At 38.4% G+C, this 72,089-nt stretch overlaps 1 protein-coding gene across 3 annotated transcripts; it reads right to left on the reverse strand.

Annotated features, from left to right (window-relative positions):
- Positions 1-10,025: 10,025 nt before the first annotated feature.
- Positions 10,026-57,571, reverse strand: CR2 (complement C3d receptor 2). Of its 3 annotated transcripts, XM_040262909.1 has the most exons (27): positions 57,437-57,571; positions 46,180-46,359; positions 44,019-44,118; positions 43,511-43,596; positions 41,644-42,042; positions 39,418-39,594; positions 39,233-39,335; positions 38,534-38,619; positions 37,046-37,435; positions 35,239-35,427; positions 34,414-34,513; positions 34,116-34,198; positions 33,044-33,451; positions 31,450-31,626; positions 31,272-31,362; positions 30,918-30,994; positions 26,114-26,521; positions 25,565-25,741; positions 25,403-25,490; positions 24,966-25,048; positions 23,575-23,967; positions 22,360-22,545; positions 21,076-21,264; positions 20,090-20,113; positions 18,090-18,165; positions 13,433-13,538; positions 10,026-10,735 (listed from the first exon to the last, which is right to left on the reverse strand). In XM_040262909.1, the coding sequence occupies exons 1-26, from the start codon at positions 57,492-57,494 to the stop codon at positions 13,448-13,450; spliced, it is 4,419 nt and encodes a 1,472-aa protein (XP_040118843.1). In that variant the 5' UTR covers positions 57,495-57,571; the 3' UTR covers positions 10,026-10,735; positions 13,433-13,447. The 3 variants fall into 3 exon arrangements, with proteins under 3 accessions (XP_040118843.1, XP_040118841.1, XP_040118842.1); XM_040262907.1 differs by lacking the exons at positions 38,534-38,619; positions 39,233-39,335; positions 39,418-39,594; ... (2 more) ...; positions 44,019-44,118; positions 46,180-46,359; XM_040262908.1 differs by lacking the exons at positions 25,565-25,741; positions 38,534-38,619; positions 39,233-39,335; ... (3 more) ...; positions 44,019-44,118; positions 46,180-46,359.
- Between the last annotated feature and the right edge of the window lie 14,518 nt (positions 57,572-72,089).

The following is a 72,089-nucleotide window of genomic DNA, read 5'->3' on the forward strand; positions in this document are numbered from 1 at the left end:
GCAAAATGCCGAGCGGTGACAAAGAGCAAACTGAGTTGTCAAGAAGAGGCTCAACAAAAAAGAAAAAGACTGTCACTTCAACCAAGATGTCCACTTGAATGAGGTGACTCAACTAAGAAGACTTCTAGGGAAGTCAAAAATAAGGGTTCTAATCTCTGTTTGCCTATTTGAAGTGAAAGGGAAAAAGGGAGGACACCACCTCAAAATTTTCATAAGAGTTATAATAGGCTTTGTTTTGTTGTAAATACTTGACTAAACTGGGACAATATGTAAACATTACTCTCCACTCCTACCTGCAGTCATTACACGGAGTGAAGGTTCTGCAGTTCCGCTAGCTTTTCTAACCCCAAGCACCTGGCATTTGTCTTAGCACAGGTGCTCAGTAAGTGCATGTTAATGATGACAGTGGTTGTTTAGGGTGCTTACTGGCCAGGGGCGGGGGGGGGGGGGGCGGTGAATATAACCAGATGCGAGCCTCTTTGCAATTGATAATTGGCACCCGGGGACTGCTTGTCCAAACACCCTCGTGTACAAAGGGCTGAAGTAATGAGGATAGATATTAAGTGGCAGGCACTGTGTTAAAACTTTGACACGCTCTCTGCCATTTAGGTAGCAACTCCATGAGGAGCAGAGATGAGTGACGAAGAAACACAAGGAGTAACTTTGCTCACAGTTAACATGTTTCAAGAGTTAGAACTCACCTCTGTCGAATCCCACAACACCTTTCCTTTCCCTGTGACCTTCGCCACATTCTGCTATAGACAGTCTCTGTACAAATAAGGCAAACGCGAGGAATTCCGTGCGGCACCCGGTCATCATCTGCGCCGGGCACAGCGTAAGCCCCACGAAGAGAGGAACTGGAGCAGTGCCACCGGGGGTCCGGCACACAGCGGGGAGTCCCGGAGCCGACCTGCCTTCGCGCGCGCTTAGCCCTTGGAAAGAGACACTCGACGCGGGTGCCAGCGAGGACAAGGCGCCCGCGCACCTCACCCCCGGCAGCCCGGCGCGCGAGTAGCGCCAGAACCGCCCGCACGGCTCCTCCCGAGCCGGAGAGCGGGGCACCGGCAGCCGGAGAGGGTCCCGTTTCCACGGAACGGAGGTTCCCATCCGTCCCAAGCGCCTCTGCTAACCAGAGGCGGTCTCGGAGAAAATCGAAGTCGGGGAAAGGGCAGCGGAGAAAAGGACCACACACCGGATGCAGCTCCCGGGTTTGGGAAGTGCAGCGAAGGTTCCCGACTAAAAACTGTTGACCACAACTTCCCCTTGGTGAGCGAGGTCTTGTTTACTCCCGGTTTCCCTTGTTTCTAACAAGTCTCGCTCCCAAGGAACACCTTAGAGATCTTGGGACAGAAGGAAAATTAGGCAGAGCTTTCAGCTCCTTGATGTGTTCTACGTATGAGGGTGGGCAGCTCGGCACAAAAGCTGTGGATTCTCACAGCTTCGCTTTCATACACCCCTGACGATTTTTCCCCTTCTCAAGAATCCGCGTGGGTAGTAGTTGGTCAGCTAAAGAAATGCCTGCACTCTGCCTAAGAGACTGTTGCAGGCAACACACACAGTGTACAGAAAATGAAGAACCAATTTCTTTATGTTGAATTGAGATACACCAGTGCCGTCTATGGGGTCGCACAGAGTCGGTCACGACTGAAGCGACTTAGCAGCAGCAGCAGTAAGCCATTGAAAGATCTTTTGAAAGAGTGAATTAATCATTTTGCATTTTAAAAGTATGATTCTGATATGACACCCCTTATGTATGGTGTCTAAAAAATGATACAAATGAACTTAGAAAACAGAAAGAGATTCACAGACTTAGAGAAGGAACTTCTGGCTGGACGTTTGGGATAGACATGTACACACTGCTATATTTTAAATGGATAATCAGCAAGAATCTACTGCATAGAACATGGAACTGCTGCTCAATATTATGGGACAGCCTGGATGGGAGAGGGCTTTAGGGGAGAATGGATACACGTGTATGTATCCAGTCCCTTTGTACGGCTCAGTTCCTTTGCTGTTCACCTGGAACTACCACTAACTTTGCTAATTGGCTATGTCCCTGATAGCTCAGTTGGAAAGAAGCTGCCTGCAATGCAGGAGACCCTGGTTTTATTCCTGAGTCGGGAAGATCCCCTGGAGAAGGGTTAGGCTACCCACTCCAGTGTTCTTCTGCTTCCCTTGTGGCTCAGCTGGTAAAGAATCCTCATGCAATGCGGGAGACCTGGATTCTGTCCCTGGGTTGGAAAGATCCCCTGGAGAAGGGAAAGGCTATCCACTGTAGTTTTCCAGCCAGAACGAGTCCATGGGGTTGCAAAAAGTCAGACACGACTGAGGAACTATCACTACACTTCAATACAAAATAAGTTCAAAAAATAAAAAAAAATAAAAGTATGATTTTGTCTGTAGTTTAGAGACTAGATAGGAATAAAGCAATAGTGGATGGAGATACCAAGAAGGAGGCTTTTACCATCATCAGGATGAGATTTGGTGATAACCATGCCTGGGATTAAAGTAGATAATTAAGAAAGATATTGGAGATAGAATGAACAGAATTTGCTCAAGCATTGGATTTTGGCAAATTTCTTAAAGTTACTGGTAAGAAAAAGAAGAGAATCAATAGTTAGCTTTAGGATTCAAAATGAATGATAACGGTGTTTATTGAAATAAGAAATACGGGGGAGGGACAAGTAAGAATTCAAAGATGAGAGAAATGGGGAGGGGGGGTGGTAGGCAGAAAAAATAGTTCCTAAGATGTCCCTGTCCTATTCCCTACAACCTGTGCTATGTTACCTTATGTGGCAAAAAGGATTTTGCACTGTAATTAACTTAAGGAGTTGGAGGTGGGGAGGTTATCCTCTATTATCTTGGTGGGCAGTATAATCAAAGGGGTTCTTACAAAAATAAGGCAGCAGAACAGAGTGGGAAAAGGCAACATCTGAAGCAGAAATTAGAGTGATGCCACCACAAGCCAAGGAATGCCAGCTACCTCTAAAATCTGGAAGAGGCAAGGAACAGCTTTTTCCCTGGAGCTTTCAGAAGGAGTCAGTCCCATCAACACCTTGGTTTAGCACTGTAATACTCATTTTTGACATCTAACCTCCAGAACTGTTTTTAAAATCTGCACTTTTTCAAGATTCAAGGTAATTTGTTATAGCAGTATCAGGAAATCAATATGGATGGGGTAGGGGTAGCCTGATCAGGGGAGAATATTGAAGGTTTTTTGGATTTTTAACTGAGAAAGTTGTAGCCATGGAGCAAATGGAGTTTAGTGAGGGCCAGAAGGTGTGAGAATATTCTAGGAAAAGGTTGAGTATAGTTAGTTTGTTGATTATGAAACTAGACTTCTAGAAAGGCCCATGAAGAGGATTTTGTAAAGGAGATGGATGGAAGACAATCAAAAATCTCAGGAATTGTTGGATCTGTTAAGGAAGAAAATGTACAATAAACAATAGATCAGGATAGAAACATATGAACCACATTCATCCAGAGGTCTTAAAAATTTTTTGTTGAAGTATAGTTGATATACAACATTATTTTAGTTTCAGGTGTATAACATAGTAATTCAAATTTTTATAGATTATATTCCATTTAAAGTTATTATAAAATATTGGCTATATGGTAATTCCCCTACATATGAATCTTCAAGTTGTGAACTTTCAAAGATGCAAATGTGCATTTACATGTCCAATCATGTAAGTTAGTCCACCTGTCTGGTGTACATCGTCATGTTCACGCCATCCTCTAGAAGTGGTTGCATTTTTTGCATACTTTATTGTACTGTGTGGTATAGAGTCCAATAGTACAGTATCCTTATTTCAAACCCAGAATGTCCAGAAGCAAATGTAAAAGCAGCAGTGGTTTAGTTGGTACAAAGTACAGTAGTACTTTGCAAGATACTATACTGTAAGATTTTAAATGTTTATTTTGTGTTTGTCTTTTTTTTTTTTTTGTATTTGTGTAAAAAGTAGTATAAATCTATTACAGTGCAATACTAGACAGAAGGATGTTAGTTGGTTACCTAGGCTAACTTTATGGGACTTAAAAACAAATTGGTCTTATGAAGGTACTCTCAAAACAGAACTTGTTCATATGTAGAAGAATTACTATACTCAATATATTTCCTGTGCTGTATAATATATCTTTATACCTTATGTATGAAAACATAGTGGTTTGTGCCTCCTAACCCCCTATCCCTGTCCTGTCCCTCCTCCCACTCTCTCCCCACTGGTAACCACCAGCTTGTCCCTTATATCTGTGAGTCTATTTCTGTTTTGCTATATTCGTTCTTTTGCTTTATTTTCTAAATCCCACACACAAATGATCACATACGGTATTTGCTTTTTTTTGTCCGACTTATCAGCTAGAGGTTTTTAATATTTTTGTGTATTATGGACCCCTTTGCCTATTTGATCAAGCAGGACCCCTTCTCAGAATTGTTTTTATAAATGCATAAAATAAAGTACACAGAATTACAGATAAAACTGGTTATACAGAAATATAGTTCTAGTCATGAATTTTTGGAGGTCTGTGGTGACCAAGACAAAAACCCTGGATTTAAAAATTATAGAAGCAAAAGTCATTTGTTTTTGAAGCTAGAGTTAGAGCAAGTCATATGGAGAGTGGAATAATTTCAAGTATCAAATGCTGTAAAGTGGGAGGAGGGGTATGAGGATTGAAGAGCCTTCAGATATTTCAGTAAATATGTTAGCTCTTCTCTCGTCTGTGCATAGATATGGTTCATGGTGGAATAAAGACACTCAAGGTTGGAAATTAATCTTCACTCATTATCTCTTCACTGTTGGAGACCCACATAGACACCATCCAGCAAACCTGCACTCACTCAGCATGTACAGCCTTAGTTCACACAAACAATCCAAAGTACCGTCTTACTTCATTAGTCCTTTTATTAAAGTCTCAGTCCCTACCCTCACTAGATGAAGAAGGGCAGTGTCCCAAAGGCCAGATATGTTTTTAATCTTCCATTCGTGTCCATTAAACTCTCTCCTAAGACTCTATTGTGATAAAGTCAACTTTGATCACATCACATCACAAGCCCCCTTTTATTGTTTTAATCAATAAATTTATTTTAATTGGAGGATAATTTGCAATACTGTGATGGCCTCTGCCATACATCAACATAAACTGGCCATAGGCATACCTGTGTCGCCTCCCTCCTGACTGCCCTCCCACCTCTTCCTCCTCCCCATGACAACAGTTCAGATCATCACAGAGCACTAGCTTTGGGTTTCCTTTGTCACACATCAAATTCCCATTGGCTATCTATTTTACACATGGTAATATACAAGATTCAATGCTACTCTCTCAAATCATCACACCCTCTTCTTCTCCCACTGTGTCCAAAAGTCTGTTCTTTACATCTGTGTCTTTTTTAATACTTCAATACTTTCCTTTTTAATACTTTAATACCACTCTTTCAAGGATTTGATATCATCCTTTCAAGATATTCTCAATAGAAGCCAGATAATAGTAGGCTGTGGAAAAAGGAATAGAAGATTCAATTCCTCAGGCTTACATCACAAGCTATCAGAATATGCCACTCATTACCATTTCTTTTTACACTAGTCTCCTAGCATCTGCTTTCTTCCCTCATTTCTGGAAGGTTTTAGCTCCTACCTCATGGCAAACTTCTCTACCATTACTCCTGTCATAATCCTCAGTGATTTGATATTCAGTGATGGTATTTTCTAAATACCTTGTCTTTTTTCAACAATCCTGTCCTTTCCTCTATTCTGCCACTTATGTCCATGGCCATATCTTAGACCCTGTCATCATCAATAAATACAGTCCCTCCATAATTTTGGCCATCTTACTGTTCAACCACTAATCCTATCCTTCTAGTTCACCTCTAGTACCTTGATCCCAACAATCTTGGTATCTCAGTACCTATAACCCATTATCTTTTCTTTCAATTTCACACCCCCCTAGTATCCTCACTTTCATCCTGACCAGATTCAATTCAATTCCATGGTCCATCATTATAATCACTATGTTGCATTCTGCCTCAGCCACCTTGCCTTCTCCCACTTTATTGTATTTATTACATGAACAATCTTGCTTTGATTCATTTCTCCACAATTTTGCCCCTGTACTCATGAAACGGAATGTGGCTGAAAAAAAAAAAAAAAAAAAGGATGTCCATGAGGACTAGTCTAATGACAACTCATTTCAAATGGATCTTTGTAATGTAGGCTGGTGTTCTTACTATACTTACCTAATCCATTTACTCTCTCATTCTTCCAAGTGACTATCATTTTTTTTTTTTTTGTCATTGAACTCTCATTTCTCCTCCATTGTTCTTAATATGTTTATAGCTTTGGTTCTGTTTTTTTTTTTTAACAGAGAAAATAGAAAAAAAGAAAAAAACAAAGCAAACTTCTCTCAAAATTTAATCTGAATATTTCTATCTGGTTTAGATAGTTTCTTTATCTCCTGTTCATAGGGTTATACAGTTCACACCTTATCTAAGGCTAAATTTGCCACTAATGCACTAGATTCTATCTGTTCTTTCTTGCTCAAATACATCACTCTAGGAATTCCCCTCTCTCTCCAGAATTATTACTTCCCCCTTTCTACTGGATTTTTACCATAGCATGCAAACAAATTTCTCCAAATGCAGCAGACATAGTCCCTCTTTGAATTTTTTTTTAATTTAAAATATTTTTTCTCCTAATATTTCTTTTGCTTGCAACCCAATCTGATGCGATATCTATATCTGCAGAGCTACCCCCTTCATCCCCTTGAGTTTCTATTTTTACTTAAGTGTTACCTTCTCAATGAAGTCTTCTCTGGCCACTATTTACAGCTGCACATCCATTCAGAACTTCCTTTCCTCTTTCTCTGCTTCGTATAATGTTAAATTTTTTACTTATTTCTTCATTTTATTTCCATCTGACGATCTGCTTGTCGTTTGCCTCTCCTCACTAGAATAAAAACTACTTGAGAAAACATGTTCATTTATCACTGCTATATCCCACAACCTAAAACATTGCCTAGCACACAAGAATGGGTACCATAATTATTTGGTAAGTGAAATGGAATGGTTAAATCTGCTAAGTTCAACCACTTTTTCAGAAAATTTGATGGTAAAGAAAAGGGAGATAGTTTAAGGGAGAAAGCATGGATGGTTTGGGGGAGGATTTGTTTCAGGGTTGGGGGTGGATATGTGTTGCTTTAACTGAACTCATTCTTTTGGAATTAGGCCCCTGATTTTTCCTGTTTCCACAGTTCCTTATGGTCCAGATGGAGCACAATTTCTCAGATATGACAGTATTGACATATGGAACGAGACAACTTTTTGTTTGGGGGGCTGTCCTGAGCACTGTAAGATGTTTAGCAGCGCCTCTGGCTTCTACCCACTAGATGCCAGTAGCACTCCCCTCCTCCAGCTGTGACAATAACAGATGTCTGCAGATATTTCCAAATGTCCTCTGTGGGGTGTGGGAGACTGGGGGGAGAGAAGGGAGGGTGTGATTACCCCACTTGAGAAGAATTAAGGTAAATCAATTCTATCCCCAGCTCTAAGCCTGGGCAAGCAGCTTGGCCCTTGTCATCTGCTTGTTCACTCCTCTGATCTAGTAACTGGTTCAGCTGAGGACACTGACTCTATTTGGACAAATAAGAATTAGTGAAGGCACTTTTGAAAGAGTTATTGGACCAAAGAAGTTCTTTGTGCTGGAATGCCAAGCTGACGGGGCTTCCTAGGTGGTGCTAGTGGTAAACGACCTGCCTGTCAATGTAGGAGAACCAGGTTTGATCCCTGGGTCAGGAAGATCCCCTGGAGAAAGAAATGGCAACCCACTCCAGTATTCTTGCCTGGGAAATCCCATGGACAGAGGAGCGTGGCAGGCTACTGCCCATGGGGTCACAAGAGTTGGACACGACTTAGTGATGAAACCACCACCCTCAGAGAATGAGGCCGGCAGAAAAAAAACAAAACCAGAGAATGAAACAGATTCCTAAGGACATGATTTGAATATTTAATTCCCATTTTGACTGAAACAAGCTGCACCCTTGACCTTTTCTGTCATGCGACATAAAATTCCTTCTTGGTTTAAACCAGGGTGAGATGGATTTCTCTCACCTGCTGCTGAATAAGTAATGGCTTGAACACATTTTGTAGGTGAAAAAAGGCAGGCAGTGATGAGAGAAAGTATAACTGAAGGAGCAATCTCCTGGAATAAACAGAAAGGGATGAGAAAACTGTATAGTGTGTAAAAAGCAGTAAGTGGAATTGAGAATAAGGATGGATAAACTTGAGAGGTGAAGAAAGAGGAACTAGAAAGCTATCCTGTGATATTTTCATCCTCTGCTAAGATAAGGAAGGTCGTAAGATATAATACGGGGTTTTCCAGGTGGCTCAGTGGTAAAGAATCCACTTGCAATGCAGGAGACACTGGTTTGATCCCTAGGTCAAGAAGATCCTCTAAAGAAGGAAATGGCAACCCAATTCAATATTTTTTCCTGGAAAATCCCATGGACAAAGGAAACTGGCTGGCTATAGTCCGTGGAGTCACAAAGAGCCAGACACAACTTAGTAACTAAACAAGTTATAGTAGATGGCTTGAGGTACATGAACAGATGAGTTGGAGAAATGAAAATGGTACTGTGAATGAATAAGATACCAAACTGCATACCAATTGAAAGCAGTTTCTTAAGGAGATATCTGTACACTCATGTTCATGTGTGTGGTGGGGCTAAGTTGCTTCAGTCATAACTTACTCTGTGCAACCCTATGGACTGCAGCTCGCTAGGCTCCTCTGTCCATAGGATTCTCCAGGCATGAATACTGGAGTGGGTTGCCATGCCCGCCTGCAGGGGATCTTCCCAACCCAGGGACCGAACCAGCATTTCCTGTGTCTCCTGCATTGGCAGGTGGGTTCTTTACTACTAGCACCACCTGGGAAACCCATTCATGTTCATAGCAGCCATATTCACAATAGCCACGAGGTGAAAACAGCCCAAATGTTCATTGACAGATAATTAGATTTTAAAATATTGTATATACATACAATGAAATATTATTCAGCCTGAAAAAAAATTATGACACATGCTACAATACAGATGGACATTGAAGACATTATACTAAGTGAAATACACTTGTCACAAAAGGACAAGTAAATGTATGGTTCAACATACATAAGATATCTTGAAGTAGTTATGAAATTCATAGAAATGGAAAGTAGAACGGTTGTTGGCAGGGGCTGAAAGATGAGGGCAATGTGGACTTATTCTTTAATGGATATAGAGTCTCAGTTTTGTAAATTGAAAAAGTTCTGGAGATCTGTTGCATAGCAATGTGAATATACTTGCACTTCTGAAGTGTACACTTAAAAATAGTTAAGACTAAATTTTGTTATGTTTTCTTTACTACAATTTTTTTTTAAGGATATCAAACAGCCTACAGAATCTAGAAGAGTAGGAGTAAATCTGTGGTAGGGAATGAGCAAGATTTTATTTTCTCAATAATTTAAATACTGGAACAGAGAACACTGACGGCCAGATTTAAAGTGTAGTGGGAGACAATGCGTGCACTGGGGGAAGGTGTTGTTGGATAAGTGTTGAGGATGAGGGAATTCAGTTTGTGGGTTGAGTCTGACTAACATGACAAAGGAGAAGGCAATGGCACCCACTCCAGTGCTCTTGCCTGGAAAATCCCATGGACGGAGGAGCCTGGTGGGCTGCAGTCCATGGGGTCGCAAAGAGTTGGACACGACTGAGTGATTTCACTTTCACTTTTCACTTTCATGCATTGGAGAAGGAAGTGCCAACCCACTCCAGTGTTCTTGTCTGGAGAATCCCAGGGACGGGGGAGCCTGGTGGGCTGCCGTCTATGGGGTCACACAGAGTTGGACACGACTGAAGCGACTTAGCAGCAGCACCAGCAGCAACATGACAAAATGGTGGGCTCCAGAATGCATAATTGTCAAATCAAAAACTCTAAAAACCCTAAAACTATGTCTGCTATTCAAGAGTTCATTAACTCCAGAAAAAAGATCACAAAAGGCAAGTTTTTTTAAGATAACATTTATTTGAATGACTAATATACATATTATCAAATGACATTTTACAAACAACTATAGTTACTTCAGAGTGAAAGCTTCAGAATTACAACTTGACTCCCATAATTTTTAAAAAGATGTGCAAACTGGAATTACCGAGTGATTATAGAAAGACAAAATATATTCGATGAGAAAAATTGAAATCAAGTGGAAATAAAAGTGAGATGTTTAACTAAATCAGAGAAAGGTGCTCTTATTAAAATAAAAACAGGCTTCTCAACAAATGTATGCCTATCATAACCATAGGATATGCTTCATACTTAGCTTAAATAATTAAAACTACACTATAATTAAAAGTATATGGTAACAGTAAGTATGCTGATTGCAGTATATATGTCTAGATTCTTTCTAGACACAAGGAAAGCTCTTTTTACTTCCTTTCTTAAAAATGTAACACTATTTATAGCCATAGCCTGTCTCCAGGTACATCACAGGCGAGGCTTCAAAAAGTCCTTGAAATGCACATGGAGGTAAAACTGGGCTCCCATATTTACCATCATCAAGCAACTTTTCTTTGTTCTGCTTGAGACTGATATCATATAGGAGTTAAATCTTATGAAACAGTATCACTGATGTTGAGACCATACTAATCCACTTGTTGATAGTAGAATGGTTTCTTTCCAACTGATATTCAGTAGGGTTCCAAGCAGTGAGGCATACTGAAATAGATTAATTTATATTTAGGAGGCAGCATGAAAAGAAGTGATGCAACTCAAAGTTTAAATATGAGTGTTAACCTTATCTCTATATATACCAATTACAAGTGCTATAAACAATGGAGCATCATTCAATTAAATGGTCCATCATATTACATGAAGCAAACAAATAATAACTAAATTTTGCATTGATAGATATGAATGAAAATAAATTAGGAAGAAATTAAAACAATGGTCTCCTACTAACTTACTCAAATATTCATTCAACAAACATTTACATGATAGATTTACTTTGGGCCCCTAGGGCTTTGGTTTTAGAGATCTCTCCCATCCTCTTCTCTTTTTCTGCAACTCATCAGCAACAAAGAATCTTTTCTTCCTCAACTGCCAGAGCAGTTTTTCTGTGTCTAGTTTATGGCAGTTAATGTTACATTATGATATGTATATGTCTTATTTTTCTGACTAAAATAAGTTCCAAGAGGGTAGAGGTGGTATCTTCATTTTATATTTTATAACTCACATAGGAGAAAGCAGCTTGAAGTCATATTTGAGCTTGAATTCTACCTTTGCCAATTACTGACCCCGAGTCTTTGGTCAAGAGAATTTTTTCTCCCTGGTTTTTTTCACTGAGGATATTATATGCCCACTCAGGTATTACCTTGGAGTAATACACACCTTTTAAAGTTGCAGTGAAGGCTAGACTAGATAAGGCATGAAAGAGCCTTAGTATAAGGCCTGGGCTTAACAAACCTTCAACTGTTCATCCCCATTTTCTTCTGGAAACCTCAGGGAGGCTCTGCATGTTGCTTGTCAACCTTTCTGTACTCCCTATCATTCAGGCTTCACCTATCATGGTGACAAATTAATACCTTCTCCTCAAGTCTTTAACACCTCCTTTTCTAAGCTCCCTGTCAGCTGGTCATCTTGCTTTTTATTCACTGATAAAACAGAGGCATCCGAAGAGAACTTCTACATGTGTTTTCCCAATCACATCTCCCCACCTGCCTTCATCTGCTCCCGTGTGTTCTGCCTTTCCTGTTACTAAGGCCGGGCTCCTGTCTAAGGTCTACCTCCTGCTTGAACACTAGATCCCATTCCTCCTAGCTTAGGACATTGCTCCCACAATTTTTCCTTTTCTTTCCCTGTCATTTCCTTCCTTCCCCCTAGATCATTCTCTTCAGCTTATAGGAATAGCAGCTATTTCTCCATTCTTACAAATATGTCCCTTTGCTTCTTATCCTTGCCATTACTCTACTTATCTACTCCTCTCTATAGAAAAAAATCCTTGGAAGAGAAATCTCCAATTTCTCTCCTTTCATTCTCTCTTAAACTCACTTCTGTCAACTCCAATTTGCTTCTTTACCTCTACACCAAAACTGTTCTTGGCAAGATTACCAGCAAATCTTATGCTAAACACAGGTCAGCTTTCACATTGATGTTCCTTGATCTATCAGCACATTCGACAGGGTCTATCACTCCCTCTTCCTTAACGTTCTCTCTTTGCATGACTCCTGGAACACCACACTCTGGGATTCCCTCCTGTATCAGAGCAGCTTCTATGCTTCTGTGTCAGCTCCTTCCCACTCCATGACTCCTAATGTTGGAGGAGCTAGGGCTCAGCCTTTGGACCCATCTTCTTCCTTTGCCTATCTCACCCCCTTTATTGGCCTTACTCAGTTTCATTATTCTGTTTATCTATACACTGACAAGACCCAACTTTGTATCCCAAGTCTGGTCCTATTCCTAAAATGTTGAGTTGTACATCCAGCTATCTTTTTAGCACCTGTATGTGGATATCTATTAGATATCTTACATTTAACAGATATCCAAAGTGAACTGCTCATGTTTCTCTCCGGTCCTGATTTCATTCTCAGTTGTCTTAATTAACAGCAATTCTATTATACTTCAAGCTGCTCAGGCCAAAAACTCCAGGCATCACCATTGACTTCTCCCTTTCTCTCCTACCCTGATACAAACTGTCAGCAAATTCTACTGTCACTGTCTCAAAAATGTATGAAGAGTCTGACCTCTCCTCACCAGGCTGGTAGTAGCCATTCACATCTTATTAGAGTTTCCTGATAGCGTCCACATGGAGGCCCCATCTTTCACCCCTGGCACCTACACTCTCGTCTTGATGCAGCAGTTAAAGTGATTATTTGCTTCCCTGTTTAAAATCCTTCAATGATTCTCATCTCAGAACAAACACCAAGTTCATTACAATGACCTAGCATACCCTATAGGGCCAACAATCTTCACCCTCCTCCCTGTGTGTGCCTCCAATGCAGCAGGAACGTACCACCTTATATGGTCTTTGTGCTCACTGTTCTTTCTTCTTCTACAAGGCTGAGTCCTTGCTTCACACTAGTCTTTGCTGAACTGTCATTTTCTTAGTGAGGACTTCCCTTCTAACTCTCCTTCCCTATCTAGCCCCTTTTCTGGTTTATTTTTTCTCACAATATTTATTTATTTATTGATTCTTATGTTGCTATTTATTTAAATATTTGTTGAATAGATGAATAAATTTAAAAACACAGGGACATGAGTCAGTAGTGTGAAGTAAGTAAACATATTTTATGCATAATTATTAAAGACTTATGCAACAGACCCATATATATTTAGTACTATGCTTATTGATAAATATAAATTGAAAGAAATCTTGACATAGAAATTAATAAAAATATTTAAAACTTCATTAGATACCAGTTTGTCTTCTGATTAGTTTGCTGGGCTGTATGGGTCAGCAGAGTATATGTCTAGTGCTTCTAAATGAACATCTTCTTTATGGTTTGTATTTGTGTAGTAATTGCTAAATGGAAAAAAAAAAAAGAAAATAAAAAATAAATTCTTTATTCACTGGCCAAGATTACTATAAAGATGTAACAGTTGTTTTCCTTTTTGCAATTCCCAACACATGGTAAGTACTTTTTATGGATGATTTCATTTTATTGTCTTAACTATCTTATGAAGTAATCACTATAATCCCCATTTTTTGAACAGACCCATAAAAATAATTTGCTAAGCTACTAAGTGTCCAAATCAAAAGTTTACATTGGGCAGCTTTATCCAGCTCTTTTAATGACTAATAATTAGGACTCCCAGATTGAAAAAAGTTATAAAGAAGCTTTCACTTTATAATATGATCATAAACTTACCTTTGGAGGACCAATCTTCCAATCTAACTTAAAAAGAAATTTTTTATATTTTATGTTTAATTCAAAATACTTATATAATCATGCAGCACTAAAAATTTTAAATGACTTTTAAGACATTTTTACTTTTTTTCTTTCAAAGCACATGTACTCTGCTGTGCTTCTAAAACATTTTGTCAAAATTAGCAAAAGAAAATAAAATGTGATTGTACTATCATGCAAAACTCTGAGATAAAATAATACAAAATTACTAGGGAAGAAAGACTACCACTAAGGGTACTTACAACTTGCCACTCACTATCACATTTAAGAGGTCAATTTACATATTTAGCAGGAAGATACATTAAAATTATTACAAAAGATAATTTTTAGGTTAATATGAGATTTAGGTTTTATTGAAACATCTTAGAAGGCAAGGATAGAATAACATAATCTCTTCTTCACGTGTTTGAATAACTTCAAAATATTTAATTTTGTTAGTAGACATTGATTTTTAAATGATCCATTACTCATCTTACTTACAAAAAGTATTTAAGGCAGTTCAAATGTCTGTATTAAGTATAAGAAACTAAACTGAAGTCAGTTAGAAAATGAAAATAAAACGAGTGATGCTTAGGAGTTTAATTTAACATATATGTTTAGTTCATAATCGACTGAGGCTCTTATGTATAGTGTTTGATATAAGCGTGTTAATAACTTTGTTAATGACTTTAATAATCAGATAGGAATAGTACAAATTATTTGAGCTTATAGGTGTTCCCAAAGTTTACAAATTTTCCTACACATGTAATGCTCTGATAGCAAACTTTGTAAAAGGAAGGAAGGAGATAGAGACCACCTTTTCTATTTATTTAAATGTCTTTTTAAATTACTCTTGACTAAAATTATGTTCTAACTTCCTGTGAGAAAAGCCATGCAAATGACATCTCTATGTTTGTTTTCTTGAGACCTTTAATTCTCCTGAATTCTATGAAGCCATTTTCTCCCAACTTCCTTTCCTCTTACTTCTGACAGTTCCTTCCCCCTCTTGCCTTTTAAGTATTACTGTTATTCTTAGACCTGTTTTCATCCTTGTTCTAATCTTCTATTTTGTTTGGTACCAAGGCTACAATTGTGATTTAAACATCATCTACCTGAGTCCAGGCCTCTCTCTTGAGTCCTGGAAGACGGTGCCTAGAAGTAGCAGATCAGAACTGCACTATTCCCCCCACAAACTTGTCCCTCTCCGTTTTTGGTGAACCATTGGATCCATCCAGCGGCACCCACTTGATTGATACTTTGCGTCCCCTTCTTCCCACATTTAGCAATTCACTAAACCTTGAAATACTGATTGAATGAAGGAGGAGAAGGGGACAACAGAGGATGAGATGGTTGGATGGCATCACTGACTCGATGGACATGAGTTTGAGTAAGCTCCAGGAGTTGGTGATGGACAGGGAGTCCTGGTGTGCTGCAGTCCATGGGGTCTCAAAGGGTCAGAGACGACTGAGCGACTGAACTGACTGAACTGAAATCCTGAAAAGCCTATTGTCTTCATGGTGAAAATATTTCCTTTTAAGGTTTTTTTGGACGTGGACCATTTTAAAAGTCTTTATTGAGTTTATTACAATATTGTTTCTGTTTTAGGTTTTGATTTTTTGGTCAGCAGGCACGTGGAATATTAGTTCCTAACCGGGTATTGAACATATACCCCTGCATTGGAAGGTGAAGTTTTAACCCCTGGACCGCCAGGGAAGCCCTTAAAGATAGTTCCTACATCTATTGCATCTCTTGATCCTCACCTCTGCTGCTTTGGTTGACAACTCAGTACTGTCCCTTTTTAAAAAAACCAAAAATCTGAACATATTGTTTCTTTGCTTAAGATTCTACAGGGTAAACACCAGCTCCTTGTCGTAGCATACAAGGCTTTTGATGATCTAACTTTCAGATCATCTTTCCCCAAGACTGTTAAACATCAGTCCCATGAGAGGTTAAAGGCATTTTATGAGAAAAAAGTTCAGCAGCCCAACTTGTCTGAGAGACTCATTTTTGAAAAATTAAATAGGCTTCTTTAGTGTAAAACCTTTGCCTGGAGAATCTCAGGGATGGGGGAGCCTGGTGGGCTGCTTTCTATGGAGTCGCACAGAGTCGGACACGCCTGAAGCAACTTAGCAGCAGCAGCAGCAGCAGCAGCAGTGTAGGACCTTAAATAGTCTCATAGTCATTGTGAATCCCCATGAGAAAAATGTAGCATGAAGTATTTCCCAATCTTTTTTGTTCATAGAACACCATTTCCCCTGAAATCATTCACAAAACAAAGTTTACGTGATAAACTCTGATAAACACTACTGCCTAAAGTACCTCTCAACTGTAGACCCTTGCCAGACCTACTATGCTTAGGCCCTTCCAGGCTTAGAACAAACTATTCAGGTTCAAATGTGCCATTATTACATAATTTCAGTGCTACCCCCTTCATGTCTGATGCCTACTCTAGGCATTACAGAACTGAGAACAGTGCAATCAGATCATTTAGATAGATCCAAGTGGTGTGGCTTGTTTAAGTAATTTTATTGGCATTTGTGGGTGACATGTTTATGGTGACATGATTTGGTCATCCCCCACTGGAAGTTATTTGAGATTTGGTAAGACTTTACCTGATTATCCTCCCTATCACTAGCATTTATTGATCCTTAAGAACCTGGTCACACAGAACATTCCTTGGCTGATAACTGATGATATCATTTGCTAAAAGTGTATCCTTTGTACCTATCAGAATATTCTGCAATTTCCATAAGATTTTTATGTATCAGAGGGGATCTTTTATGTCACTTAAACCTATGCTAACTTCAACTTCAATGTTTCCCAGGCATGTCAATTTCTTACATAGTTCTTACAATATGTGATGGAAAGACAAGTACCTGGGTCTTTACTCAAACTGCACCTTCTACTTGGAATACTTTTCTCTACTTGTCTGTGAGGCATACCTACAACATCTTCTCCACTATGAAAGCTTTTCTGATCAAAATTCCTAAGTACTGACCATTTGATTGCATCCCCACCAAACATCACATAACCTACTGTGGCAATAATACTTTATGGATACAAATTTTTTTAATAATAAATTTAAAATAAAATGAAAAAGTACATCTAATTTATGGATGATAAAACATGATATAGCAAAATGTAGAAACCTAGTAGTATATTTAAATAGTCATGAAAACAACAATTGAGTTGTTTAAAGATTGCTTAAACAAATAGAAAGGCCTAGTATGTTTCTGTATGAGAAAGCATTACAGAAAATGTGCCAATTCTCAAAGGTTAACCTATAGACCTAAATGTAATCGCAACATATCTGTCTTTAGAAAATGACAGATCATCTAAAACTCCTATAAGAACAAACAGAAGAAAGAGGAAAAGCTTTAAAAACTATAATGAGGGGATTCTTGCCTTGTTAGAAGTTATAATATCAGAAAATTATACTATTTGAATGCAAAGTGGTTTGTGATAGAAAAATAGGCACATCAATGAAACAATAAAAAAGAATCCAGAAATACAATATATCCAGATACATTAATTATTTGATATATGATCAAGTTAGAACTAACTTTCTGGAAAACCATTTGGCAATATTAACTAAGCATCTAAATGGTCATACACTTATTCCTAGAATTCTAGGAATCTAAGCTAAGGAAATATGGAGATGTACAAAAAATTTCTTTAGGTTTTTCTTGTTTTTATTTATTATGAAAATAAATGTGGAAGCAGCTTAAAATCTGTACAATATAGATACATATTACAGAAAAAATATGCAATCAAATTGGTAAAAAGAAAATGTGATTTAAATATAAAAATAGGCTAAATGGAAAAAAAAAATTAAGGCGGGAGACTATAAGGCCAATATTGCAGTTTAAAAAAAAAAGAAATAAGAAAATAATCATATAGGCAAATGCCAAATATCAGCAGTTTTTATGCCTGGGACTTTTTCCTATTTTTCAGATTTTTTATTATGTATAAATAAATATAATCTTATCTGTATAAATATCATTCAAATAAAAATAATGCTTGTTATCTTTTAAGTTCTTACAGAAAGGATATTCTGTTTAACAAGATACCTTATTCCAGTTATCACATTGCAGTGTTTATTTCAGTTAACTTGTGCTTCTGTGTTTAGTTTCAGGAAAGAAGTCAAAATCTTTTGTGCATTTTTGTCAAGCAGGCATCAAACTTACCGTTCTCTGTGTTTTAATATCATGCGTAAGGTGACAACACCCAAGCAGAAAAGAGCTATTACCCCTGCAGAAAAACCTAAAATACAAAACAAAATATTAAATGATAGAAAAATATAAGCTACATTTTTTGAAGTGATTGTGGGGCCTGTTCCTAGTGGTGGGAAAAATGTTATTTGACTTTTTTGCTTACTCTTCTTCAGCCATACAGATACTAAATTCCGAAATAGTTGTATGTGGGCTTATGTTTTGGATTTAATTCAGTTCATATTTTTTCTAAAGCGCCAAGCATTTGACAACAAGGTTCAAGTCAAGTTTAGGTTCAGCTTTTCTGTTCTTTTCAGTTTTATTAGTAATATTTTTGTCACTGGAGTGAAATTAGAAGCTCAGGACACCAGGATTCCGTGACTTTTCATACAACATTTAACTCTCAGTTGTGAAATATATTTTGCCACTGCAGAATAAACGAGTCTGTTTTGATAGTGACCAAATCATGCAAAAGACTAATAGTTAAACGAAAGTTTTATGTATGGTGCTCAGTAGCTCAGTCATGCCGTACTCTTTGCGACCCCATGGACTATGAGGTATTTCTGTCATAGAATTCTCCAAGCAAGAATAATGAAGTGGGTTGTCATTTCCTTCAGGGTATCTTCCCAACCAAGAGATTGACCTCACATCTCTTGCATCTTCTGCACTGACAAATGAATTCTTTACCTCTGTACTATATGGGAAGCCCAAACTTTTAGTAAACCTAAACTTTTGAACTAAAAACTGGGAGTAGCTGATCAAGTCATTCATTTCATCCTATCCAAAAGTGACAATTTGTGATGTGAAGTGCACATTAAAAGAGCCTTAGGACACTTAAAAAAATTACAATTTCTCATGAGTTCAAATGAAGAAACTTAACAGGCAGGATACAGGGCTTCCCTGGTGGCTCAGATGGTAAAGAATCTGCCTGCAATGCAGGAAACCTGGGTTGGATCCCTGAGTTGGGAAGATCCCCTGGGGAAGGGAATGGCAACTCACTCTAGTATTCTTGCCTGGAGAATTCCATGGACAGAGGAGCCTGGTGTACTACAGTCCATAGGGTCGCAAAGAGTTTGACATGACTGAGTGACTAAGCATAGCACATATCAGTTCTGTTCAGCTGCTCAGTCATGTCTGACTTTTTGTGACCCCATGGACTGCAGTACTCAAGACTTCCCTGTCCATCACCAACTCCCAGAGCTTACTCAAAGTCATATCCATTGAGTTGGTGATGCCATCCAACCATCTCATCTTCAGTCATCCCCTTCTCCTCCTGCCTTCAGTCATTCCCAGCATCAGAGTCTTTTCAAATGAGTCAGTTCTTCACATCAGGTGGCCAAAGGATTGGAGTTTCAGATTCAGCACCAGTCCTTCCAATGAATATTCAAGACTGATTTCCTTTAGGATGGACTGGTTGGGTCTCCTTGCTGTCCAAGGGACTCAAGAGTCTTCTCCAACACCACAGTTCAAAAGCATCAATTCTTTGGCGCTCAGCTTTCTTTATAGTCCAACTCTCACATTCATACATGACTACTCAAAAACCAAAGCTTTGGCTAGACATACCTTTGTTGGCAAAGAAATGTCCCTGCTTTTTAATATGCTGTCTAGGTTGGTCATAATTTTTCTTCCAGAGAGCAAGCATGCTTTAACTTCATGGCTGCAGTCACCATCTGCAGTGACTTTGGAGCCCCCCAAAATAAAGTCTATCACTGTTTCCATTGTTTCCCCATCTATTTGCCATGAAGTGATGGGACCCGATGCCATGATCTTAGTTTTCTGAATGTTGAGTTTTAAGCCAGCTTTTTCACTCTCCTCTTTCACTTTCATCAAGAGGCTCTTTAGTTCTTCACTTTCTGCCTTAAGGGTGGTGTCATCTGCTTATCTGAGTTTATTGGTATTTCTCCAGGCCCTCAAATTTTACATACATTGTATAAATTACCATTAGAAGTTTTATTTTAGAATTTAAGAAAACTTACCAGCAATAAGAGGAGCAAGTGAACCTAAGGAAAATACAAAATCATGAAAACATTAGTCTAGTTGTATGGCTCCACGTAGCTCCAAATACCATTAATGTCCCAGAAATTAACACTCAGATCCCTCTTCTTTAAGTCTACTTAAAAAGATGTATCAGAACATTGAATTATACCCAATCTTTCTTCATTTTTTATGTAACAACTTCATTGGCCTTTAAAATTTTTTGCACTTTAAGGTGAGGTAGTTCACTCATGGAAAAAAAAAATAAAATAAACTCAACTTTATAATCAGGGATTTCTCAGATCAGAATGGAAACAACCATTACAACAGTTTAGTTAGCATATTTTTGGAGGTCCCTGTCATATCAGTAAGCACTTATAAATCAAGATTCAGTAATAGCAGAAGTCACGGGAGCAACTTCTTTCAAAATATAGTCTGTCTTTTGTATCTGTGGATTCAACCAACCACTAATCAAAAAATATTTGAAAAAGTAAAATATTCCAGGAAGTTCCAAAAAGTAAAGCTCATGCTGTGAGCCCAGCATCTATTTATATAGCATTTACATTGCATTGGGTATTATAAATAATATAGAAATGATTTCAAGTATATGGGAGGATGTGAACAGATTATATGCAAATACTATGCCATTTGACATAAGGGACTTGAGAATCTGCAGATTTTTTATCTAAGGGGGTCCTAGAACCAATTCCGCTGAGGATACCAAAGGACCACTGTATAAGGCTGTGAGTTTTGCACCTTTTAGATCAGTGCTCCTCTCTCTTTATATTCTTTCTTTACTTTCCCAATCTTCAGAAAATCTCACTTTTACTACAATAGACCATTGACTTCAAATTCTTATGTTACTATACCACTGATCACAAACCTATATCAATTTAAAACCCAGGAGTTCCTAAAATTGAGAGATAACCCTCTGTCTCTTCTTTCCAGTGAAACAAGTAGAAGCTGCAGAGAAGCTCTTTGCACTTACTGGGTGATTTGCAAACAGCCAAGGGAGGGTTCCATCGGTGATCTTCCTGACACTGGCTCTGGGGACTGCCTTCTAGGGTATAACCGTCTTCACATGCTAAAGTGACAACAGCTCCATATTGATACATTCTTCCAGGCTCCAGCCCATTCTGGATTCCATTTATATGTTCTGGGAAGCTACAATTCACCTCTGAAATTAAAGGAATCTAATTGAATCTGTGTCATATTTTGACCTTTAACTAAGGATGTAGATACTGCCCTTAATGGAAAGATTTATGAAACCAATTTATTCTATTCTCAGTTAGTAAAACTTCACTGAAATAACACAAAATTATATCCTAGGCATAGACTTTTAGTGTCAGCCGTCTACCTCAATAACACCCTGGTTATCAAATAACTTTCTTTGTTGTGCTTTAGTCTGTAAACCAATAATGAATAATTTTTGTGGCTTTTTAGAGAAATGATGCAGAATGAATGAGTGATGTTAAGACTTCTGAATGATTTCCTCAACTTCTACTCTTGTTCTCCAACTCTTCTTAGATGTGAATGCTTCCTCTTTTCTTCTTTTGTCTTTTCAGTGTAGTGGCCAATAGTGTGAGATTTGGGATTTGAACCTAACTCTAGGGCTTTCAAATTGTTTGACTCTGTATAAGTTATAAATCTCTCCATTCTACTAGGACCTCATCGATAGTACAGGAATAATGACACCAATCTCACATGGTTCTCATGAGGATTAAATGACAGAAGGCATGCAAAGTGCTCTGTGCCCTAAGTGCTCAACTAATATTTAGTATTAACTCACCACTCATATTTCATATGCACTATTTATGATAGTAAAAATGACATTCTGAAACTTTGATAAGTATACCCACCACTTACAGGGAAATATGCTCAAAGAATTATCTTTTAGGAGTATTTTGTCAAATGCACACTTATAACTAAACACAGTGCACATTCAATCTGTATTAGTTGTTTAATCTACATAAGTTGTAGCTGTTTAATCTACATAAAGACTTCATCTTTCCATATTTAAATGACTACATACATGATAGCTCATATAGACTAGGCCTTCAGCCATTTTCTTTATTTTGCAATATTTAGATTATTTCATCTATTAATCCAATTAAATACATTTAATTGGATTAAATACATTAATTAAATGTATTTAATTAAATGATCCAACCAATGCATCTATTTGGCTATTTTAAGTTGAAAGTACTTAACTGAAAATATCTACTTGGGACAAATTTTATTTAAAAAATAAGAAAACAAATAGAGAACACACCTTTACAATATGGAGCAGGTTGGTTCCAGGTTCCTTCATGTGTGCAAAGAAGGAGTGCCTCTCCCACAAGCAGGTAGCCTTGGTTGCAGCTGTACATGACTGACATTCCAGGAGAAAATCGAGTTATGTCTCCACCAGTATGATTTCCATGGGAGATCTTAAATGGACGTTGACAGCCTAAGAAAGCTTAGACATCAATATGAAAGGATTTTTAATTTAGTACAGAGGAACACATAGCCAATACTCTCTGTAGTTGATAACAAGACAGAAAGAAGGCAGGCAACAAGCCAACTGATCAGTATCCAAAAATACTCATTCCACCCAAACCAAGCAGTACAGGACAGATTTTTGCATTTCCTACTTATACCATATATGATCTGAAAGCAAATGTCAAAAGTAAGATAATGAAACATCAGTGGTTGCAGCCTACAATTGTAATCTAAGAACAGTAATCTTTTCTCTTTAAATGGTAGAAAGACTGTAGTCAACTGTCACATCTTCAAATATCTACAGGCACCAGGAAGTGATACCAAGTTATAGAGCACCTATCTTTCTAAAAGTGGCAGCCAATACCTAATTCAAGCTACTGGTACCTTGCAGGAAAGTAAAGGGGATCCTCACTGTATCACAGATTCACAGTTTGTCTTGGGCAGTAGCGATGGGTCTCACTTAAAATAAGACTGCTGTGCTAGACAAAACTAAACAGTTCTGAATTCAGTTCTTGGTTGCCAGTTGGCATTCTCTGTTGCAGATAGCCACTGACAGGGATAAAACTACCAATGACAACTAAAATTACAAGACAATTAAGTGGGTTTTAAGGCTAGCTCCATTCTCCAGAATACTCAAATATCTCTTTCTGGCTGATAGCACAGCCTTAAATATGAAATTATCAAGCAATGTTACTGCCAAACATTTGCTGAAAAAGGTATGTGCATTTTTGCCATTCTAAACTAATAAAAATAATAAATTTGGAAGATCCCTTAAATTTAGAAGTTAACCATAATCCTTTCATGTACCTTTTGTCAACATGCTTGGAAAGAAAAGGGAAAACAAAACTAGCTGAGAAAATAAGACAAGCAAGTATTTTGTAAAAATAATATGATTACCTAAGCTTTTAACTTGCCTTTCTATAGGGGAAATGACAAGTGCACATTCAAAACCCCTTTTTAAAAATTATATGTAACACCCCATATTTTATTCCTTAAAATATCTTACCCTTTTTGATGCAAGTTGGTACACCTGGCACCCATTTGTTGTTGGTATGGCATCTAATCAAGTGACTGCCATTCATGATGAAGCCAGGATTGCAGGCAATATGTAACACGTCATTGTGGGAATATGAAGAATAAGTTTTATTTAGCTTGTGTCCATGCATGACTTCTGGGTTAGGGCAGTGAGTCACAGGACGAGACTTTAAGCACTGCGGGGCAGGTCCACTCCAAGATCCATTTCCTTTAGAATCAATTATGCACCGTATACTTTTCTCTCCCAAGAGATCAAATCCTTGATCACATTCATAAGAGACTTCGCTTCCATATCGAAAGCCTCCTGGCAGCACACCCCTGTGCCTCCCATTATTAATCCTTGGTGGATCCTTACAGTCGATAACTGCAGAAGAGAACAGGAAATTCTACTTCAGCTGGTACACCATAGTGGACAGTCTTCATTCAGATACAAATGTAACTATGCAACTGTGTGTACTGCACATAGCTATAAAGTTGTTACCCAGAGGAGGAAATGTCAATCCACTTAATTCTTGCCTGGAAAACTCCATGGACAGAGGAGCCTGGCAGGCTACAGTCCATGAGGTTGCAAAGTGCTGGACATGGCTGAGTAACTGAGCACACATAAAGTTATTTAAATTTTAGATGCTGGATCATGCTTTCTTTAAAAAAAACTTTATTGAATTTTTGACTCTATGAATAATACATACTCATTCCAAAATAATTCAGAAAATAGAGTATAAATATAGACAAAGGAATAAATACAGCTCTGTTTCCATGAAATAAATAGTTTATATTGTTTTTTTTTTAATTTTTAGCAATTGACAGGCCTACTGCAAATATAGTCATTCCTCAGCACCCACAAGGGACTGATTCCAGGGTCCTCCATCAGTACCAAATTCCAAGGAGACTTAAGCTCTTTATATAAAATGGCATAGTGTTAGCATTTAACTTATGCACAGCCTCCTATATATTTTAATCACCTCTAGATGACTTATAATACTGAATACAACAAATGCTATCTAAATATTTACAAATACAATGTAAATGCTAAGTAAATAGTACCCAGAACATAGCAAATTCAAGTTTAGCTTTTTGAAACTTTCAGGATTTAAAATATATATATATATAATATATATTTTATATATATATTATTTACAGTTGGTTGACACAAAGTTATGAAGCCTGCAAATACAGAGGGTCAACTGTATTCATTTCCTACTTGACAGTTTTGTTTCCCACTGCCAGTACTACCTAAATACTAAAACATGTTTTATATAAACTAAGCTAGAACACATACACTGCTGAGGCATAGATTAGCTCTAGAGTGACCTATCCTCTTTACCTCTCTACAATCCCATGGACTTTTTTTTTTTAACTTACCTTCACAAACTGGAATCTTTTGGAACCAAACCCTATTTTCATCATCTTGACATTTCTGATAAGTGTACTTCTTCATCCGGTACCTAGAGAGAGATTATAATACATTTTATCTTCTTAAAAATCACATCTCTGAAACCTAGCCTCCTCAAATCACTAATATAGAGGTACTTCTAAATAGGAAATTTGGCACAGAGGAGTCAAAAGTCTTGGCCCTTCAAGTAAGAAAGCTGCCTTAGACTTAGGGTGCTCCCAGCAAAGACATTTCCACATCAAGAAAGGACTGAAAAGTTAGAGATGCTAGTTAGACCTTTATAACCTCACATCCTCTGTTAATGTGACAATGAAGAACCTTAAAAGGTAGTCACCAGGACAAATTGAGGCTAGAATTAATGCACAAAGCAAGATGGAGGCCCTTTATGAGAATGAATCTTACTAACCCATCTTGGCAAGATGTATTAGCTGGTACCACAGGTGAACCAACTGGAGGTTTTTGAACATCTTCTCCCAGAGGCTGGCATTGTGCTTCTAGAGGAGCAAAGTTGAAATTACTTATATGTGCTTGATATAAAAAAGAAAGACAACTCAGGAACTGAAAATACCTTCACAACGAGGGACAGACGGACTCCAGTTTCCTGAAGGCATACAATGAATGGATCTGTTTCCCACAAGCAAGTAACCAAGGTCACAGGTGTAGTCTACAGTCATCCCAGAGACAAAGAGGACCCTATTTCCACCTGTATGCCAACCATGGTGGAGCCCAGAGGGTGGCTGACAGCCTGGAGAGAAAACTTCCCACATAAATACCAACAAAAACTCAAGAACACTAAGTACACAACATTTGACAATAGACAATCTGAAACTTTTAAGCAAAAGAGCAAGCACTTATTCATTACTGAGTGTTTCCTTCTCTTTTGAAGGAAACTGGCACCTTAAAAACAGATCCTCTGAACTATCTACCCTGACTATATCCCATATCCAAAGGAGTATTTGCATAAAGAACATATACAACACGAATAAACTGTTTTAATACAGAATAGGATGGTAATCTATGCCCCTTTGCTTTTTCCCACAACTCTAGCTTTGGGTGGGAGGTAACAAACAAGAATAAACAAATAAATACCTCTGTTTTCTCTCCACTTGATTTTTACCTTTTTCACAAACTGGTATTTCAGGATCCCAGGTGTTATTGGCTTTGCAACGAACCTGACTGCTGCCCCTCAAAATAAATCCATCATCACACTTGAATATCACACTGTCATTGTAGAAATATGGAGCTTCCTTTCCAGATATCTTGTATCCATTTGCAACATTGACATGTGAGCACTGAACAGCAGGCAGGGAGAGTTTACAAAGAGGAGCAGGGCCACTCCAGATGCCTGTCCCTTGATCATTGCTTATACAACGAATTGTGCTCTCCCCAATGAGGTTGTACTTCACTCCTCTCTCTGGCCCAGGGTAACATGTGTAAGTGACTGTAGTTCCATACAAGACATCTTCTGAAGAACTGCCTGTGTGTACTCCATTGTAGATAACAGGAGGTGGTGGGCAGGTGATATCTGGAGGGAGGAAAACTTATGCTACAATTCTGTTTCAATATTAAACACCAAGGAAAAGAAATGAAGCTGATTATAAATCTTTTATCAGGTTTCCTAGAGAATATGGGTGAGATATGATTATGTTTTGTGTCAAAACTCATCAATGTATGTAAAATTCAATTTAAAAGATTTCATTGAAAAAAATCTTTGCAATGTGTTAAAAGATGTATATAAATATCATATTGTGACTAAAGTCAGATAGCAAATTATTAAGAAAAGGATTCTTTTTATAACAACCAATAGGTCAATAGGCAGACAGAATGAAAATCACAATCACAGAAAACTAACCAAACTGATCACAGGGACCATAACCTGTCTAACTCAATGAAACTATGAGCCATGCCAGGTGGGCCACCCAGGACAGATGGGTCATGGTGGCGAGTTATGACATAATGTGTTCCACTTGAGAAGGAAATGGCAAATCACTTCAGTATTCTTTCTTTGAGAACCCCATGAACAGTGTGAAAAGGCAAAAAGATATGACACTTGACCTCCTCAAGTTGGTAGGTGCCCAATATGCTACTGGAGAAGAATTGTAAAGTAAAAAAAATAAAATAAAATAAAACTCCAGACTTCACAGAAACAAAAAAAAAGAAAGAAAGAAAGAAAGAAAAGAAAGAAAGAATGAAGAGACAGAGCCAAAGTGAAAACAATGCCCAGTTGGGGATGTGACCGATGATGGAAGTAAAGTCTGATGCTGTAAAGAACAATATTGCATACCAACCTGGAATGTTAGGTCCACAAATCAAGGTAAATTGGAAATGGTCAAACGAGATGACAAGAGTGAACATCAACTATTTAGGAATCAGTGAACTAAAATGGACTGGAATGGGAGAATTTAGTCCAGATGACCAATATATCTATTACTGTGGACAAGAATCCCTTAAAAGAAATGGAGTTGCCCTCAAAGTCTACAAAACAGTCTAAAATGCAGTACTTGGGTGCAATCTCAAAAATGACAGAATGATCTCTCTCCATTTCCAAGGCAAACAATTCAATATCACAGTAATCCAAGTCTATACACCAACCACTAATGCCGAAGAAGTTGAAGCTGAATGGTTCTAGGATGACCTGCAAGACCCTCTAGAACTAACACCAAAAAAGATATTCTTTTCATCACAGGGGATTGGAATACAAAAGTATGAAGTCAAGAGATACCTGGAACAACAGGAAAGTTTGGCCTTAGAGTACAAAACAAAGCAAGGCAAATGCTAACAGAGTTTTGCCAAGAGAATGAACTGGTCATAGCAAATATCCTTTTCCAACCACACAAGAGATGACTCTATACATGGACGTCACCAGATGGTCAATACCAAAATCAGACTGATTGTATTCTTTCCAGGAGAAGATGGAAAAGCTCTATACAATCAGCAAAAACATGACTGGGAGCTGACTGTGGCTCAGATCATGAATTCCTTCTTGCAAAATTTGGACTTAAATTGAAGAAAGTAGAGAAAACCACTAGACCTTCAGGTAAGACCAAAATTAAATCTCTTCTGATTATACAGTGGAAGTGACAAATAGATTCAAGTGATTAGATCTGATAGACAGAGTGCCTGAAGAACTATAGACAGAAGCTCATGATGTTGTACAGGAGGCAGTGATTAAGACCATCTGAAAGAAAAAGAAATGCAAAAAGTCAAAATGGTTTCCTGAGGAGGCCTTACAAATAGCTAAGAAAAGAAGAGAAGCGAAAGGCAAAGGAGATAAAGAAAGATATACCCATCTGAATGCAGAGTTCCAAAGAATAGCAAAAAGAGATAAGAAAGCCTTTTTTAGTGATCATTGCAAAGAAATAGAGGAAAACAATGGAATGGGAGAAAACTAGAGATCTCTTCAAGAACATTTAAGATACCAAGGGAACATATCCTGCAAAGATGGGCACAATAAAGGACAGAAGTTGTACAGACCTAACAAATGGAGAAGATATTAAGAAGAGGTGGCAAGAATACACAGAAAAGTTATACAAAAAAGATCTTAAAGACTCAGACAATGATGATCCTGTGATCACTCACCTGTAGTCAGACATCCTAGAGTGCAAATTCAAGTGGGCATTAGGAAGCATCACTGCAAACAAAGCTAGTGAAGATGATGGAATTCCAGCTGAGCTATTTCAGATCCTAAAAGATGGTGCTATGAAAGTGTGGCACTCAATATTCCAGCAAATTTGGAAAACTCAGCAGTGACCTCAAGAATGGAAAAAGTCACTTTTCATTCCAATCCCAAAGAAAGGCAATGTCAAAGTAGGTTCACACTACCACACAAATGTTCACCCGCTAGTAAAGTAATACTCAAAATTCTCCACGCTAAGCTTCAACAGTACTGAACCAAGAACTTCCAGGTGTTCAAGCTGGATTTAGAAAAGGCAGAGGAACCAGAGATCGAATTGCCAAAATCCGTTGGACTGTAGAAAAACAAGAGAGTTCCAGAAGAACATCTACTTCTGCTTTATTGACTATGCCAAAGCCTTTGACTATGTAGATCACAACAAACTGTGGAAAATTCTTAAAGAGATGGGAACCCCAGACAACCTTACCTGTCTCCTGAGAAATTTGTATGCAGGTCAAGAAGTAACAGTTAGAACCAGATATGGAACAATGTACTGGTTCCAAATTGGGAAAGGAGTACATAAAGTCTATATATTGTCACCCTGCTTATTTAACTTATATGCAGAGTACATCATGAGAAACGCTGGGCTGGAATAAACACAAGTTGGAATCAAGATTGCCAGGGGAAATATCAATAACCTAAGATAAGCAGATGACATCACCCTTATGACAGAAAGTGAAGAGGAAGTAAAGAGCCTCTTGATGAAAGTGAAAGAAGAGAGTGAAAACGCTGGCCTAAAACTCAACATTCAAAAAATGAAAATCATGGCATCTGGTCCCATCACTTCATGGCAAACAAATGGAGAAACAATGCAGGGAGAGACTTTATTTTCCTGGGCTCCAAAATCACTGAAGATGGTAACAACAGCCATGAAATTAAAATACACTTGTTCCTTGGAAGAAAAATTATGACCAACCTAGACAGCATATTAAAAAAGCAGAAACATTACTTTGCCAAAAAAGTCCTTCTAGTCAAAGCTAGAGGGCTATGAGTGCTTCCCTCATAGCTCAGTTGGTAAAGAATCTGTCTGCAATGCAGAAGACCCAGGTTCAATACCTGGGTCAGGAAGATACCCTGGAGAATGAAATGGCAACCCACTCCAGTATTCTTGCCTGGAAAATCCCATGGACAGAGGAGCCTGGCAGGCTGCAGTCCATGTGGTCACAAGATCGGACATGACTGGGCGACTAAAGAGAGAGAGAGCGAGTCAAAGCTATAGTTTTTCCAGTAGTTATGTGTGGATGTGAGAGTTGGAGCATAAAGAAAGCTGAGCATCCAAGAATTGATGCTTTTGAACTGTGGTGTTGGAAAAGACTCTTTTGAGTCCTTTAGACTGCAAAGAGATCAAATCAGTCATTCCTAAAGGAAATCAGTCTTGAATATTCATACTTTGGGCACCTGATGCAAAGAACTGACTTATTGGAAAAGACCCTAATGCTGGAAGGACTGAAGTCAGAAGGAGAAGGGGACACCAGAGGATGAGATGGTTGGTTGGTATCACCTATGTGATGGATATGTGTTTGAGCAAACTCCGGGAGTTGGAGATGGACAGGGAAGCTAGGCATGCTGTAGTCCATGGAGTCGCAGAGTCGGATACAACTTAGTACTGAACTGAACTGAATAGGTCAATAAACAGCACAGTGGAATAGAATTAAGGTTTTTTGAGATGGTATATCTTTGTGTTGCAATGGTATGGTAGGTTAGCCAAGAATTTTTGTTGTTTATTGAACGTCTACTTTTTGATAGGCAATGTTCTCATCCTTAATGTAGGGATAGTAGCATTTAATTATAACAACTTTGAGGTTTGCAATCTTATGGCAACATTACAGATAAGAGGCATGAGTTCAGAGAAGTTACATAAATTGCCCCAGGTCAATAAGTAGAAATAGAATCTGAGTTCAGATCCCATTTCCATCCTCTTTCTCTCCACTAAGCTAGTATACCCAGAATTAAGGATGGTGGTTCATATACTTACTGACCTCATTACTCTTATTCTCCCAAATCACATAAGAGAATCAGTAACTAAATGCATTCACATTAAGTGATTGCTATTCTTTGAGTAAAAAGAGGAGGCAACAGAAAGCAAAACTGTGTAACTATAACTATTGACAGAGAGAAAAGAATGGAATCTAATATTTGTAATCCCATAACATGCCTAAAACAGAAACCTCACAGGAAGCTAGATCCTCTGTTATTCATATTCATTGATCTCACATTATTCTAGATCCTCTGTTATTTTTCTACTCACCTTTACAAAGACGAATTTCCATAAACCAAGGAAATGTGCCTTGACACTGCTGATAAACACTTTCACCCAGTCGGTACCTAGGGACAAAGAGTCAAGACATTTTGTCATCTGTGGACTATTAGCCTAAGCAAGAGCTATTGGCTCAATAGCACATATTACTCTCAGGACAGGCAACTATAGGAACAAAAATATAGCCACCATGAACACAACCCATCTACTGAAGAGCATAGTTTCCATTAATGGAAAAACAGAGTGATCAGCACATCCACAAGCCCATGAAGAAGGTCTTTGAGGTAAACTCTTAACACAAGGCTTACAGTGTACCTAGTGTAGTCTGAGATAATCCTCACTTACCCTTCATCACAAGAAGAGTTAACATCTGGTCTAATAAATTGGTTCTTGGGTTTTTTAAAGACTTGCTTTCCAACAGGTTCACATTCTGCCACTAAGGAAAAAATGGAAGATGAGAAATCAACTGAAGGCCATCTCAAAACCAAAAAAAAATAAAAAATCAAAATTCAGAGCCTAGCACCTTTGCATGTGGGAGCAGTGGGTATCCACACTCCATCAGGGGTACAACGTATGGATTCTTCTCCCACCAGCACATAGCCAGGGTCACAGCTGTATTTTATGGATGTCCCAGGGTCAAAGCGAACCCTGTGTCTATCTTCCTTTTGCCCATTGAGGATTTTAGGAGGAGCTTGACAATCTAAAAGGAAGGCAGAGAATTTTTCTTATGTAAACAACAGAAAAAACTGAGCCAAAGATATTGATATCAATGCTCCAATTCCATTCTGGTGTCAGTTGTACAGTACAGCTGCAATCTTGCAGCCCGGTTTTGGGTAACTTTAGATCAGTGGTTATCTTTTTTTTCTTTCTGCATTTAGACTGCTGTAGATTGTTTTCCATTCCAACTGAGTGCTCCAACTCATTTGCTGTCTCTTCCTGTCTTAAGGAATCCTCTTGTATGCTTCTAATGGGAGATTCTGATCTATCTCTAGGGTGGGATTTTGCTGAAGTCTCTTTTCAGAAATCACTGTTAAGACAAGCAAACATTTTCTCCCTTTTTTTTTCCTTTAAAGAAATGGACAATTTAGTGATCACTAATGTTTTTCCGCCAAAGATACTTCCACAAAATGAATGGCAGACAGTGTTTTAAAAGTCTTCTGTATAACTTATATTCACTATATTTGATATGGGTGGGCTTCCCTGATAGCTCAGCTGGTAAAGAATCCACCTGCAAATGCAGGAGAACCTGGTTCAATCTCTGGGTTGGGAAGATCCCCTGAAGAAGGGATGGGCTACCCACTCTAGTATTCTTGGGCTTCCCTGGTGGTTCAGATGGTAAAGAATCTGCCTGCAAGGTGGGAAGATCTCAATCCCAGGATGGGGAAACAATGGAAACAGTGACAGACTTTATTTTCTTGGACTCCAAAATTGCTGCAGATGGTGACTGAAGCCATGTAATTAAAAGGCACTTGCTTCTTGAAATAAAACCTATGACCAACCTAGACAGCATATTAAAAAGCAGAGACATTACTTTGCTGACAAAGGTCTGTATAGTCAAAGCTATGGTTTTTCCAGTAGTCAAGTATGGATGTGAGAGTCAGACCATAAAGAAAGCAGAGCGCCAAGGAATTTATGCTTTTGGACTGTGGTGTTGGAGAAGATTCTTGAGAATCCCTTGGACTGCAAGGAGATCCAACCAGTCAATCTTAAAGCAAATCAGCCCTGAATGTTCATTGGAAGGACTGATACTGAAGCTCCAATACTTTGGCCACCTGATGAGAACAGCTAACTCATTGGAAAAGACCCTGATGCTGGGAAAGATTGAAGACAGGAGGAGAAGGGGTTGACAGAGGATGAAATGGATGGATGTCATCACCGACTCGATGGACATAAGTTCAAGCAAGCTCTTCCAGTTGGTGATGGACAGGGAAGCCTGGTGTGATGCAGTCCATGGGGGTCACAGAGTCAGACATGACTGAGTGATTGAACTGAACTGATTCTTGGTAAAATTGAGGGGACTGGAAGCTGGAAAAGGTCCTGCTGAAGTCCATAACACCTTCTCTAATGTTTCTAAAGAAGGAATCAGTAGCATTTATTCTGAACATTGGAATACCCACCCTTTTCACAGACTGGTACTGACGGTTCCCATGTGCCTTGGGCATTACATCGGACTGCCCTGCTACCCTTCATGGTAAAGCCAGATATGCAAGCAAATACCACAGTGTCATTATAGGAATATTGATCTCTCTGCCCAGATGATATTTGGCCTCTTGGGATCTGAGGAGGTGGACACCGAACCTCAGAAACAGAAAGTTCACAGCGTGGGGCAGGTCCACTCCAGGTCCCAGTCTTCTGACTATCGGTGGTACAACGGATAGTTCTCTCCCCAACGAGGATGAAGTTCACTCCTTTCTCTGGGCCCGGGTCACAAGTGTAACTGACTGTCCTTCCATATCGAAAGATCACTGAAGAGGTGCCTGTATGTCTTCCATTGAGTATAGAAGGAGGTGATGGACAAAGAATTTCTAGAAAATTAGAGAAAGAGTTGACAAGATTACAGCTGTACTATCAACAAAGAATGTCTCTGGTGTTTCTAGATGCCACTTTCACATCCTGGGTTCAAGGAAAATAGTGTTTGAATCTGTAATGAATCTGCCAAAGCTATAGCAAAATAATTCAGACAGTATGATCTAAAATTTTGTTCCTGAATATATCTACTTTGCTGATCCTTTTATTTATTTTACCAAGTATATAATCTCATGTGCATGGCCTGGATGGCAACTGTACATAGCTTTCAGAGAAAGAAATGCTCAGGAACATTATTTTACCTGAGTAAGCAAAGGATAAAGAGATAATACAAAGATGCTTCAGTGAAGAATATATCCCTTAAAATCTAAAGATCTCTTCACAGCTTGTGCAAGTCAGTGAAACTTTGAGCCATGCTGTTCAGGGCCACCCAAGATGGATGGTCATGATGGAGAGTTCTGAAAAAATGTGATCCACTGGAGAAGGAAATGGCAAACTACTTCAGTACTCCTACCTTGAGAACCCCATGAACAGTATAAAAAGATTCTGTAAGATCCTGTATAGTAACAACTGGACAAAAAACTTTCAGTTAAGCTGAAAATGCAGTGTCTTGCTGAACCTCTGGCCAAGGAGCAAGTTACAAACTACAGTTGCCTAACTTACCTTCACATGCTGGCATCTTGGTCCAAAAAGCACGCTGTTCAACAATTACACACTGACTAGAAAGTGGTCCTTGTAACCGATACCTGGAGACAAAGGGAGGTCATTCAGAATGATTAGGCAGAATGAAAGCCTCTAATAAAAATCCAAGATAAATTCACTTAATTTGTGGGCACTTACTTCTTTTTATCAGCATTATCTCACAACCTCAAGCTGTCCATCGACCCTCATAGTTTCACAGTTCACACCATGCACACATAAGTCAAATGAATGAAATCCCATTGAGCCTCTGGACACTCACCCTTCATTACAGGAAAAGTCCAGAGTTGCACCAACCCCAAAACTAGTGGGCCTCTTTATCTGCCCATTGAGAAATGGTCGTGGAGGTTCACACTGTGCCTCTAAGAAAGCAAGCCAAAGATAAGAAAAATATGGCTAGTAACATAATAGCCCAAATTTTTAAAATATAAATTTATTTGTTTTAATTGGAGGTTAATTATTTACAATACTGTATTGATTTTGCCATATATCAACATAAATCTGCCACAGGTATACACATGTTCCCCATCCTGAACCCCTCTCCCTCCTCCCTCCCCATACCATCCCTCTGGGTTGTCTCAGTGCACCAGCCCCAACCATCCAGTATCATGCACCGAACCTGGACTGGCGATTCGTTTCATATATGATATTATACATTTTTCAACGCCATTCTCCCAAATCATCCCACCTTCTCCCTCTCCCACAGAGTCCAAAAGATTGTTCCATACATCTGTGTCTCTTTTGCTGTCTTGCATACAGGGTTATCATTACCATCTTTCTAAATTCCATATATATGTGTTAGTATATTGTATTGGTGTTTTTCTTTCTGGCTTAGAAATATATCTACCTAAAGAAACTTAAGACCTATATATAGAAAACTATAAAACACTGGTGAAGGAAATCAAAGAGGACACTAATAGATGGAGAAATATACCATGTTCATGGATCAGAAGAATCAATATAGTGAAAATGAGTATACTACCCAAAGCAATTTATAGATTCAATGCAATCCCTATCAAGCTACCAACAGTATATTACACAGAGCTAGCCAAAATTCTTAACACAGATGATTCTCAATTTAGAGTACCTTTACACGTGGGAGCAACAGCACTCCAGTCTCCCGAAGACAAACAGTGAATGGTGTTTTCTCCAAGAAGTAAATAACCAGGTTCACAACTGTAGGTCACAGTCAGTCCTGGAGCAAAGGAGGCAACACTCTCCCCTGTGTGATGCCCATTGGCAATTGTGGGAAGTGATGGACATTCCAGGGGGATATCTTTATACACACATTAGGAAAAAGGTCATCAGATAACAGTTCCTTCACAGTCTGTATTTTGATTTAGTACATACATCCAAATAAATGATACATGATCTATGGCAAACAGTCATTATTAATATTCAACTCAGTCTTTTAAAGATTAAACAGGTGTGGTTTAATTATATCCATTTTATATTACAAATAGTACATTATCTTTTAGTTATAAACTTTATGAATTATATTTGCCATGTGAAAACCTTCAATTACCAAAAAAATAAAGTCCATTTTTCACTCATACTCCCATTCCACCCTTAAGCCTATGCTATGCTCCAAAAGTAGTATGCTATTATTTATAAGATTATCCTGCCAGATATCAGTAATATACTTTGTTTTTATCCTATATGTAATATATATACATACATTTTTGTTGTCTGTGATGCTCAATACATATTATTCAATGCCTTGCTTTATTTGTTTAATAATCTATATATTTCCATGTCAATACATAGAGGCCTATCTAAGTTTTTATAAAGACTTAATTGTTTTTCAGGCTTCCCTAATGGCTCAGATGGTAAAGAATCTGCTTGCAATGCAGGAAACTTGGGTTCCATCCCTAGGTCAGGAAGATCCCATGGAGAATGGAATGGAAACTCATTCTAGTATTCTTGTCTGGAGAATTCCATGAACAGAAGAGCCTAGCAGACTCCAATCTTTGGGTCTCAAAGAGTCAGACATGATTGAGTGACTATCAAACACACACAATTGTTTTCCATGGTCACCTCATTTGTGACTATCTTCAGAATGCCTCCAAGATTTTATAGATAGAATCATATTTTGATTATTTTGATAGTACAATTTTTGTCAAATATTGCCAGATCCCATAATTACGTAACTGAAATTCAGATTTAGAGTTCAAGCAACATAAGTCAAACAAAATAAGAAGAAAAGGAAGAGCTTACAGTAGTTCCTATTCTCAAAGTTGTTGTTCAGTCGCTAAGTCATGTCCAACTCTTTACAGCCCAATGGACTGCAGCATACCAGACTTCCCTGTCCTTCACTATCTCCTGGAGTTTGCTCAAACTCATGTCCATTTTCAAAGTAACTTGATTTCAAATGTTATGGCTTAGGAGATGAGTTTGGAAGATAGTGTGGATCACTCAGAAAGTATTTATAGGGGTCAAAGGGAATGGCAAATCATTTCTGCCATACTACATTAACAGCTCTTATAGATAAATTTTAAATCCATTTGGTGTGTTTTTGCTCTAAGAGCCCACCTTTCTTTTCATTTGACAATACCCTAGATAGACAGTTTAAACTATCCACTTCCCACAGTCCAGACTAACTCTGGCCTCCATCGTTGTGAGACATTCCATTCAATTATTAGGTGTGTTCAGTTAGACTTTCCCATTATATTTAAAAATTATTTGCTCTATTGATGAATAAAAATTTATATCCCTCTACAACTAAGAAAAAAAAAAACAGGAAACTCTCATTTTCACCCTTTCTTTGCTTCCTCCCTCCACCCTTACCATTTACACATTCACACTGTTCTTCCTCCAGAATGATCCCAAACTTAACCTGCACATAAATGCAAAGTTCCAAGCTCCTGGTTCAATTTTATTTTCATTCTACTCACCACTCTCACAGGTTGGTAATGCTGTCGGACCCCACTTTCTATTTGCTTGGCACCAAACAGTTTTGTTTCCTTTCATGGTGAAATTGGCATTACAGGAAAATGTCACAGCATCACCATGTCTGAATGGTGGTCTAGATGTTTTAGTTCGGTATCCCCCTGGTACTATGGGTTCAGAGCAGACAGAATTTCTATTGTAATATTCACAGATAGGAGGAGCTTTATCCCAGATTCCATTCACATTGTCTTTACTTATACAAAAAAGACGTCTTTCTCCAATGAGGCGGAAGGCAATGAAACATGTGTAGGTCACCACAGCATTAAGAGCTACAGGACCAGAATGATAACTACTGCGTCCATTTTTGATAGAAGGAGGGGGGTCACAAAAAATCCCTGCAAAGTAGGAAAGAAAATATGTGGTCACACTGATCATGAAAATAAGATTCAAATTTAGATAAAAGATCCAAATATAGGTCATGTCACTGTTTCAGAAATAGATTAGAAATTTGTATAATTTATTTCTTATTCATACTCATTCTAACAACTCGGTAAGAGCTGTCCCTAAGCTGCTAAATTCTTACCTTTCTCTTGATCTTCAGCAAAAAAAAAAAAAGCAATTAGGACCAAACAATAACAATGAAACAGAATTTATTGAATAGTTCTGTGTCTAATCAACTTTAATGATGAAACAAAAGGTAAATAGTACACGAAAATAATGCTAATGACATACTAATTACATGTATACAATTTGGGCTCAATAGGCCTGGTTTCAAATCCCCACAGTCATTCAATAGCTGCGTGACCTTAGGCAAGTCTCACCCTTTTTAAGCCTCAGTTTCCTAATCTAGTAAGAAAGTAGCTGAAAAGGATAAGTACAATACCTGGAACATGTTAATTATGCAACACCTATTTCAAACACAACTGGGGCTATAAGTATAGAGGCCACATTCTGTCCTGTTACAAAAGATACTGCATCCTCACTGCAAGTCAATTGTCTTCTTTTAATGCTTGTCTCCTTTGAAGAAGCCACAGAAAATGGTTTCAAATAATATCTTTTATTTACTTGTCCTAGTGGGCATGAAGAATATTAATTGTTTATAGCTGTGTTAATATATGTACACTTTTCCTGAGTGAGTCTCAGAATAAAGGAAAAACTGCCAACCTCTGAAACTTCTGGTTGATTTCCATTTAGCTCCAAGATTTGCTCATCACATGAGGAAGTGGCATAACCATGTCAGTGCAACAGTGCTATTCATTTTCAGCTGGAGTAACTTTTGAGAGCCTTTATCCTTATACACATAGAATACTCAACACCATTTGTAGTCAATTGAATAAAGTTAGTTTTGGCCTGCATTCTAAAACATACAGAAGAGTGGCATACATATGTTCAAAGCATACATGTTGATAGATTTTATAATTGATAAATGCATGAGAACACACCAAAAATCAAGAGGCACAATCCATACTTGATTATTTTTGCTTTCTACTCACGTTCACAGACAGGAAACTTATTACTCCATAGTACTTTCATTCCTTCTGAGACACACTGACTAGAAGACTGGCCATTTAACCGGTACCTTAAACAATAAGGGGCAGCAAATTATCACCAGAACAAACCAATTCTCTGTTACATGGAAACTAAACACTTCGTTCAAGAGTGTAGTATGGGGTCTATTTTCTTAAGAATTTTCCTTAAGGAAAAAGTCCAAGATTGCGAATTAGCTAAGTTATGTGATGACTTCAGACCAGCTAAAAACACAGCGCAAACAGTCCTCATGGTCTGTTCTTTTCTTGAGTTCTTGCTTTAATCTTCAGCATCCAAATGTTAAGATTTTCTTGACCATTAGAAGGAAACAACCTTAGTTCCTAGTGAAGAAAACATCAAAGACTTTGTTTCCTAAGCTCACTTCAAAGAGCCCCTCTTACTGAACCCTCAACATCCATTCAGTCTCCATAAAAGAAACCTTAACTTCTGAGCCTAATCTTTGCTTTTGCAAATGATGAGAGGACAATTCCCAACTTTGGCTGACCATGCACACATTTGGAGAAAATAAATGGGATTCTTTTAATAACAGAATTCTTAATCATAAAAGGTAAAGAAAAGGAAAGAGAAAATCGGAGGCAAAGAAATGTAACTGTCTTTAAAGATCACACTTTGCAATGACTAGCTATGGATCACTTTGCACTCACCCTTTATCACAAACAAATGAAACCTCTGCCCCAAGCTGGAGATTAGGAGGAGCTACCACACGACCATTGAGAAGTTGGTTTGGAATGTCATCACATGATTTCACTAGGAAAAAAGAAACAAGGCTGGCACATGAAGAGTCAGGAAACAACTGAGTTTCCTTGAGATGAAATAGACCTTTATGCACCTTCACATTTGGGTGCTAGATGGCTCCACGTTCCCAAGGATGTACACTGTATAGGGTTAGTTCCAATGAGAGTGTAGCCAGGCTCACAGCTGTAGAACACTTCCTGTCCAACTGCAAAGAATTCCTCATCCAATTGGTTATAATTACCATGGTGGGTATGTGGAGGTGGTAGACACCCTAAGAAGAGAACAGGACCAGAGGCCTGTTATTTCTAAAATAAGAACTTTCTTCTCTACAGCCTAAGCCAATTTAGGGTTGGTAGGAAATGGATGAAGGTGGTCATGTCAGCCCTCCTAAGTGTAAGGCAGACACTCTTTTGGGTGAGACAGAGTGGGGCTGCTATATGCTACATATTTTAGACATGATTAACTTTGTATCTATCTCCTCCGTATCGCGACCTATGCCAGGAAATATGAGCCCTCCTCATCATTTCCCTGTTTTATTTAAATGGATGTCCTCTCACTAATACTGTAGCCAAGGGAATCAAACTATTATAATGCCTTTTTTTTTTTTTTAACCACCGAAATCTCCCCTTTCTTCCTGGTCCCCACACCACTGATGAAGCGTCTAAGTCTTGGGGAAGGAACTCCCAGTGGTGCCAGGTTTCTAGTGAGTTGGGCATTTCTCAATAAAAGTAGGGGAAAGAGGGGAAATGGGAGAAGTGACTCAATCTTAATTCTAACCTTATTCCATAAAGGCTACATTTTTCAATAGGAGAATGTATAAAGTTTATAGTAATTTGAATCAAATTCTGATCAGTCAATTTTCCCCACTGGCCTGGCTAATGGGATTAAGAGTTTATTTTATCCTCATCTAAATAAAATCTAACTACATACAATTTTAATCATATAAAAATCTTTGATCATTGGCTCTGGTACTATCTGCTTTTTTTCCTTTCTTTCTTTTCTTCTTTTTTTTTTTTTTTTTAGCGTCTTCTGATTTCCCCTCAGTTCAGTTCAGTTCATCTCAGTCGCTCAGTCGTGTCCGACTCTTTGTGACCCCATGAATCTCAGCATGCCAGGCCTCCCTGTCCATCACCAACTCCCGGAGTGCACTCAAACGTGAGTTCCATCGAGTTGGTGATGCCATCCAGCCATCTCATCCTCCGTTATCCCCTCCTCCTCCTGCCCCCAATCCCTCCCAGCATCAGAGTCTTTCCAATGAGTCAACTCTTCGCATGAGGTGGCCAAAGTACTGAAGTTTCAGCTTTAGCATCATTCCTTTCAAAGAACACCTAGGGCTGATCTCCTTTAAAATGGACTGGTTGGATCTCTTTGCAGTCCAAGGGACTCTCAGGAGTCTTCTCCAACACCCCTAAATTAATGTATATCTAGCTCTGTCCAAGAATATAGTAAATTTCTCATCTCTTCAACATTTAGATACTACTTTCAAAGTTTACTTTAAATTCTATTTTTTCCCACTTACCACATCACCCTATTTAACCCCCCAAATCATATGTAATTATTTTATATTGTTAGGTTAATCATGTTTCCATTATAAAATTATAATTATCTTTTAATTTTTGTCTAGCTATTGATTGTGAAAACTGATAAACATCTTTTACTATTGTGATTATGCAACTATTATTCACTTAACACCACTGTATCATGATTGGTCAACAGAAAATAACAGAATTCTATATCACTAAAAGTACTATTTAATAGAAAAACTTGAATTCACTTTTTAAAATCCAGATACATAGCAGAATTACTTTGGATATTTTTTTTTTTTGAAAAATAAAAATGTCCAGGTATTGCTACTTTTTTCTCCAGAGCTCCAGGTGTGTTTCTTTCTTTCTTTTTTAATATAAATTTATTTATTGTGTTTCTAATGAGCAGATATGTTTAAAAACAACTGGACTAAATGATGATCTCTTACTTTTATCTAGTTCGTTGCACCTTTTCTATTTCATATACAGTGCTCCCATTTCACTTAGTTTATGTTTTTCAATTTCTCCATCTCTTTTTTGTTATTATTGCTGCTGTTCTTTCTCAAGCCTTTACCAAGCATAGTAAAAAAGCTGTTGTATACCTATATATATGTAGTATTGTAATAAATATATTTTAGAAAATTTATGAATCTTTGCCTAGCTACTTTTAAATTCTTTAACCAGGATATCCAACAACATACACTGCCTTTATCATCCTCTTCTCATAGGTATCCTACATCTATCTCTCCCCAAATCTCATTTTATTTCTAGATTCCCAAAGTTGCAACCCAACTCACCCTTGAAGCACTTTGGCAGTGGAGGATTCCATTTGCTGTTTGGTTGACACCATACTGTGTTGCTGCCTTTCATGGTAAAGCCAGGCTTACACTTAAACATCACAGAATCATTTAAGGAAAATGAATGCCTAAATCCAGATTCCACAGCTCCATTTTCAACTTCTGGAATTGGGCATTTGACTACAGGAATACACTGAGGGGGAGGGCTGTTCCAGATGCCAACTTGATTGTCTTTGCTGGTGCAATATATTGACTTCTCACCCAAGAGGTCAAACAGCTTTTTCCCATTCTGTCCAACATGGCACTGATAAGTAACCACCATTCCATAGTAAAAGTATTCTCTATTGCTGCTGTGAAAGTCTCCATTAGGGATGGCTGGGGGTGGCTCACAAGGAATAGCTTTGGCGGTGTGGTAGGTAGGAAAAGAGAGAAGGCATTTAAATGTTATATATTCTGTAACAAACACATGAAAATATGCTCAACATCACTCATTATCAGAGAAATGCAAATCAAAGCCACAATGAGGTACCATTTCACACCAGTCAGAATAGCTGCTATCAAACAGTCTACAAACAATAAATGCTGAAGAGGGTGCAGAGAAAAGGGAATCCTCATATACTGTTTGTGGGAATGCAAACTAGTACAGCCACTATGGAGAACAGTGTGGAGATTCCTTAAAAAACTGGAAATAAAACTGCTATATGACCCAGCAATCCCACTGCTGGGCATACACATGGAAGAAAGCAGAATTGAAAGACATGTGTACCTCAATGTTCATCTCAGCACTGTTTATAATAGCCAGGACATGGAAGCAACCTAGATGTCCATTGGCAGATGAATGGATAAGAAAGCTGTGGTACATATACACAATGGAATATTACTCGGCCATTAAAAAGAATACATTTGAATCAGTTCTAATGAGGTGGATGAAACTGGAGCCTATTATACAGAGTGAAGTAAGCCAGAAAGAAAAACACCAATACAGTATACTAATGCATATATATGAAATTTAGAAAGATGGTAATGATGACCCTATATGTGGGACAGCAAAAGAGACACAGATGTATAGAACAGTCTTTTGAAATCTGTGGGAGAAGGCGAGGGTGGGATGATTTGAGAGAATAACATTGAAACATGTATATTGTCATATGTGAAACACATTGCCAATCCAGGTTCGATGCATGAGACAGGGTGCTCAGGGCTGGTGCACTGGGATGACCCTGAGGGATAGGATGGGGAGGGAGGTGGGACAGGGTTCAGGATGGGGAATACATATATACCTATGGCTTATTCATGTCAATGGATGGCAAAAACCACCACGATATTGTAAAGTGATTAGACTCCAATTAAAATTAAAAGAAAAGAAATTAAAAAATAAATGTTATATCTTCTGGGAATTTTGTCTTAACTCTTGCAAAACAAATTTCCACTTCACCTACAATTAACCCATATTGCTGAAATTCTGTAAGCTCATCTCAAAGATGGTTCTAAATGGAAAGTATCAAGGTAGGAAGATACATGGAACTGGCCTAATAAAACCCCCTAAATATGACTTAGTCACCAGTCCTCACCCCCAGAGTACAGATAAACTCTTACAAAAGGTACTTAGAGTGAGATACATTCTGCATGGATTTAAGCTGGCAGTGTGGAGTCTTGTGGCATATTTTAGACTTCAGCAGTTATTCACTGTGAACTAACTTACCATCAAGGTACAGTAAGCAAAAGAAAGGGTAGTGGGATCAAGGGCATGGAAGAAAATAAATCACAGATTTGTGTCCAGATCTGCTCAAAACAAGTGTAACCTTCCTGGGTAGTTATTTTGATGTGTAGATGCTCACTTTCTCTCAAGAAGGAAAATTCTACTCACATTCACAAACGGGTAGCTCCTTATCCCAGGTTACCGTATTGTCTAAGATACTACACATAGCAGATGAGTCACCAATGAGTCGATATCTAAAGATAAAGAGATGAGTGATCATCTCCCAGCTGAACATTTTAGAAAAGATTAGATCTTTTCCCACTGAAAGAATGGCAAAGAATAGAATATCATGGTGAAAGACTATGGACACATACATAAGATTCAACAATCTAAAGACAAATGAAATTTGACCTCCTGGTCACTAACACTGAAGATTTAAAATCGGAAGAGGAGTAGTGCAAATTGTTTCTCTTCTAAGGATCCTCTCTAGTAGGTCATCCTAAACAGTTCTCCCTGGAGCATATCAAAGAGGTGATTCTCTTTTTATTTATCTATTTTCAAGGGTGGGTGGCAATTACTCATATCTTTTTTTTTTTTTTTTTGGAAGACAAATGATTTCCATTGAAACTACTGTTCTAATATACATGTACTCTGTATATGTCTCCTGCCAACTCACCCTTTGTCACAAGAAAATGTAATTGTTGCCCCAAACACGATACCCTGAGGGATGTGAACAGAGCCATGGAGGAGTTCTTTAGGAACCGTACATGATTTACCTACAAGGGAGAACAAAACAGAAAAAAAAAAAATTGGGATTGGGATTTGGGGGATTTTTTTCTGCTTTTATTAAATTCCAATGTGACTGGACTTGCTGAGTAGCCTACCCATGCTTATGCAAAGAAATTTTGGACATTTAGAAAACTTTTATCTTTCACCTCCATAACACTATTTGTTTAAAACATGTAGTCTATATTTCTAAGCATGGATGAAAATACTATTTGTGGTCAACCATAATTTATAGTCTCTCAGTTCAGTTCAGTCGCTCAGTCGTGTCCAACTCTTTGCGACCCCATGAATCGCAGCACTCCAGGCCTCCCTGTCCATCACCAACTCCCAGAGTTCACTTAAACTCATGTCCATTGAGTCAGTGATGCCATCCACCCATCTCATCCTCTGTCGCCCCCTTCTCCTCCTGCCCCCAATCCCTCCCAGCATCAGAGTCCCGACTCTTTGTGATCCCATGGACTGTAGTCTACCAGGCTTCTCTGTCCATGGGATTTTCCAGGCAAGAGTACTGGAGTGGATTGCCATTTCCTTCTCCAGGGGATCATCCTGACACCGGGATCGAACCAGTTCTCCTGCATTGCAGGCAGATGCTTTACCCCTCGGAGCCACCAGGTACTGTAATTTATAGTCTCTACTTCCCCCTTTTATACTCTGTCAGTTAATGGCAACATCTACCAAGTCTTGTGGCTTAAAAAAAAAAAATGTTATCATTTCCTTTCTGTAGCTCATGATTTACCAACTGTCCTTAATTCAATTGATCATCAAGTTTTCATGACTAGATTCCAGAAATCTCTCTCCAAACCAATTATTTTGCTACTACTAAAATCTCTCATTAAATCACTGAGTAATAAAATTTACCTTTCTAATATTGGTTGCCACTGGTCCAGTACATATTTTATGCCACTACACATATTATCATTCAGAATCACAAATGTGGTCATGCCACTTCCCACATTAAAAAATTTACAATCACTTATCAATGTTCATTGGAAAAAAATGTATGGCCTACCACAGTTAAGTTCCAGTCCTCATCATCTACTATTTCTCATAATGAACCTTGTGTTCCAACCACAATATTTTTTTCTATTTTCTATTTTTCAAAGACATCATGTTCTTCCATATCTTTATATGTTGACATCTGCTGTTTTTTCTGTCTGTAATACCCAGATGTCCCTGTTCTCCTAGATAGCACTTATTTACTTCTCTGTGATGTCATATAATTTTATCTCTATAAATATAAAAAATTATACCATAGCACACTGTTTGCTTAAAAGCCAGTCTCTACAAATAGTATAGGAGTTCCCCAAAGACAGAGACTAGCAGATTAATTTATATATATCTCCCCAACCCCACCATCTAGCTTAATGCTTTATACCTAGTTATTACTCACATATATTCTTGATTACTTAATGCTTTATACCTATGATTACTCAAATATATTCTTGATTACTCAAATATATTTCTTGAATTGGGTAAGACTGAGGTGAAACTAATGTTAGAATTAGTTTATACATTATATATATATATATATATATATATATATTAATATATACTGACTTCCCTGGTGGCTCAGATGGTAAAGCATCTGCCTACAATGTGGGAGACCCGGGTTCAATCCCTGGGTCAGGAAGATCTCCTGGAGAAGGAAATGGCAACCCACTCCAGTATTCTTGCCTGGAAAATCCCATGGACAGAAGAGCCTGGTAGGCTACAGTCCATGGGGTTGCAAAGAGTCGGACACAACTGAGCAACTTTCTTTCTTTCTTTAGTATATACTAATATACTAACTTTTAAGATCACTGTAACACAGTACAGAGACCATATAACAAAGTCGTGGAGATTATAGGATAAACAGAGTTGGACAGCTGTGATGATTTAACTTCAATACCCAATAACTAATACCCTTAAGAGTAAAAGAAAACATGGAGAACCTAGGAACTCATTCATTTGAGATTACTGACTAATTTTCTTATCTTTTATCTCAAAAATTACAGGTTAGCCCATAGAGACATGCTACAGACTCAAAGATTCTTCTATTACAGATTACTCACGTTTACAGGATTGCTGAGCATTTGACCACTTGGAGGTCTCTAGGCAGGTGACAATGAATGACTTCTTGAAATACCCAGGAAGGCACTCATATTCCCAAGTTTTGCCAACAGCAAACTCAAACTGATCACTCTGAATTTTAGGCTTAGCAAAAGGATACCTTGGCAGGAATTTACACTGACCTAGAGACAAAGATCACAGGAATATCAAAACTAAGAGAGGCTAAAATCTCTACTGTGCTTCTGCATGGTCACCAGTTACAATGACAAATTTGACCTTTAAAAATTAAATCTAATATGTAGATATTTGGGGGGGTCAAAGAAAATGTATCTTACAGTATGAATGCATATACAGAGAAACAAGCTCAGGAGTTCAAAGACATTTTATGACAGACTTCAGAAAAAGAACTGGATAAAATAATTTTTAATAAAATTCCATAAAGACCCTGGAGTTCCACCTTTACAAAATCTCATAAATAAAAACTAAAATGGTATAATAACTTTTCTGCGATATCACAGGAAACAAGTATATCAGATCTTGTGAGCTCATCTCATGAAAGAACCTCCAAAATTACTTTTATGAATTAACATTCCTATTTTAGTCTTTAAATTTTTAGGTCCTAGCAAGGAGAAAATAGGATTGTTTTTTATTCTTCATTATTTTTTCCATTAACCTAATGGAGTAATATGCCCCCAAAAGCATTTAGAAAATACTTTCTGATGGGTACCAGATAAAAGGAGATAGTTGTTTCAAGATATGTCCCTGTGACTTAAAATAATTGTGATTATGATGATGAAAAAGAAACAAGTCTTATTTTAGGAGATGAGAAAAAAACTGTAACACCCTGATGCTTAAGAATGTATGTTGAAAAGAATTTTTCTAGATATGAAAGACAGTTCAAGTTTCAACTCCAGAATGATGGTATATTTGAATATCAAATCTATAAATCTCCTTTTTCAAACAAATCTGAAACAGTTACAGGTGCAAGGCAAAGAACAAACATGGACTAACTGACACAAAGGGAAACACAGACCTCCCAAAGTTATAGCTGGATCCAGCATTTTTGTAGTCAACACTTCTATTGGTGGAGTTATACAGACAGGAGTCTCTGGTGGAGGCACAGGCCAAACCACAAGGAGGGAACACAGCCCCGCCCATGCACAGATAATTGGATTAAAGATTTACTGAGCACGGCCCCACCCATCAGAACAAGACCCAGAACAAGACCCAGTTTCCCCCACAGTCAGTCTCCCGCATCAGAGGGCTTCCATAAGTCTCTTATCCTTATCCCTCAGAGGGCAGAGAGAATGAAAACCACAACCACAGAAAACTAACCAAGCTGTTCACATGGACCACAACCTTGTCTAACTCAAAACTATGAGCCATACTGTGTAGGGCATAGGGAGAGTTCTTACAAAACGTTGTCCACAGGAAAAGGGAATGGCAAACCACTTCAGTATTCTTGCCTTAAGAATTCCATAAAGAGTATGAAAGGCAAAAAGATAAGACACTGAAAGCTGAAATCCCAAGGTCAGTAGGTGCCCAATATGCTACTGGAGAAGAGTGGAGAAATAACTCCAAAAAGAATGAAGAGACTGAGTCAAAGCTAAAGGGCCACCTAGTTGGGGATGTGACTGGTGATGAAAATAAAGTCTGATGCTGTAAAGAACAATACTGCACAGGAACGTGGAATATTAGATCCATTAATTAAGGAAAATTGGAAGTTATCAAATAGGATGTGGCAAGAGTGAACATCGACATTTTAAAAATCATTGAAATAAAATGGCCTGGAATGGGAGACTTTAATTCAGATGACCATTATATTTACTACTGTGGGCAAGAATCCCTTAGAAGACATGGAGTCACCCTCATAGTCAGCATAACTAGTCTGAAATGCAGTACTTGGGTGCATTCTCAAAAATGACAGAATGGTCTCTGTTCATTTCCAAGGCAAACCATTCAGTACCATAGTAATTCAAGTAATCCCCAACCACTAATGCCAAAGAAGCTGAAGTGGAACGGTTCTATGATGACATACAAGACCTTCCAGAACGAATACCAAAAAAAAAGATGTCCTTTTCATAATAGGGGACTGGAATGCAAAAGTAGGAAGTCAAGAGATACCTGGAGTAAGAGACAAATTTAGCCTTGGAGTACAAAATGAAAGGGCAAAAGCTAACAGAGTTTTGCCAAGAGAATGCACTGGTCACAGCAAACACCCTCTTCCAACAGTACAAGAGATGGTACTACACACGGACATCACCAGATGGTCAATATTGAAATCAGATTGATTATACTCTTTGAAGCTCAAATGGAGAAGATCTATACCCTCAGTGAAAACAAGACCAAGGGCTGACTGTGGCCCAGATCATGAACCCCTTATTGCAAAAATCAGACTTAAATTGAAGAAAGTAGGGAAAACCACTAGACCAATCAGGTATGACCTAAATCAAATCCCTTATGATTACACAGTAGAGGTGACAAATATACTCAAAAGATTAGATGTGATAGAATCCCTGAAGAACTATGGACAGAGGGTTGTGACATTGTATAGGAGGCAGTGATCGAGACCATCTCCAAGAATAAGAAATGCAAAAAGGCAAAATGATTGCCTGAGCTGGGGGGGGTGCCTTACAAATAGCTGAGAAAAGAAAAAAAGTGAAAAGCAAGGGAGAAAAGGAAAGATATACTCATCTGAATGCACAGTTTCAAAGAATACCAAAGAGAGATACGAAAGCCTTCCTCAGCAATTGATGCAAAGAAATAGAGGAAAACAACAGAATGAGAAGAGTAGATATTGCTTCAAGAAAATGAGAGATACTGAGGGAAATTTTCATGCAAAATTGGGCAAAATAAAGGACAGAAATGGTATCGACCTAACAGAAGCAGAAGATATTAAGAAGAGGTGGCAAGAATACAAGGAAGAACTACACAAAAAAGATCTTAATGACCCAGATAACCACAATGGTGTGATCACTCACCTAGAGACAGACATCCTGGATTCGGAAGTTAAGTGGGCCTTAACAAACAAAGCTAGTGGAGGTGATGGAATTCCAGATGAGCTGTCTCAAGTCCTAAAAGATGATGCTGTGAAAGTGTTGCACTCAATATGCCAACAAATATGGAAAACTCAGCAGTGGCCACAGGATTGGGAAAGGTCAGTTTTCATTCCAATCCCAAAAAAAGGCAATGCCAAAGTAGGCTCAAACTACCGCACAGTTGCATTCATCTCACACCCTAGCAATGTCATGCTCAAAATTCTTCAAGCCAGGCTTCAACAGTACCTGAACTAAGAATTTCCAAATATTCAAGCTGGATTTATAAGGCAAGGGAACAAGAGATCAAATTGCCAACATCCACTGGAACACAGAAAAAGCAAGAGAGTTCCAGTAAAACATCTACTTTTTCTTTATTGACTATGCCAAAGCCTTTGACTGTGTGGATCACAACAAACTTTGTAAAATTCTTAAAGAAATTGGAATCCCAGACCACCTTACCTGTCTCCTGAGAAATCTGTATGCAGGTCAAGAAGCAGCAGTTAGAACAGGACATGGAACAACAGACTGGTTCCAAACTGGGAAAGGAGTATGTCAATGCTGTATAATGTTACCCTGCCTATTTAACTTATATTCAGAGTTCATCATGAAAATGCTGGGCTGGATGAAGCACAAGATGGAATCAAGGTTGCTGGGAGAACTATCAATAACTTCAGGAATGCAGATGACACCACCCTTATGGCAGAAAGTGAAGAGGAACTAAAAAGCCTCTTGATGAAAGTGAAAGAGAAGAGTGAAAAAGCTGGCTTAAAGCTCAACATTCAAAAAATGAAGATCATGGCATCTGGTCCTATCACTTCATGGCAAATAGATGCAGAAACAATGGAAACAGTGAGAGACTTTATTTTCTTGGGCTTCAAAATCACTGCAGATGATGACTGCAGCCATGAAATTAAAAGACGCTTGCTCCTTATAAGAAAAGCTATGACTAACCTAGACAGCATATTAAAAAGCAGAGACATTATTTTGCTGACAAAGTTTTGTATAGTCAAAGCTATGGTTTTCCCAGTATTTATGTGAGGATGTGAGAGTTGGACTATAAGGAAAGCTGAGCACCGAAGAATTGATGCTTTTGAACTGTGGTGTTGGAGAAAACACTTGAGAATCCATTGGACTGCAAGGAGATCCAACCAGTCCATCCTAAAGGAAATGAGTCCTGAATATTCATTGGAAGGACTGATGCTGAAGCTGAAGCTCCAATACTTTGGCTACCTGATAGGAAGAACCAACTCTTTGGAAAAGACCCTGGTGCTAAGGAAGATTGAAGACAGGAAGAGAAGCAGATAACAGAGGATGAGATGGTTGCATGGCATCACCAACTCAGCGGGCATGAGTTTAAGCAAGCCCTGGGAGTTGATGATGGACAGGGAAGATTGATATGCTGCAGTCCGTGGGGTCACAAAGAGTCAGACACAACTGAGTGACTGAACTGGTCGACAGGATCTAAGAATAGCCTTTACTGTTGGGACTCATGTCACACTGTAGGTCTCCTGTTTTCTCAATTCCTCTGTTTTCCTCCATTAACACCTACAAATGTCTTCAAGCACATACTTTTGCAAAACAGCAAGACTCTATGGGGAAAGTCAGGGTTTGACCTCAGTGAATAGCAACTTCACAACCCTGTCATTATTTGTATCAATTCACCCTAATCAAATGATTTAACCTATACATATCCAATGTGAATAAGAACAACCCTAAATAATTCCAAAAGCTGAAAACCTGTCTAATTTACAAGATTTATTCAGTAGTGATGACATGGACTAAGATGCAACCAAGATCTTGGAGAAGCAAAATGTATAAGTTAGTTTATAACATGACATTTGGGGAGAATTAAGTAAGAATCACACTTTCTGCATGAGAAATATTAGGAAATTCTTATCTTCAAAGAGACTTAGGAACTTTCTCTCTTTTGGGGGACACCAACTCTTATTAGTAGGGCTTCCCTTGTGGCTCAAATGGTAAAGAATTTGCCTGCAATGCAGAAGACCCTAAGGTCTATCCTTGGGTTGGGAAGATCCCCTGGAGAAAGGAAGGGCAGCCCACTCCAGTATTCTTGCCTGAAAAATTCCATGGACAGAGGGGCCTGGTGTGCTATAGTCTATGGGGTTACAAAGAGTCACACTTGACTGAGCAACTAACACTTTCACTTTTCAGCTCTTATTAGTAATGAAATTATCAAAATCCTAGGTCAGAGGACAGAAATTCCAAAATGCTGTTTTCTACATAAGAAAAGGGAACGTTATCTATGAACCATTAAATAACATTATTTTTCTTAAGTTGGATCCTCTTCACATCTTTTTAAAATCAGGACTAAACATCAGTATAAATAATGACAGGATCTAAAATAGAAGATAGTGACAAAATATTGACATATACATCACATAAACCATGCTAAAACTAAGTATGCAAAGGAGTTTCTAGAGAACAAAAATATATTTAATTCTTTATTTGTGTTTAAGGAGATTTACCTGAACTGGCTTAGAAGTCCATTTGAAATGAACAAAGAACAAATATATAGGATAATAAAAATAAACCTGAAATTTAAGACAGATAGCAGGTAGGAGGAGAAAATATTATAGATAATGAGAATTATTGTGATAAAATATCAAGACACTGGGTTTCCTCACTATTTGATAATTTTTGAATGACCAGTGTGCATATTAACCAAGATACTGTCTTAAACACAGAATATGCATCAGTGAACATTAGATACAAGGTTCTCACCTTCATGGAATTTATATTAAAATAGAGGGAGATAGACTATAAATAAATAGATGATATATAAAGGAAATAAACAGAATTATGTATCAAAATGTAATGGACTGGGAAAAGGAGGAGACAGGATGGCATACAACTTCAGTTATGATAATTAAGGAAGACCTATGACGAATAGACATTTGAGTTATGACTGAAGGATAAGAAGGTGTCAGCAAGGTAAAGTGCTGGGTAAAAGCATTTTAGGCAGAAGCCTAAGATCAGGGATGGATTTGCTATGCCTTAGGGATAGACTAGGGCTTCCCTGGTGGCTCAGATGGTAAAGAATCTGCCTGCAATGTGGGATACCTGGGTTCGATCTTAGGGTTGATAAGATCCCAGGGTATGGCTACCCACTCCAGTATTCCTGCCTGGATAATTCTGATGGACAGAGGAGACTAGTGGGCTACAGTCCCTGGGGTCACAAAGACAAAAGGCAAGTGTGGCTGGAATTTGGTGATCAGAGTGGAATGGGATGAAGCTAGAAAGCCCAGCAGAAAGAATTGCACAGGGCTTCTTAGTCTACTGTAGGATGTCACCATGTTCTTTTGGGTGGATGTCATTGGAGAGTTCAAGCAAGAGAGTCATGTGATCTAGTTTAACTTTTAAAAAGAATAGTCTGGTAACTGGATGGAGAATGGATTGGACTTTTACTTTCAGAAGTAGGGAGTGCAATCTGGAGGCTATTAAAGTAGACTGGACCAAATAAAATAAAGCTTGGATACAAGGAGACAGTGAGAAACAGATAAACCAGGCATATATTATAGAAATAAAATTGGTAGCACTCTATTGTACTAGATGTGGGGCTAAGGGAATGGGAGTATTCAGTAATGGCTCCAGGCTTTTTTAAACAAAATTTATTTTATTTATTCATTTATTTGACTACACTGGGACTTATTTGATGTATGTGGGATCTAATTCCCTGACCAGGGATCAAACCAAAGCCCTCTGCGTTGGGAACACAGAGTTTTAACCACTGGACCACCAGGAAAAACCTAATAAATGGCTTTTAAGCTTTTGATTTGAGCTACTTGGTTGATGATAATACAATATATTGAGATTGGAATGGACCTCTGTGTGTGTGTGTGTGTGTGTGTGTGTGTGCGTGTGTGTGCATGCACGCTCATGTGTGTGTTGTGGGGAATGTATAGAATTGGTTCCACTTTAGACTTAGTATATTTAACATACTCAGTGGACATAAAGATGCAAATGCAATTGCATGCACAAATTTGCCTCTCAGGAGAGAGCCCAGGGCTACAGAAAATACATATGAGTCATCAACATATAAATAGTATTAAAGTCATGAAACTGGATAGCTCTCTTAGGAAGAAAGTATGGAGGAAAACAGAAGAGGCCCAGGACTGAACCCTAAGACCCTCTAAAAATATTAGAAATAGGGCAAAAGAGACTAAAGGTAACCAGAGAAAATAGGTAAAAATAGGAAAAAATAGGTAAGAATGTCTTGTTTTGGAAGATGATAATGAAAACTGTTTCAAGAGGAAGAAGTCAGTCAGCTTTTGCTGAAAGACTGAGAAAGGTAAAGATAGAAAAATGACCATTGGATTTGTTAGCAGAAGGTCAGTACTGACTTTGATGAGAATAGCTTCAAGACAATAGTGTAGAAAGAATCCTGTCTGGGGAGGATTAACGAGAAAAATAAGTGTGAGAAAGCAGTCGAAGAGAATTTTTGCTGAGAAAGACGAGAAAAAGGACAAAAAAGTGGAACGCCACTGGATCATGAGAAACTTCTTCCCGCAAGCAAAGAAAGGATGCCCTGGGGCATATTTAACTGCTGGTGGGGATCATCCAAGGGAGAGATACAAACGGATGATACAAGACAGGGGGTATCTGCAGAGGTGAAGTCTTTGCATGCGAAAGACAGGACGGATTGCCATCCTGAATACAGAAAGAGGATCTGCTTTTGTCAGGAGGAAGGATACTTCTTCCATTGTTACAGAAGAAAATGGAACTTCCTTACTGAATTCCTAGATATGTGCAAATGCTGGGGATTCATCAGGCAATAAGACAGATAAAGGCCTTGCTCTCATGGCCTGGTAAGGGAACAAACAAGTAAATAAATTAGGAGGTTTTATATGATGATAGGTGGGTGCTCTGTGGAAAAAAGAACATGGTTATGTGATAGAGTGACTTGGGGCAGGAGCTACTTCAGGTAAGAGTCAGAGAGTCAGAGAAGAATAACAGTGGGTCTGAGACCTGAATCTTGAGGAGACAGGTAAGGGGTGACCTATAGACAAGTATTTAACAGAGGAAAACTAGAGCAATAACTAAACAAGTGTGACTCCAATTAAGGAACAGAAAGGTCAGCGTGGCTGAAACAGAGCTGGTGAGTGAGGAATACAGACAATTTCAGAGAGAGGCAGAGGCTTGGCATTGAGTTTAAGGAGCATGGATTTTGTCTTAATGTGATGGGAAACCCTTGGCAGGTTTTAAGCAGAGGAGAGAAAAGGATCTGATTTCAGACAGAGGTAAATGATTGGAAAATAGGGGAATTTCTCTTAATGATTTTGTTTCCTTAGTGTTAGATGAGGTAAGGCTGTCAGTCAAGGTAAGAGTGAAATTTAAGAGTATAAGAAATTTGAATTGGTTTATGCAAATAGGCAAAAGGAGAAAAACAAAACCACTCTGAGCAGGAAATTTGGTCTTTAAGACACTTGCTTCAGAATTTTTCAGAATGCTTGTTAAATCTTGGATTCCTAGGCCAACTCCAAAACATTTCTCTGGAAGGTAAGGTGGAACCCAGAAACCTATATTATAAAAAGGTACCATAATTCCTCAAAAAATTAACAACAGAACTACCATATGATTCAATAATTACATTTCTAAGGGATATACACAAAGAAAATGAAAACATTAACTTGAAAAGATATCTGTACCCCCCATGTTCACATTATTTATACATGTAAAATAGCCAACACATGGAAATAACCTAGTTGTCCATCAACAGATGAATGAATGAAGAAGCTGTGGATGAATATATACAATGGAATATTATTCAGCCATTAAAAAGCAAGGAAATCCTACCATTCACAACATGGATGATATTTGAAGGCATTATACTGAGTGAATAAGTCAGAGGCATACAAATAATGTATGATTTCACTTATATGTGGGATCTAAAAACAAAAATACCAAACTCATAGAAAAAAAGAGATCTGATTTACAGTTACTGAAGACAGAGCATGGGAGGAGAATTGGAGGAAGATGATCAAAAGTTTTAAATTTCCAGTTATATGAAAAATAAGTATAGCAATGTAATGTACAACGTGATAACTATAATTAACATGGTTTTATGATGTGTGGGAAAATTGTTAATAGAGTATGTCCTAAGTTCTCATCACAAGAAGAAATTTTTTTTTCTTTTCTTTCTATGTTGTGTTAACTAAATGGATGTTAACTAAATTTACTGTGGTAATCATTCTATAGTATGTGCAGATCAAACCATCACGCTGTACACCTTAAACTTAGTGATGTATATCAGTTATTTTTCAATAAAACTGGAAAAATACATGTATGCATTCTTTTTGTAAAACGACTGTCAAGAGTTTCTTAAGCATGCTCAGAGGCAGGAATTGCCCAAGAGCCAAGGGATGGACAGGGAAGGGTACATAGGAGGAGCAAAAGTCAGGAGGAGGGCATGGGCAGAGCATGAGCAAGAGATCATGGGGTGACAGTCAGGCAAGATCAGCAGGAAGTGGGGGGGGAATCAGGAGGGATATGCTTAAGTGAGATCCAAAGGCTTGAAAGACTGAAGACATCAGATTTAACCTTAATTCCACAGTCAGTAGGAAGCCCTTTTAGATTTTTGAGCAAGGGAGTGAAATAATGAAAAAGATATTTTAATTTTAGTTTTCATGATTGGAAAGGTTGGACAGGTATCAGAATAACCTGTAAGAGAGGAGGTTGTTACAAAGGTAATCATAATGAGAATGATTGGAATATTGGTGTGAGAATGATAAGACAAACAACAGAGGCACACTAGTTATGACAGCTGGCAGTTCAGTAAACCTGCTCTTTCATGTGTCTGGAGTTAAGTGACTGAGAGGATAGTCCTGCTCTGGTACTGGAAGGGGCTGCTCTGGCATCCTTGGGGGAACAATGAATTGACAGGGTTGCTAAAGAAGTTGATTTTCAATTGATAACATCCTCTCTGAAATTTAGAAAAACGAATGGAACACTGGCAAAAAGTCTGGTCAGGGACAATGCCACACAGATGTGTTAGAGAAAGTTGTGAAAGTACATCTGTTCAAAGAGAGTCAATAGGTAGGAGAGGGGTGAAGATAGTGGTTTGGGGAAATGTTCAATTAAGGGTCAGGAAAAAGTTGAATGTCAGGAAGCTGACAAAGTAAACTGTAATAGAACCAAAGAATGCAATATCCCCTAGCAAGTTGGCAGTGGTCAGGCTTAAATGCTGACTCCATCAAAACAGATTCAGATAGTTATCTTATTACTGGCATTTAGTAATAGCATCGAACATCCAGCTTTCATTTGCCTAATTTCATTTGATATTCAAGGCAGTCCAATAAGGGTAGGGCTGCTTATCACTAGCTTCCTTTTAAAGATGAAGAAACTGAGGCTTGGGAACTAAATGACTTGCTAAAAGTCACGTAGGTATTGAGGTCTGTATACAGTAAATTTCTTATCCACTGTCCTCTGAAAATTATTAGACAGTTATACCTAGCCTATTACCAAGAGACTCCAATCTTAAATTACAATACAATTTAATTTACAATTTAAAATTAAGCCAGTCTGGAGGAAGAAAATTATAATAAAAGTTGAATGACACTTTCTGGTGCCATTGCCAATGAATAACACAAAGAATTGCAGTTTTTATTCACATATCAGCTTTTCTAAGTAGCTCCAGATGTTTATCATTTAGGATCTCTCTACCAATATCACATCAAAATTATATATATATATATATATATATATATGAATCACGCCTGGGAATCAGACATTATTCTTTTTTGGGAAGCTAGCGGGAGGCTGTGCTGTTTTTATTGGCAGGGGGACGTTCAGTGTGTGCAGAAACTCCCGCGCCTAGCGGAGCATGCAACTGCTCTCAGCACAAGCAGGTTTCGCATAAGTGTCTGGGCATTAGCGCTCGCAGGCCTGCGGGACCCAGAGCGCTGAGCACGTGCTGAGTCCCGGCGGCTCGGGGCCCGGCGAGCACAGGGCGGGCACGTCACGCCACAGGACACGCTGGACAGATCACATAGTGCCATTCCGTCATGCAGCCAGCGATACTGGCGGCCCCAGCACCGGAGCAGCGAGCGAAGACCTTCAGGACCAAGAGAGGTGCCCCAAACGAGCAAGAAGCAGGCAAGGTTGTCCCACCTTCTCACTTTTGACTGCTTCCTTTGCATCATGGCACAGAGGCCATCCCGGTCCCAGACGCGTCCCTACCTCCATGATCCCATTCCCAGCTCACCGAGGACCCCCGGCGCGAGAAGAGTCAAGAAAACCCAGATCGGGCCCGCGGCGCCCATGCCACGGCTGCAGCCCCAGCGGCGGGATGCGTTCTGAGACCCGCGAGCCTCCAGCTGCTCCGGGAAGACAGGGCTAGAGAAGCTGGCAGCTGCAAGCAGGGGAAGATGGGCTCTTAAGTAGTGTCTGGCACCACGTGCTAGCCTGAGTGCACACCTGCAGGCTGCTGGGGGCGGGACCGCACCGTGAGGGTGGCAGAAGGAGCTGCGGGTTGGTCCGGGGCCGGCGGGCGGAGAAACTCTGATTCACTGTTTGGCTCAGACTCCAGTCTTCAGTGCAGTCGCTTCCCAACTTTTTGGAACGCGCAGCCCAGGCCATCTACTTTTGCTGCTGGGGCTCTGAAGCAAAATAGCACTACCCTGACCAATCTACGATGCTCTCCTGTCCTGTCCTATTCTATCATCTCCTCTCCTCCCCCGTCCAACCCTTCCTCCCTCTGCTCACTCTCCCTTCGCCTCCTCTCCCTTTCCCCTTTCCCCTTCCCCCACTTTCTCTCTCTTGAAAATTCTGGTTTGGATTCGCTAAATTCATTTCAAAAGTTATTCATGTTTCCAACCTTCCGTTTGAAAACCGTTTACTTACAAAGGAAACTAAGAAATAGCAACCACTTCTGATGGCCTTTTCTTTTTATTTTGCAATAACTGAGATAGAAAAGTTGCAAAAATAATACAAAGGATCCCCACACATCCATCACTCAGATTATCCGAATGTTAACATTTTACTATATTTTCTTTTTCATTCTCCAGCTCTCCCTCCTTCTAGATAAATAACTATGATATAGTTATATAGAGATTTAGATATATACACATATAGGTTTATAAGTGTATATGATTACAATTATATAATTTTTCACTTTGGAACTCTGAGATAAGTTACAGGCATGATGCCCCTTTTCTAAATACTTCAATATGTATTTCCTAAAAATGAGAATATAGTCTTACATAATTTCAGTACAATGAGCAAAAACAGGAAATTAACATATTACCTAAGGGACAGACAGCACAGATTTCTCCAATCATCTAATATTCGTTATTATGGTAAAAAAAAAAAAAAGTGGGGGAAGGCAAGTGCCAATTCATGCACAAAGGAACACACACCTGTTTTTTTCCTGGTACTGAGTCATTCTAGGATCATGCACTGCATTAGATTTTTTTTTTTCTCTCTCATTTATTCTGTTAAAGATCCTCAGTCTTTTTGTTTTCCTGACTTTGAAACTGTTGTAAGTACGCAGCAATTATTTTTGTTTAATGGCTTTTAATTTAGTTACCTATTGCAAGTGGCACATTACCCTTAACTTATTAATTTAAAGCAAGAATAAACACACATTATCTCATACAATTGCGTGTGTCAGGAATTTGAGAGCATATAAGCAAGGTGGTTCTGGCTTGAGAGCTTTCATGAGGTTGCAGTCCAGACATTGGCCACAACTGCAGTCATCTGAAAGTTGGACTGAGACTGGAGGATCTAAGTCTAAGATGACTCAATCACATGGTTGTAGGTTGGAGGCCAGATATCCTTACCAGGAGGACCATGCCCTGGGACTATTTGAGGTGTCCTTGTGATATGCCAGCTGGCTTCTTGTAGAACAAGAGAAAAAAGCAGAAGTCACAATGTCATTTAAAATTTATTCTCAGAACTCATACTATATTACTTCCATAGTATCCTGTTGGATCCTTGTGATGGTTAATTTTATGGGTCAGCTTGACTGGTCTATGAGATGCCCAGATAAATGGTCAAAATTATTCTGAGAGTTTCTGTATGGGTGATATTAACTTTTTTGGTAACATATATTTATGTTAATTATTTCCAGTTTTGTTGATATATAATATTGTATTAGTTTAAGGTGTACATCATAATGATTTGATATATGTACATATTGAAAAGATTAGAATGGTAAGTTTAGTTAACATCCATCACCTTACATAGTTACAGAGTTTTCTTATAATAATTCTTAAGATCTACTCTTTCAGTAACTTTCAAATATGCAGTACAGTATTGTTGACTATAGTCATACTGCTGTGCATTATATACCTAGAACTTATTTATCTTATAACTAGAAGGTTGTGTCTTCTGACACCTTCACTCATTTTCCCCACTTCCCACCTGCCCCCATCTCTGGCAGCCACCAATCTGTTCTGAAATTATGAGTTCGTTCTTTTTAGATTTCACATGTAAATAAGATCATACAGTATTTGTCTTCCCCTGTTCGACTTGTTTCACTTAATATAATGCTCCCGAAGTTCATCCATGTTATAAAAAATGGCAAGATTCATTCTTTCCATGGTTGAATATATATATATATATATATATATATGGCATATTTTTATTTTCCCCTTTGATGTATAACAGAAGTGGAACTGCTGGATAATATAGCAGTTCTGTATTTTATTTTTTTGAGGAACTACTCTTTTTCCATAGTAGCTCCATCAATTCATATGCGTCCTTTTTATAGACATCCTATCCAACACTTGTTATCCCTTATCATAGTAGCCATTCTAACAGGTGTGAAGTGATACCTAATTTTGGTTTTCATTTGCATTTCCTTGATGATTGATCATGTTGAGCATCTTTTTATGTGTGACATGTAGGAGCATTTTAGTTTGATGTAGTAATAGTTGTTTATTTTTTTGCATGTGTTGTCTTTACTTTGGGTGTCAAATCAAAGAAAAAAAATTGTTAAGACCAATGTCAAAGAGTTTACCCCCATGTGTTCTTCCAGGTATTTAATGTTTCAGGCCTTACATTCAAGTCTTCAATGCATTTTGAGTTGATTTTTGTGTATGGTGTGAGATGGTTCAGTTTCTTTCTTTTGCAATGGTTGTAGAGTTTTACTAACACCATTTACTGAAAAGACCATCCTCTATTCATTGTTTATACTTAGTTCCTTTGTTGTAAAATAATTAATCGTATATATATGGGTTTATTGGAGAAGGCAATGGCACCCCACTCCAGTACTCTTGCCTGGAAAATCCCATGGATGGAGGAGCCTAGTGGGCTTCAGTCCATGGGGTCACTAGGAGTCGGACACAACTGAGTGACTTCACTTTCACTTTTCACTTTCATGCTTTGGGGAAGGGAAATGGCAACCCACTCCAGTGTTCTTGCTCAGAGAATCCCAGGGACGGGGGAGCCTGGTGGGCTGCCACCTATGAGGTTGCACAGAGTTGGACACGACTGAAGCGACTTAGCAGCAGCATATGGGTTTATTTTTGAGTGTTCTATTTTCCATTGATCTGTGTGTCTGTTTTTATGCAAATACTATACTCTTTTGATTTTTATAGCTTTGTAATATAGTTTACATGAGATAGTATAAAATATATGTGTTGGTCTCTGCTCCTTGTTCCTGGCACAGAGCTTCTAAAATCCTTGATATTTTCCAGGTGTTTACTAGGAGGATATCTTGTTCTAATATTTGTCTTTGATTCTACCCTGACACAGCTCATAAAACCCTAGTAAATTTTCATGATACGAGCACTAGAAACATCTTTTGTTCTGTTGAGGTGACTCTTGCAGGACTTCTGGATGGAGGCTTGTCACTAGAAAGATCAAGCCATCATTAGAAGCTTGCAAGTTTTGCCCCCTCCCTTTCCCATCCTCCAGAGAGGAGAGAGGCTAGACATGGAGTGAATAATTGACCACCCCTACATGAGGAACTACATTTTGAACTACATTTTGAACTGTGGTGTTGGAGAAGACTCTTGAGAGTCCCTTGGACTGCAAGGAGATCCAACCAGTCCACTCTGAAGGAGATCAGCCCTAAGATTTCCTTGGAAGGAATGATGCTAAAGCTGAAACTCCAGTACTTTGGTCACCTCATGCAAAGAGTTGACTCATTGGAAAAGACTCATGCTGGGAGGGATTGGAGGCTGGAGGAGAAGGGGACAACAGAGGATGAGATGGCTGGATGGCATCACTGATTCAATGGACGTGAATCTGAGTGAACTCCAGGAGTTGGTGATGGACAGGGAGGCCTGGTGTGCTGCGATTCATGGGGTCGCAAAAAGTCAGACACGACTAAGCGACTGAACTGAACTGAACTAAACATGAGGAAACTTCCATAAAATCCCAATAGTGCAGCCATAGAGAGCTTCCTGGCTGGTGAAGACATTAGCACCAGGAGGGTGACATACTCCCAGTCCATGTGGACAGAAGTTCTTACACTTGGGTCCCCACTAGAGCTTGCCCTAGGTATCTCTTCATCTGGTTGTCCATCTGTAACCTTTATTATGGTGGTGAGGTGAAGGTGTGCTCAGTCATGTCTGACTCTTTGTGATCCCACAGGCTGTAGCCCACGAGGCTCCTCTGTCCATGGAATTTTCCAGGCTGGAACTAGTGGAGTGGGTTGTCATTTCCTTCTCCAGGGGATCTTCCCAACCCAGGCATCGAGCTGCTTTTCCTAGCATCTCCTTCAATGGCAGGAAGATTCTTTACCACTGAGCCACCTTTATTATATCCTTTGATAAACTGATAAATGTGAGGCAGTGTGGCCCTGAGTTTTGTGAGCTTCTCTAGCAAATTGATCAGACTCAAGGAGGAGGTTTTTGTAACCTCCAGTCTATAACCAGTTGGTCATGGCCACAGGAGATAAACTGGGTTTCTGAATGGCAACTGAGTTGGGATGAGAGTAGTCTTGTAGGGCTGAGCCCTTAACCTGTGGGATATGATGCAATCTCTGGGTATAAAGGGTCATAATTGTAGTGTAGGACACTCAGAGAACTGCTTGATATGGGTAAAGTCCTCCAGGTATTTGGTCACCAGAAGTGTAAGAAGGAGTGTTCTACTAAAGATAAAGGAGACACACAAGAAAGAAACACACAGTGGGGAACAATTGGGTTTTTCCCCACAAAGGAAAAAAAAAAAAAAGCTGAGTTTTTTTCTTTATAGTTTGAAATTAGGAAGTGTGATGCCTCCAGTTTTGTTTCTTTCCCAAGAGTGCTTTGGCTATTAGGGGTATCTTGTGGCTTCACAAATTTTAGGATTTTTTTTTTCTGTTTATGTTGAAACTACCATTGAAATTTTAATTGGGATTGCATTGAATCTGTGAATCATTTTGGGCAATATGGGTATTGTAACAACATGAACTCTTTCAATTCATGAGCGTAGAATATCTGTCCATTTATGTATGTCTTTTGTCATTCCCTTCTCCAGTGGACTGTGTTGTGTCAGAACTCTCCACCATGACCTGGCTATCTTGGGTGGCCCTACATGGCATGGCTCATAGTTTCATTGAGTTAGACAAGGCTGTGGTCCATGTGATCAGTTTGATTAGCTTTCTGTGATTGTGGTTTTCATTCTGTCTGCACTCTGAGGGGTAAGGATAAGAGGCTTCTGGAAGCTGATTGATGGGGGAGACTGACTGTGGGGGAAACTGGATCTTGTTTGGATGGGTGGGGCCATGCTCAGTAAATCTTTAATTCAATTATCTGTGCATAGGCGGGGCTGTGTTCCCTCCCTGTTGGGTAATGGCAACCTCCTTCAAAAGGTCCCATGCATGCACTGCTTCTCTCAGTGTCCCCGACCCCATAGCAGGTCACCACCAACCCACGCCTCTGCTGGAGACTACTGGACACTCACAGGCGTGTCTGGGTCAGTCCCTTGTGGGATCAGATTAGGGTTTTTTCCAGTAGTCATGTATGGATGTGAGAGTTGAGCTATAAAGAAAGCTGAGTGCTGAAGAATTGATGCTTTCCAACCATGGTGTTGGAGAAGACTCTTGAAAGTTCCTTGGACTGCAAGGGCATCAAGCCAGTCAATCCTAAAAAAAATCAGTCTTGAATATTCACCGGAAGGACTGATGCTGAGGGTGAAACTCCAATACTCTGGCCACCTGATGCAAAGAACTGACTCTGGAAAAGACCCTGATGCTGGGAAAGATTGAAGGCAGGAGGAGAAAGGAATGATAGAGGATGAGATGGTTGGATGGCATCACTGACTGGATGGACATGAATTTGAGCAAACTCTGGGAGCTGGTGATGGACAGGGAAGCCTGGCATGCTGCAGTCCATGCAGTTGCAAAGAGTCAGACATGACTGACTAAACTGAACTGATGTCTTTTGTAGGTATTTTTCATATTATTTTATTCTATTTTATTTTTATTGAAGTATAGTTGATTTACAATATTATATTAGTTTCAGATATATGGCATACTGGTTCAACATTTTTATAGGTTATATTTCATTTAAGCTTATTACAAAATAATGACTACATTTTCCTCTGCTACATAACATATCCTTGTAAGTTATTTATTTTTATATGTGATAGTTTGTGTCTCTTAATCCTATACCCCTATTGTGACCATTACCTTACTCTCTTCCCACTGGTAACAATCGGTTTTTTCTGTATGAGTCTGTTTCTATTTTTGTTGCATACTTTTGTTTCATTTTTTAGATCCCACATATAAGTGATAACATTGAACAATTGTGTTTCTCTGTCTGACTTTCTTCACCCTCTATGTCTATCCACATTGCTGCAAATGACAAAATTTCATTCTTTTTATGATTGAATAATATTTCATCTATGTGTGTGTGTGTTGTATGTATGCCATATCTTCTTTATCCATTTATCTATTTATTCTTAGAAAATCAGTTTACTGGCAATCCATATGCTTTCTACAAAAAATTTATCATAAAGACAAAGATAGGTTAAAAGTAAATGATTGAAAAGTTATAACATGCAAAGAGTAATCACAAGAAAACTGGCATGCTTAAGCTAGTATCAGACAAAGATTTGAAGGCAAGAAATTTTACAAAAGCATAAGAGGACAATATATAATATTAAAAGAAATAATCACTAGGAAAACAAACATCCTAAATGTACATACATTTAATGAAAAATCACAAAAATTAAAGAAGCAAAAACAAAGAACACAACAGCAAACAACTGCTAAAATACCCAACTGCAATGAATCTTTTCTTTTTTCAGCACACATGTATCACTTGCCAAGGTAAACCACATAGTGATCCACAAAGTAGGTCTCAAAAAAGTCAAATATTTGATACCTTATGAAATATAGTCTCTGGTCATAGTGAAATTAAATTGGAAATCAATAAACATTAGATACTTAGAAAATCCCAAAGTGTTTACTTATAAATGATACTTCTAAATAACGCATCTCCTTGAGAAAAAAATCCCAAGGAATTAAAATTGTTTGAAACTGAGTGATAATAAAGACACAGTACACAAAAACTGCTGGGATGGAGCAGCATATAGATGGAAGTGTATGACATTACAAGTTTGAAATGGCATCCAGGACTGATGTTGAAGCTGAAACTCCAATACTTTGGCCACCTGATGCAAAGAGCTGACATTTGAAAAGACCCTGATGCTGGGAAAGATTGAGGGCAGGAGGAGAGGGGGACGACAGAGGATGAGATGGTTGGATGGCATCATCGACCCAACAGACTAGAGTTTGGGTGAACTCCGGGAGTTGGTGATGGACAGGGAGGCCTGGTGTGCTGCAGTTCATGGGGTCGCAGAGAGTCGGACATGACTGAGTGACTCAACTGAACTGAATCTGTTGATGGATACTTCCATATCATAACTATTGTAAATAATGTTGCTATTAACATTGGAGTGCATGTGTCTTTTTGTTTACTTCAGATATATACTAAACAGTGAAATTGCTGGATCATATGATAATTCTATTTTTACTGTTTTGAGGTATCTATATATTATTTCCACAGTGGATACACTAATTTATAATCTCAACTATGTACTGTGGTTCCATTTTGTCCACATCATTGTCAACTTTTGTTATTTGTAGACTTTTTGATGATAGCCACGAGTATGAAGTGATTTCTCACTGAGGTTTTGATGTGCATTTCTCTGATGATTACCTGTGGTGAGCCTCTTATCATGGGCTTATTGGCCATTTGTATATCTTCTCTGGAAAAAATGCCTTTTGGGGTTATCTGCCCATTTTTGGATTTCTTATTTTTGATATTGTGTTGTATAAGCTGTTTAGATATTTTGGATATTAAACTCTTACTGGTCATATCAGTTGAAAATATTTTATTGCATTTATTTGACTGTCCTCTCATTTTGTTGATGGTTTTTTTTACTGTTGAAAAGTTTTTCTTAACTTTAATTTGGTCCCACTTGTTTATTTTTGCTTTTATTTCTTTCACCTTAAGAGTCAGATCAAAGAAAAATATTGCTACTGTTCTTGTCAAAGAGTGTTCTATGTATGATTTCTTTCTAGTATTATGGTTACAGGTTTTACATTTAGGTCTTTAATCAATTTTTGGTTTATTTTGCATATGGATACAAGAAATGTTCTACTCTCATTGTTTTATAGATAGCTGTCTGATTTTCCCAGCACATTTATTGAAAGGCATGTCTTTCCTCCATTGTATATTTTTGTTTCTTTGTTGCAGATTAATTGACTATATGTTTGTAGGTTTGACCATTCTTTGGCTTTGCCTTTCTTTGGAATTGGAATGAAAACTGACTTTTTCCAGGCCTGTGGCCACTGCTGAGTTTTCCAAATTTTCTGGCACATTGAGTGCAGCACTTTCACAGAACCATCTTTTGGGATTTGAAAAAGCTCAGCTGGCATCCCATCACCCCCACCAACTTTGTTTATAGTGATGTTTCCTAAGGCTCACTTGACTTTGAATCCTAGGATGTCTGGCTCTAGGTGAGTGATCACATCATCATGGTTAGCTGGGTCATTAAGGTCTCTTTTGTATAGTTCTGGGTATTCTTGCCACCTGTTCTTAATATCTTCTGCTTCTGTTAGGTTCATATCATTTCTGTCCTTTACTGAGCCCATCTTTGCATGGAATGTTCCCTTGGTATCTCTACTTTTCTTGAAGAGATCTCTAGGTTCTTCCCATTCTATTGTTTTCCTCTATCTCTTTGCATTAATTACTTAGGGAAGCTTTCTTATCTCTCCTTGCTATTCTTTGGAACTCTGCATTCAGATGAGTATATTTTTCCTTTTCTCCCTTGCTTTTAACTTTTTTTCTTTTCTCAGCTATTTGTAAGGCCTCCTCAGGCAACCATTTTGCCTTTTCGCATTTCTTTTTCTTGGGAATGGTTTTGATCATAGTCTCCTGTACACTGTTACAAACCTCAATCCGTAGTTCTTCAGGCACTCTGCCTATCAGATCCAGTCCCTTGAATCTATTTGTCACTTCCACAGTGTAATCATAAGGGATTTGATTTAGGTCATACCTGAATGGTCTAGTGGTTTTCCCTACTTTCTTCAATTTAAGTCTGAATTTTGCAATAAGGTGTTCATGATCTGGGCCACAGTCAGCCCCTGGTCTTGTTTTTGCTGACTGTTTAGAGTTTGTCCATCTTCAGCTACAGAGAATATTATCAATGTGATTTCAGTATTGACCATCTGGTGATGTCAATGTGTAGAGTCTCATGTTGTTGGAAGAGGGTGTTTGCTATGCTCAGTCATTCTCTTGACAAAACTCTGTTAGCCTTTGCCCTGCTTCATTTTGTACTCCAAGGTCAAATTTGCCATTTACTCCAGTAATCTCCTGACTTCCTACTTTTGCATTCCAGTCCCCTATGATGAAAGTCACATCCTTTTCTTTGGTATTAGTTCTAGAAAGTCATGTAGGCCTTCATAGAACTATTCAACTTTAGCTTCTTCAGCATTAGTGTTTGGGGCATAGACTTGGAGTACTGTGATATTGAATGTTTTGCCTTGGGTTCTGGACTCTGTATTCTGTTTCACTGACTTATGTGTCCATTTTAATGTCAAACAGTACAGTTTTTATTATTGTAGCTTTTTAGTATAGTTTGAATTCAGGGAATTGATACCTCCAGTTTTGTTCTTTTTTCTCAACTTGGCAATTCAGTTTGATTCCATATACTTTTTAAAGATTTTTTTCTAGTTCTGTGAAAAATATTATGGGTATTTTGATAGGGATTGCATTCAATATGTAGATTACTTTGGATAGTATGGACATTTTAACAATGTTAAATCCTTTAATCAAAGAACAGGGAACATCCTTCCACCTCTTTGTATCATTTTCAGATTGCTTCATTAATGTTTTATATTTCTTAGAGTATGGATCTTCCTCTTCCTTGATTGAGTTTATTCCTAGGTATTTTATTCTTCTTGATGCAATTGTAAATGGGGTTATTTCCTTACTTTTTCTGGTAATTCATTATTAGTATATAGACAAGTAACAAGTTTCTATATATAAATATTATATTCTACATCTTAACCAAATTAATTTACTAGTGCTAATAGTTTTGCTAGAGCTGCTAGAGCATTCTATATAAAGTATCATGCCATCTGCAAGGTAAACAGTGTCAGCTTTACTTTTTCCCCTTCCAATTTGGACGCCTTTTAATTTTCTCTTGTCTGATTACTATAGCTAGGACTTCATATACTATGTTAAAAAGTAGCAAAAGTGGGCACCCTTTTCTTGTCTCTGGTTTTAGAAGAAAATCTTTCAAGTTCATCACTGAGTATGATGCTAGTTGTGGGTTTGCCATAAACGGCCTTTATTATGTTAAAATATATGCCAACATATACCAGATATTTACCTTTATATCAACTTTGATAAGACTTTTTATCATGAAGAGATGTTAAATTTTGTCAAATGCTTTTTCTGCATCTATTGAGATGATAGTGTGATTTTTATTCTTTCTTCTGTTAATGTTATGTATCATACTGACTGATTTGCAAATATTGAAGCATCCTTACATCTCTGAAATAAATTCCACTTGATCATTGTATATGATCCTTTTTTTATATATTGTTAAATTTGGTTTGCTAATATTTTGCTAAGATTTTTGCATCCATATTCATCAAAGATATTGCCTGTAATTTTCTTTTTGTGGTATCTTTGTCTAGTTTTGGTATCAGGATCACAGTGTCTTCATAGAATGAACTTAGGAATCCTCTGAAATTTTTTAGAATAGGAGTGTAGATATTTATATCTTTGAGAGCATTTCCCTGTGAATCTGTCTGATTCTGGACTTTTATTTGCTGGAAAGTTTTTAAATTAAAAAATTCAATTTTACCATTAGTGATTGGCATGTTCACATTGTCTGTTTCTTTCTGATTCAGTTTTGAAAGGCTGTATATATCCAGAAATTTGTCAGCTTCTTCTAGGTTGTCCAATTTGTTGCCAATACTATAATAACTTTGTAGTATTCTCTTATGATATCCACAAGACTAGGAGCTGACAAATTCAGATTAAAATTGAATAAAGTAGGGAAAACCACTAGACCATTCAGGTATGGCCTAAATCAAATCCCTTACAATTATATAGTGGAAGTGACAGAGAGATTCAAGGGATAAGATAGACAGTGCCTGAAGAACATTATACAGGAGGCAGTGCTTAAGACCATCTGCAAGAAAAATAAATGAAAAAAGTCAAAATGGTTGTCTGAGGAGGCCTTACAAATAGATAAGAAAAAAGAGAAGTGAAAGGCAAAAAAAGAAAAGGAAAGATATACCCATGTGAATGCAGAGTTCCAAAGAAAAGAAAAAACAGATAAGAAAACCTTCTTCAATGATCAATGAAAAGAAATAGAGGAAAACAATACAAGGGGAAGAAACTAAGTAAGATCTCTTCAAGAAAATTGGAGATACCAAGGGAATATTTCATGCAAAGATGGGCTCAATAAAGGATAGAAATGGTATGGACCTAACAGAACAGAAAATAGTAAGAAGAAGTGGCAAGAATACACAGAAGAACTATCTACAAAAAAGGATCTAAATGAACCAGATAACCATGATGGTAGGATGATTCACCTAGAGCCAGACACCTGGAATGCAAAGTCAAGTGGGCCTTAGGAAGCATCATGATGAACAAAGCTAGTGGAGGTGATGGAATTCCAGCTGAGCTATTTCAAATCCTAAAAGATGGTGCCATGGAAGTGCTGTACTCAATAAGTCAGCAAATTTGGAAAACTCAGCAGTGGCCACAGGACTGGAAAGGTCAGTTTTCATTCCAATCCCAAAGAAAGGCCATGTGAAAGAATGTTCAGCCTATGGCATAGTTGCACTCATCTCACATGCTAGTAAAGTAATGCTCAAAATTATCAAAGCTAGGCTTCAAGAGTACATGAACCATGAACTTCCTAATATTCAAACTGGATTTTAAAATGGCAGAGGAACCAGAGATCAAATTGCCAGCATCCACTGGAATACCAGAAAAGCATCTACTTCTTCTTTACTGATGATGCCAAAGCTTTTCACTGTGTGGATCACAAGAAACTGTGGAAAATTATTAAAAAGATGGGAATCCCAGACCATCTTACCTGCCTCCTGAGAAATCTGTATGTAGGCCGAGAAGCAACAGTTAGAACAGGACATAGAACAGACTGTTTCCAAATTGAGAAAGGAGTACATCAAGGCTGTATATTGTCACCCTGCTTATTTAACTTATATGCAGGGTACATCATGCTGGATGAAGCACAAGCTGTAATCAAGATTTCTGGGAGAAATATCAATAACCTTAGATAACAGATGATACGACCATTATGGCAGAAAGGAAGAGGAAGTGAAGAGCCTCTTGATGAAACTGAAAGATGAGGGTGAAAAGGCTGGCTTAAAATTCAACATTCAAAAAACTAAGATTATGGCATCTGGTCCCATCACTTCATGGCAAATAGATGGGTAAACAATGGAAACAGTGAGAGACGTTGTTTTCTTGGGCTCCAAAATCACTGAAGATGGTGACTACAGCCATGAAATTAAAAGATGCTTGTTCCTTGGAAGAAAAGCTATGGCTAGCATATTATTATAAAATATGAACAGCTTATTTATAAAAGCTATAAACAGCATATTTAGAGGCAGATATTCCTTTGCCAAGAAATGTTCACCTAGTCAAAGCTATAGTTTTTCCAGTAGTCCTGTATGAATGTGAGAGCTGGGCTATAAACGAGGCGGCTAAAACTGGAGCCTATTATACAGAGTGAAGTCAGAAAGAAAAAACCCATACAACATATTAATGCATATATATGGAATTTAGAAAGATGGTAATGGTGACCCTATATGCAAGACAGCAAAAGAGATGAACAGATGTCTGGACTCTGGGAGAAGGCAAAGGTGGGATGATTTGAAAGAATAGCATTGAAACATGAATATTAGCATACGTGAAATCAACGACCAGTCCAAGTTCAATGCATGAAACAGGGTACTCAAAGCCAGTGCACTGGGACAACAAAGAGGAATGGGATGGGGAGTGAAGTGGGAGGGATTTCAGGACAGGGGGACACATGTATGCCCATGGCTGATTCATGTCTGCTGCTGCTGCTAAGTCACTTCAGTCATGTCCAACTCTGTGTGACCCCAGAGATGGCAGCCCATCTGGCTCCCCCATCCCTGGGATTCTCCAGGCAAGAACACTGGAGTGGGTTGCCATTTCTTTCTCCAATGCATGAAAGTGAAAAGTGAAAGTGAAGTACTCAGTCATGTCCAACTCCTAGCGACCCCATGGACTGCAGCCTACCAGGCTCCTCCATCCATGGGATTTTCCAGGCAAGAGTACTGGAGTGGGGTGCCATGTCAGTGTATGGCAAAAACCACTACAATATTGTAAAGTAATTAGCTTCCAATTAAAATTTTAAAAAAAAAATTTTTTTTAAAGAAAGCTGAGCACCAAAGAATTGATGCTTTTGAAATGTGGTGTTGGAGAAGACTCTTGAGAATCCCTTGGAATGCAAGGAGATCCAACCAGTCCATCCTGTAGGAAACCAGTCCTGAATATTCATTGGAAGCACTGATGCTGAAGCTCCAATAACTTGGCCACCTGATGCAAAGAACTGACTCATTGGAAAAGACCCTGGGAAAGATTGAAGGCAGGAGGAGAAGGGAACAACAGAGAACAAGATGGTTGGATGGCATCACCAAGTGGATGGAAATAATTTTGAGCAAGTTCTGGGAGTTGGTAATGGACAGGGAAGCCTGGCATGCTGCAGTCTACGGGGTTGCAATGAGTCAGACAGGACTGAGTGACTGAACTGAACTGATAACCTTATCCATTAAGCTTTTAACAATTGAAGATTGATCATGTACTAAAGCTCTATATTTTTACACCCTTCCACCCACAATTTTATGTTTTCTATATCACAATTCACATCTTTTTTTACCTTGTATATCCATTAACAAATTATTGTAGTTATAGTTACTTTTACTACTTTTATCTTCTAACCTTCGTAGTAGATTTATAAGTGATTTATCCACCTCCATTACAACATTGGCTTCCCTCATAACTCAGCTGGTAAAGAATCTGCCTGCAATGCAGGAGACCCAGGTTTAGTTCCTGGATCAGGAAGATCCCCTGGAGAAGGGATAGGCTACCCATTGTAGTATTCTTGGACTTCCTTGGTGGCTCAGATAGTAAAGAATCTGCCTGTAGTGTGGGAGACCTAGATTCGATCCCTGGGTTGGAATAGGGCATGGCAGCCCACTCCTGTATTCTTGCCTGGAGAATCCCCATGAACAGAGAACTCCCATGGACAGAGGAGACAGGCAGGCTGTAGTCCATGAGGTCACAAAGAGATATATATGACTGAGTGACTAAGCACAGCACAGCACATCACAACATTAGAGTATTATTAATTTAGCTAAGATCATGGCATCTGGTCCCATCACTTCATGGCAAATAGATAGG

This window comes from Oryx dammah, unplaced genomic scaffold (assembly GCF_014754425.2).
Source record: "Oryx dammah isolate SB20612 unplaced genomic scaffold, SCBI_Odam_1.1 HiC_scaffold_21, whole genome shotgun sequence".
NCBI lineage: Eukaryota > Metazoa > Chordata > Mammalia > Artiodactyla > Bovidae > Oryx > Oryx dammah.

Coding starts and splice junctions, on each gene's coding strand:
- CR2 (XM_040262909.1), bottom strand. CDS start 57,494: ATGGGCGCCGCGGGCCCGATCTGGGTTTTCTTGACTCTTCTCGCGCCG. Junction 34,514..35,238: donor TGTTGCTCCCACGTGTAAAG/GTACTCTAAATT, acceptor TTGCTTTCTTAG/AGGCACAGTGTGAACCTCCA. Junction 34,199..34,413: donor GACTTTTCCTGTAATGAAGG/GTGAGTGTCCAG, acceptor CTTTGTCTCCAG/GTATCGGTTACAAGGACCAC.